This window comes from Vespa velutina, chromosome 21 (genome assembly GCF_912470025.1).
Source record: "Vespa velutina chromosome 21, iVesVel2.1, whole genome shotgun sequence".
NCBI classification, from domain to species: Eukaryota; Metazoa; Arthropoda; class Insecta; order Hymenoptera; family Vespidae; genus Vespa; species Vespa velutina.
In genome coordinates, this window is record NC_062208.1 from 2675261 (window position 1) to 2743690 (window position 68430).

Below are 68430 nucleotides of genomic sequence, written 5' to 3' on the forward strand. Positions count from 1 at the left end.
TAACATTAATCATCATTATAAGGCACAATTGTGCGTCATCTTATGAGGGAAGTGATTTATCATTAAATCTTTTAACGTATACGGAAGAAGATAGGTGTACAGTTAGATACACTAAAAAAAAAAAGAAAAAAAAAATAAAAAAAAATCTAAGAAAATCTTTTCCACCTTTTCTTTCTTTTTCTTTTTTTTTTTTATTTTTGCACATATGCTCGATGAAATAAATATGAATTAGTAAGTTTTGAAAGAATAATAATAATAAAAAGAAGAAGAAGAAGAAGAAGAAGAAGACAACGATGAAAAAGAAAAGGAAGCAAAAAGAAAGTTAATAATAGAAATAAAAAACGTATCTTCATTGGCAAATAGATGAACACTTTCAATTTGTTCCTTAACCGAGCACAGATAAGTTATTAAGATGTAGAAGAAGAAAGAGAAAAAAATCAAAGAGAAAATAATAGAAAATCTATCTCCATTGGTAACTCAAATGAACATTTTTTTAACAGCTTATTTCTGAGCACAGGTTTACCCTCTACTTCTACCTACTCGAAGAAATAATCTCCGAGACTATATCCACCATCCGTGCCGGAGGTGCCGCGGTTCCCATCCATCCTGGGAGAGACAATAGGTCTCTCCTGACAAAGAGAGAAGATCAACTAGCTCTCTCACTCGTTCATTCGTTCATTCGTTCGCTTTCCTTTCTCAGAGAGCCGGGAGCTCGGAACGACGACCGCAGGGGCTCGTTTAAGCTTTCAATGGATACGCGATTCTGAAAACAACGAAAAAGAGAGAGAAAAAGAGAGAAAGAGAGAGAGAGAGAGAGAGAGAGAGAGAGAAATAAAAAAATCACTTGAAATCCAACTATACCAGACCAAAAACCCTTCTCGACTTTTTATCCATACTTGCAATCAATTTATATAAATATTATATATCTATTATGGTACATATTAACGAATAATGTTTCAATGATGGTGAAAGATCGTAAATTATTTCTTACACGGTTATATTAGAATTGAATAGACAAAAAAAAAAAAAAAGGAAAAAAAAAAAATTAAATGAAAAACAAATGTTTTTAAGCAGACAAAATATGATATATAACAATCGATTATTATTCGCAACATTTCCTCACCTGCAATTAATTATACAAATAGTTATATATATATGTTATCTATTATATATTGACAATGATGTTTCGATGATTGTCCAATATCGTAGATTATTTTTATACGAGTATTAGAATTGAATGAAGAAAGGAATAAGTCAAAAAGTAAGAAAAATAAAAGTTACAAAAAAGTGAACGAAAGTCTGTCTATATAATAATCGATTATTTGCTACATTTTAATACATAAATACATATATATATATATATATACATATACATATACATATACACTTACATACATACATATATACATACGTAAGAACGAGTTCACATATAACGAGGGCTTAATTCTCTTCTCTCACGCAATTCAGGAAGGCCGTTATACACGAAGGACGCTTCCCACGTTATCTCTCGCGTCAGTTGTGCTCGGTAGTATACCAAGCGCTTATTTCGTTCGGACGTATGTATATATGTAAGATAACATATGTAGTTACGTATTATAAGCGAGTTGAAATTGGTATGATAATATATATATACATATATATATATATATCATCGTTGGTCCTCGTCATTGTCATCATCGACATAATATTAAAATACATTTCCTGAAACGTTCAATAACCGATTGTAAAGATTTTTCAATTATTTCATACACTGTTACAAAGAGTCTTGGTCAAAGTCTGCGATCTCGATAGACATCATCAGTTCTACGAAAAACTTTTCTTTTCGAAAAACAAGATCATTTCAAAGTCATGTTATTATGCATATCTGAATGTATTTTTTGATCAGCTACACGATGCAATAAAAAAAAAAAAAAGAAAAAAAGAAACAAAACAAACACCGATGTCCTTTATAACTCCGAAAAAAAGATTATTACCAGATATTGGTGTCTTTTGACATCATGCACATTACGATAAAAATATTTTACGTATCGCAATAAACCAAAGAGATATTTAGCTGATCTTATTTGAAATGATCACCCGGTCTATGTATGTATATATATATATACACACACATATAATCATACGAATGTAACAAATGATTATAGATATTTCAATGAGAGTATATCAATCATTTTTTCGCAGCTGTTTAAATACAAATCGAATAATAATCGATTTCCGTAAATAATATACAAATGTCCCTTTTACTAACGTATCGATGAAAAGATTTTATCAACATAAAAAGAGGGAACACCCGGTGCTCGTTGGTGAGATACAACGAAAGCTGTTAGGAGACGACAAGCGCGAATGGATTTACGATAGGTTCCAAGTATCCTCGCGTCAATGGCTGCTTGTTAATCCTATAAGAATTATGTAGGTGTAACAAGGATACGTACAAATAAAGTTAATGTTATAGTTAGTATCACGTTGTGGATAAGTTCGTAAATCGATGATACCAGTTTCGGTTCATTGAGGTCACACGCTACGAGACGGTCACGCTCTACCAGTTCGAAGTTATGACGCTTGAGACATGTACCGGGTCCCCCTTTCGGAAGTTCGAATTTCCAGATCTTCTGTGTCGGCGATGGTGTTCCAATAACCGGACACCATAACGAAGAAACCAATGTTTCTAGTTCGTGTCATGTCGTAATACCGTAAAATCACGTTACACGTCTTTATGTTATATTCTTATCTCTCATTAACGAGAGAAAACTTACCAATCATAATTATTTCTCGCTAATTACATTACCAGATATCTACATATTTAATTATTTTCAAATAATAAGGTATTGTACTATCTCTTTTTTCTTTTTTTCTTTTTTTTTTCTTTTTTCTTTTTCAATTGATATTGAATTATGTCGAGAAAAAACGGAGAGAAAAGAAAAGATATAATTTTTTCTCGAGGATCATTTCGAAAAAAAAAAAAAAAAGATACGTGTTAAAAAATAAAATGACGAAACGAATTGCGTAGAACAATCTCTTACGTAGCGTTAGAACTTCGTAAAGAAATTGCGATATAAGGACCGTTTTCTATTGCGTCTACGCAACGGACTCGTATTAGAAGGTAGATAGACACTACCTGACTAGCTAGTGTACCCACGCACAAACTTAGGACACAACAACAACAACCGGTAAACATACACACACACACACACACACACATTTTTAGAATCAAACGATATGCCAAGTGAGATTCAACTTGTTTGAAAGGGTTGCGCAAGCGGCAAAAACTCTTGCGTGTAACAGGCAGATTACGAGGCACGTTCTTTTTCTGGAACAATTTTTAATAATAATTGACATCGTGTGTGTATGTGTGTGTGTGTGTGTGTCGTTAATTATGTCAGTGTAAATATACAAGTGTACTCAACCGTTTGATCGTTTTTACATTTAACGATATTGAATCATCACGATCGAAAGGATATAGAACGGTATAAAATAAATCAATTAAGAATTTCAATTTCATTTTCTTTTTTCTTGTTTTACTTTCTCTTATTCTTTCTTCTTCTTCGTTTTCCTTCCCCCCACCCCCGCCCCGCTCCCTCCCCCTTTCATTTCTCTTATTTCAAATAAGAGAACAAATTGTATCGAAACGGAAGTATTATACTTAACTTGGATTTTTTGGATAACTTTCCTGACTTTCTATATCAGATCTAAAAAGATCAATCGAAATGAACGTTAATAGTATGAAAATAAGCTAAAAAGAAGAAAGGATCCGGGGGTGGATGGGATCTGATCGTGCTTATTTAACTAACGTTTCAAGGAAATAACTTTTCAAGGAAAGCATTAATACCTAGACGCGTGTGCAACTTTCTTTTTATGTTAGCGCGTATAATTTTGAACATGATCACCAACTGTAAACGAACTATTAAATATTTCTTTTTCTTCGTTTCTTCTTAAACTTTTTACCATCATTATCGCTTATGAGCCAATCAGCTGATCGTTCACATGTTTTTACAGAAGCGAAATACTCTCAGAAGAAGTAGAAGAAGACGTAGAATAAGAAGAAGAACAATACTTGAAAGAGTCTCGAAAAACAAAGTCACGATTATTTATATCTACATCTCCCGGTCATTTTTTTAAGTTACGCTTAGGCGATCAAAGTTCCGCCGGAAGTCGAATTAAATTACCTTGTGGTGGAAGTAAATTCGAGCGGAAGTGCACGAAAGATAGATGCTCGATGCAACACAAATCGAAGCGACTTCATTGTTATTTCAGGAAATAGAATATTCGTATGCCCATGGGAGAGGGCGTGAGAGTGGGGTGAGAAATGAAAAAAAAGAAAAAAGAAAAAATTCGTAGAAACGAATAATTCAGACGTTTGCAAATTATCCAAATTATTCAAAGATCGCTTATCATCATCGAGAAATATTGAAAAAGGTATCCTAGATAAAATTTATCGCAATGGATCATAATACCCTAAGGGACATTTTATCTTCCGTTGATATATTTTTTTCCTCTTTTCTTTTTTTTTCTTTTTGTATGTGGTCGGTTTTTATCAAAGTATAAAGCCTTATCGCGTGAAAACGGACAAAGTAATGGCCCTGTGTTTACAGGTCGTCGTTACCGAGGGTAGAAAGTGCAACAACCAACAAAGGCACACCTAAATAAGGGCGAGGCCTTCGAAAAGGGTGTGGTATCTTCTCCACGTTCTTATTTCTTTTCAAACCACCACGATGGTCACGCCAGAATCCAACCCCTTAATGGAATAATCACTTTAAATGGATCCATCGCTGTGTTAATAAATAAACTTTTTTGTAATGTAATAGAAAGAACATAAATAAAGAACAATATGTGCGCGCACAAGGTGTTTTATAAAGAGATCAACTTGTGAATGTGTCACGTTTTTATGGACTATGATAAATTCATTGGCGAGAAAGATTTATGTTCCTTTTAACGTTCATTGTTCGTGAAAGTTAAGCCTGTGGGCGATCGAGTTTTTGTTTACACTTTGATTTGATTCGTCGTTTTTAGTCTTAACTTATTCGTCATACGATATTCGATTAGTTATCTGTAAACGCGTATATATGTATATAAGATAATATTATCCCAACAAACTCTGACGTTACCGCGATATCTTCTGATTCCAAAGACTATAGTGCAACAAAAGAAAGAGAGAGAGAGAGAGAGAGAGAGAGACAAAGAGAAAGAGAGAAAGATACGAGTACCTATGATCTTTTTTTTTTTCCTTTTATAAAATATTTCTACTCGTTAATTGACATGAGATTACTACTTCGAATTCGACTAATGTTTCATGGTCACTGTATATATTTTTTTCTTTTTTGTTTTTTAAGAGAAGACACTTTCCGGTCTACTATTAGCAAATTTAACGTCAGATGTTCACCGGTCGCTCTTCGGCGCATTTCCGTCGGATGTTTTAAGAAATCCTAATGTTCACGAGCCGTGTAATGTAAGTCAATCATCCTTGAAAAAAGATATAGAATCTGACCTATATATTTAGTGCCACTCCCGAATGAGTTGCTTTATGGGGTAATGCAGAGGAGTAGAGGAAAGAGAGAATCCAATTAATTTATTACACAATATACCTACGTAAGAAGATCCTTTACAATTATTACGAATGCACAAATGATGAGATCATTTTTCTTCGTCGTCTAACATAAATTTAATTGCTTACACCAATATAGAAATATAAAATCAATCAGGAATATCCAAGGAAAAAATATCGATCGAATTGATCAAACAAAATCAAATATAGCTCTAATCGCCTTCATTAAATTTTAACAGGAAATCATAAATTTCTATCAGCAGAATGACTAGACCAGTTTTAGCAGACTCTAAACGATTCTTGACGTACCTATATAACCTCAACCTGAATCCAAAGCACTATCCGTAAATTAATAGTCCACACCTGGTCCTTAATAACGATCGTACAATCCGATAAAACCTTCCCCTCTCTGTTATTTTTTCTTTTTCCTTTTTTTTTCCATGTCGAAACACTTCTTTGAAATATACTTTCTCAAGTATCAGGAACGAAGAGAAAATTCAATGAAAATCATCTTCTCTTCCTTTTTTTTTTATTTTTATTACCAATTGTTAAATATCCCACACTATATAATCAAATTGAAACGTTTGTAACAACGACAGGAACGAGAAAAAAGAAAAAAGAAAAATGGCCAATGAAAGATGATATATGTACTACTTTCAGCCGAATATACGAAGAAGGTGTACTTATATTATCATCCCACCCATGTGCGTGTCTTTTTTCACAAGCAGATTGTAAGAAGTAAGAAGACATTTTTTTTTAGGACAAAAAAGGCCCTGTTCATTCTTGAAAAAGGAAAAGAACAAATATACAACGGTACTACGCACGTTTATCGTGCTCCGTGCAAGTCTTTTTATATATATATATATATATATATATATATATATATATATATATATATATATATATATATATATACATACATACATTTAATAGTCAGATTTTATTAGACCCTAGAATGTTTACTTTCGCAAAGAACCTTATCTTTCAAGTTTTTTGACTATTTCGTAAATATTTGTTTATTTTTCTTCTTTTCTTTTTTTCCCGCCCCCCTCCCACTTTTTTCTACACCGCGATAATAAATTTATATCACAGAAATTATATTTAATTCATTCATACATTATTATTATCGACGATACAGATGTAAATATTTTAATTCGAAGTATCACTTATAATAATTTCTTAACGAAGAACGAAAGTAACACCCATGGGAATCCATAGATGATCATGGTTCAAAACACAATACTATTCATTCGAGTTCAGGAAACATAACCAAGCCACAACCAAAGACCGGAAAAGATGGATCTCGATATCGATTTGATATTTTGTATTGGTGACAGCTAAACAATGTCATCGAGCTCAAAAACATTCTCATTCGATATTTGATCAAACAAAATTTATATTTGCAACTATGTGAAAATACGTGAAAGAATATAAATAACAAAGAAAAAAACAAAAAAATTAAATAAATGAACGCCAAAAATTTCTTTTCTTTTTTCTCTCTTTTTTTTTTTTTTTTTTAACATACCAACGAGAATGAAGAAAAGAAAATTTAATGGGGGAAAATAAATTGGAAGCACGGTGGTGAGCAACTTTATCCTTATAGAAGACACGTACATCTCTCTCTCTCTCTCTCTCTCTCTCTCTCTCTCTCTTTCTTTCTCTCTCTCTCTCTCTTCTCTTTCTCCCTATGGTATGCACGTCGACACTGCTTATGGGAGTTTGGCAGTCGCGGTCCAGCTTGGTGGGTCTCATGGTGTTGCGTTACTTTCCCACAGGCGAGGAGGCTCTTCCTTCGTGTGTGCAATTCTTTCTATATACGTCTACTATGCACCTGAATACCTATATATCGTACACACATATACAAATGCATCTACTACGGTACAAGTACCGTGTGCTCTGCGCATCGAGCACGAAGAAAAAGAAAGATGGGATCCTAAAGAAGAGAGAGAGAGAGACAGACAGAAAGAGAGAGAGAGAGAGAAAGAGAGAGAGAGAAAGAGATAGAGAGAGGCACGCATCTCACCTTGCAAGGCGAACCTGTTCGTCAGTACCCGAAACCAAAGATCACCGTAACACTGAGTGTTACGGCCTGAAAATTACCTCCATCCTGTCTCGGATCTTTAAATCACGAAATTTCAACTAATCCAATCAGCTTGGATATCAATTAATCGACAATATAATCCAATATGTACAAATCATAATTATAAATAAACGAAAAATTCTTCAATGATTAATATTAGTCTTATAATGTCCTGGATTTTGAATCATAGAAATTAATTGTTAACTCGTATAAAGAAAAAATTTAACTACAAGTTTCACGATATATTAATTTTCTTTTTTTTTTCCATTATTTAGTTGATCAGCAAGTAATGTCGAAATTTTTGAATAAAAAATATTACATATTTTCTTCGTTAATAATATCGAACGTATTAAAAAAGATTGATAACATGATGTAGATATTAAATACGATTTAAATAAATAACAATAAAAATTGAACGGGAATTTTCGAAATTTTCACTGAACAATCTCGATAGTTTTTCTTTTCTTTCTTTCTTTTTTTTTTTTAGAAAGAAAATTCCAACCATTAATAATTATCCAACCAAATAGATTAGAAGTTGAAGTAATACTATTAAAGAGAAAAAGAAAAGAATGACAACGAAACAAAAAAACAACAACATATGTTGTATACTTGTTGAATTTTCATGCTTGCCGATTGCAAGCAGATGCAACATGCATTTCGCTAGCGCAGCTAATTGAATTTTCTCCTCGAGATCGTCTCGATGGAAGCCAGACTCGGCGTGGCACGAGTTTCCTCGACAGGAGACTCCTTGTTCGTGACAAAATGTATCACGTTATCAACTACTAGAACCGACCGAGAAGATCTGTTAAAATAAAAACGTTTCGCGTGAAGATCTTCGTTCTTCTTAAAGAGAGAAGAAACAAGAAACGTCTAAGAATTTTCAACGGAGCGAATTCAAACGTTAACTCATCCTTAAGGAAAAATTAAAAAACAAAAAGTAAAAATAATAAAAGAAAAGGAAAGAAAAAAAAAAAAAGAAAAAAAAAAAACAAAAGAAAAAAAGAAAACACAAGAGATAGGAACAGAGACAAGTTCGCAAGATTTCTGATTAACTTACATGCACAAACGCTTTCTCGATGGATTAATCATCATAGGCTTCCGTCTTCCGTGTGAAAAGTGAAAATCGTTTGGGAATGTTGAAAACATGAGAAATCCAAGGATATCTCAATTGTGAGAAAAATTACTTTTCGTAGATATTCTTGGCCTGTTCTTTCGTTAATCCCTTCTTTTCTCCTCCTCTCGAACCTCAAATTATTAGCACGAAAGAGTCTTTCGACGTTCTTCATTCTTTCTCTACCTTACACAAACTAATCCTCCTACTACTTTCTATGATCTTATTCGATAACGAAAAAAGGAAAGAACAAACGAATATTTCGTGAAAGAATTTCGAGTTTTGTTCTTTTAACCATAATACACAGAGAAGAAAAGTTTCCTTTCGAATTTCTATGAATGTCGATTTTTTTTTTTTTTTTTTTTTTTTTTTTCATTAACAATCACAGGCTTTTCATAATGAACAAAGTAAAAAAAAGAAAAATCGACGTTAAATTTAATTTCCGGCGATAATGTCGTACATCAAAAATCATAAAAAATATTTTCGATTCGATCGTATTGCTTCGATCTTACTTTTTTTTTTGTTTTGTTTTGGTCGAATGATCATCACGTAGGAGTAAAAAAAAACCATTACTACGATAAGCATCCTTTGTTCCAGCATATATCTACATAAATAATTTCAATGATCGTCTTATACATATGTATATACATATAGGGTGGGCTGAGGCCAAAGGCTTAGAGTTCTGAACAATCTGAAGAAAAAAAAAAAATAGAAAAAAAAAATGTAGTCTGAAAAACTTTGACTTTTCGAATCACCTTTGATTCGACCCTTCGTCGTATGCATTTATACAAAATATTTCATCGTCCTTGAACCCACGATGAAAAAGGAAAAGATGCATTGACATCCGAAGACGAGAGACACTAAAACAATGTCAAAATAATGTCTCCTTAAAGTCTTCTCTCGTTTTCGAGCCTTCTTTTCATTGGATTATGTGAATGGAATAACTAATAGAAAATAAAATTACCGGACGTGCACGTTCTTAACGATCACTTTATGAGTGTGTCTGTGCCTGTGCACGTCATGTTTGCGACGTTCCTTTTTTTACATTACGTACGCATGTACCTTATATATTCGACAGGGTAAGTACATATCCGATCGATCGTTGCTGTAATCGACTTAGCCTAATTTATCCTCTTAGGAAAGTTAACTCACTCACAGTTTCCCGTTTCGTATCTCTCGCGATCTAGCTTCTCACGTGTACATTCCTAATTATTTCTTAAACTGTTACTAATTTTCTAACGAAATTACTTCATTCGTTGTAGTATTCATTTTTTCTTTCAAAAAGAAAAGGAAAGAAAAAGAAAAATAATTACGATTAAATAATTTTATCAATGATCATGTTCAAATAAAAAAAAATGGACATTAAATCTTTCGACGCACGCACCTACGCACGATATAATAAAAATAATTATATAATTTTAATAAGTATATGAAAAAATTATTGATAAAAAGCGTGCGTAGCAAAGAGCACGATAAGAAAAATAAGAGAGAGAGAGAGAGAGAGAGAGAGAGAGAGAGAGAGAGATAGAGAAAGAGAGATAGCAACAGAAGAGAAAAATCAACAAATCCAAGAAAGAAAAAGAAAACGAAAAAGAGGAAGAAAGAAAAATAAAGAGAAAAAGAAAAAGAAAAAGAAGAAATCTAAGAAAAGGGCCTATACTTAAGGTGAACCTTGAGTAGGTTTGCTCTACCGTAACAAGCCATCGTCCTGGGTCCAAGTGTGTCTCGTAAAAGAAAGCAAAGGGTCGGCGAACGAAGGAGAACGTTTGCGTGGACATACGACGTCCATGTTCCTGTTCAACGAAAGCGGCAAAACTACGCCCCCGCACCACCGACGCTAAAACACACACACACACACACATCCATCCATACTCATACCTACGAACCATATCCATAGTCATACGTATCTATCCATCTCCATCTCTATTTCTATCTCTGTCTTTCTCTCCTTCTCTCTCTCTCTCTCTCTCTCTCTCTCTCTCTCTCTCTCTCTGTCGAGTTTTCTCTGAAGCTAGTATATCGCCATACAGGAAGGTCGTTCTCTTTCCTTCGCTTGGCTTTTGAGTTCCCGCTTGGTCGACTACTACTATACTATAGAACGTGCAGCGCTACTACTTTACTCGTTCGCGCGGATAGTTAGTACTGGCGCAGCGCTCGTCGCGTGCACTTCGAATGCGCTCCGCGTTCGTTCATCTCCATCTTTCTTTTTCTGTATCTTTCTCTCTCTCTCTCGCTCTCTCTCTCTCTCTCGCTCTCTCTCTCTCTCTCTCTTTCTCTAACTCGCTTTCTGTGTCGCTTTATATATATATATATACACACATATATGTATATATATATACATATATCTCGCTCTTGCTCTATCATTCCTCTTTCATTTTTTATTTCGAAAAAAAATATGTTCGGTCTAACAATCGTTTTCATTTCTACGTGTTAAAAAGGAAATAGAAAAAAAAGAGGTAACGCTTGAAGGAATTCGTGAATTTTGTGACACGTGATATGATTATCGTCTCAGTGCTTGTTTGTGTTCTTATCATTCGATTGCTTCGTTAATTCTAATTCGATTGGATTGTGAACTTGGCTCGATGATTAATTTAAAATGATTCTTCATTGTTGAAAGGGAAGAATTTCTAATTTATTTCTTGTCCCTCCGTTCGTTTAAACACGACGATATATATTTGTAAAAGTGAGTATAAATACTCTACAACCTCTTTATAAAGTTTTGATATAATTTATCGGAACATCCTTTATCTCTCTTTCTCTCTTTCTCTTTCTATCTCTCTCTCTCTCTCTCTCTCTTTTTGATTAAAGATAAGAATACTAGTTTTGTCAGTCGGAATTCTTTTAGCATTTTCGATTTCATTCAAAACTTTCGTTTGCATTAGAAGCAAAATATTTATGTAGGAAAAGAATAAGCAATTAATAAGATTCTCGTGTGTTATTAAACAGTTTTTTTATTCGAACTTCTTCTAACATTTCTTTTTTAATTTTCTTGACACGCATGAACATCCGGAGGTACCAGACAACACTCTGATTTCACTTGGACTTCAAATTATACATATATATATGTATACAACACACACACATACAAACACGTTCAAAGTCATTCCCCTCGACACCTTTTTCTTTTCACTCGCAATCACGACATTCCTCCGGTAATTACCGTATATCCTAACTCAATTTCTTCTGTACAACAACTTTGAGTGGCTGCAAATTCGATGGATTGAATTTTTAAGCAAAGTTACGAGTCATTTTAAGATCCTCGTCAATTGTAATTCACTAGTTCCTGTTCACGCAAAAATACAAAATTGACAATGTCTCTCTCTCTCTCTCTCTCTCTCTCTCTCTCTCTCTCTCTCTCTCTCTCTTTCTCTTTTTCTAATTTCTATTCCCAACTTCCTGTCTCCTAATTGTTTCCGACGTATCTAGGATAAAACGATTATTTCAATTCAAGAAAGAATCATAGTCTTTTGCTATTAACCCGTCCACAATTCTTACTGCTTTCACTGTACACATGAAAACCAACGATACATCAAAATCTTAAATATTAACGAACAAACAAAATAACATATTCGTATAGTAATGATAAAATTCGTGATATGAGAATGGAAATTAAATTTCAGGTAAAATCGTGTATAAAAGAAAGATGTTGAAACACGTGTCGGTGTCGCCATGGAGAGGGCGAGCAGACAGCGTGAGTCTATCTTCGAGCGGGGGTGCAAGTAGTTGCGGAAGCGGAAGTCCAACCCCTGGTCACACGCCACCACCGTCGAGAGCATCGTCCTGTGCATCTTTAGCACCCTTGACCGCTCTCTCGAGTTTTTCTCCGGCTGATACAGCACCACAACAGGTGAGAAGAGATACACCAACAAATATCATGAATTTACGATCTAAACTTATGACAATTAAAGTATATCATACGTTGAACCTAAAAACTTTGTAACATTTAAAAAACTGTGGGAAGCTACTCTATTTCTCACTGTAAAACGAAGAAAAAAGAAAGAAAAAAAAAAGTGACTTAATTAAACGAACAACGAGAACGAAATGATAATATCAAGCGTGACGTGAGTAAAACGTTTTAATATTTTTCATGATACTTTTATTAACAGCTGTGGACGACCACGTGCGTCCTTGTACAATAATGATGATAATGATGATATTATATGTATGTATGTACTGAGAAGATTAGCCTTTTTAATTCACATCATTCTCGTCTATATAACTAATAATTCAGTAGCAATGAATTTAGCTTCAACGAAAGACAACACTAAGATAACGACTTGTTTATCAACTCTTTATCATTATCGTGTTTAATAGAGAGAGAGAGAGAGAGAGAGAAAGAGAGACAGAGAGAGAGAGAGGGAGGGTAGGTATTAACAACAACAACAACAACAACAACTTACATTCGCGCACGCATATACACACAAACACACACTTATGCATCTCTGAAATCTTCCAAATGAAAAGCCACAACTTCTCACGACGATCTTCGAAATGTTTCTTCATCTTCTTCTTTCTTTCCCTCTCTCTTCCATTCGTTGCAAGTAGAAGACGTGCGGTTTCGCGTCCCTTTTTGCGAGAAGAGAGAAACATGAGTCTCTTGAGGGCCTTCATCCTAACGCAAGATGTTTAAGAAGGACCCACTGCTGCTTATTTTTCTTTTACATCTGCTTGTCGAGACACACACATGGAATTACTTTCTCTCTCTTTCTAACGCTTACGGAAATAAGATTTTTCATCCAGTCGCTTAGCTAATAGACCACCAAGAAATCATCATTTCAATGATTTATTATATTAAATTAAATATATACTTTCTAAGAATCTAAGGGATATCCGTCCCGAGTAATTTTTAGCACTCGACTGTAGCAACACTGTATTCTTGGCTTAATAATTATCATTATAATTGTCGGATTATATGACTCTACTCCTCCAGTCATTATTCTGTTGCTCTTCTCTACGCGTGCAATCATCTCTCTCTCTCTCTCTCTCTCTCTCTACTCTTTTCTTTTAATAATCACGCGTAAATACAAAGAATTTTTACTCTGTTCAGACAAGCTACACTCTGACCCGTTTCACACGCGACTGCGCAAAGGTCGGAGCAAACGCACCGTTTCTTCCGTTAGATAGACTCGCTATTAACTTCGTTTGTGATGACCTTTACTATCTAAATTCTCTTTTTTCTTTTGCTTCTTTTTTTTATTCTCTCGCAAAAAAAAATTCATGCGCTTTCGAAGCTTTTTCTTCTTCTTCTTCTTCTTCTTCTTCTGACGTTTCATTCAAACGGTTCAAATATATTCGCTAATAATAATAATAATAATAATAATAATAATAATAATAAAAAAGCTTACGTTTTTTCAATCTATGAAACGTGTGCAAAAAATTTTAATTCGTCATTAAACGTGTGAAATGAACTGCGCGCAAAACTTTCCAAAGTCAATATCTATATGAGTAGATCTCACATTGTAAAGTTAGCTGAATGGGGTACTCGAAAAAAGATCTCTAAGTATGAAAAGAAAAACAACAAAAATACGAGAAAAAGACAAAAAAAAATTGAAAAACAGAAACAAAAAAATAAAAAGAGATCCTTCTGTCGGTAAGAGAATATAAGTGTTAAAAGCGAGTTCCCTCGTTTTAAAGCAAGCGTCCCAAGCTCGTAGTAAACCTTCCATCTTTTTTGTGTCTCTCTCTCTCTCTCTCTCTCTCTCTTGAACGAAGAATTCTCTGTGAGAACCCCGCATACCGAGCGTCGCACATTGCGGCTAACTCACAATGAGAAGTGAAAAACTATACGAGCTGCGTTTACCCTTGCGGATCCACTTAATCGCTCTTATTCTATCTCTTTCTCTTTCTCTCTCTTGGGCCACTATTACTGTGGTAAAACTTGACGTAGGAGTCCCTTTCGAATCTCGTTTCGCTAAGAAAAATTCAAAATAGAAATCAACGATTTTATCCGGAAATGCAAGGAGAAAGCTGTTTAGACATTTTTTTTTTTTTTTATTCTTCTACTTTTTCCTTCTTGCGCATTTTCTTTTCTCCCTCTTTTTTCTTTTTTCCTTTTTCCAAAAGAAATAAATCCAAAACTACACTCTATACGCTATAATAAATCGACTCTACGTGATATATATATAGGGTCATGGCGATCGTACCTAACTGTTCCTGTTTTGTCGAATTTCCTTCTCGAAAATAAAATGTCTCGTCATGCCGATCGCAAAGTTCCATCATAAACACTGACAATAAATGCAACGTCATGTGCATCGAGAAAGAGAGAGAGGTGTCTGCGATCATGAAAGATCTTTCTCGATTAGTTACAGCCTTTGAACGAATGGAATATAAGAAGATAGAGAAGACGAACCAACTTATAATCCAATGGTTTTGTCCATTCTCGCATTTTTATTATTTTCATCTCCATCCTCTTTTTCTTCTTCTCGATCTTCAACGATTAGATTAATTGCTGAGACGTATCATATAAAATGCATGTAGTCCAGTAACCTTTTTCTCTTTCTTCACAATGAACCGTTATAGCTGTGAAACGGTTCATATTAATAATGATAATGATAATAATAATAATAATAATAATAATAATAATAATAATAATAATAATAATAAAAGAAAAATATTAAAAATAATTGATGCATCAATTAATACAAATATTTCTTTGGGATATTCGTTTAGCCCTTTGTCCCTCGATCTTAAACAAAACAAAACAAAAAAAAAAAGAAAAAAAAAGAAAAAAAAGAGAAAAGAAAAAACCTATAAAAACCACAAGATCTCGAGGTAGGTAATCCAATCTCATGTAAAAGTCTGCTCATACTAATAATTCCAGGACAGGTACGAAAGCGTGCGGCAAGTTTCGTTCCGCTGTTGATCCCTGAGCCCCAGAGTTGGTAGCCCAACAGCATACACTGTTCCCCTCTTGCCCTCTCTCGCACAACGACATCCGGCGCGGTAGCCCGTGTTTCCGCTTTTCTTCGACTGCGAGTTTTAACTCGCGACTCTATTGCACAAATCCACTCTCCGTTTCCCATTTGAAATTGGCTATTTTTCAAAGTTTCCATGAAATGCTCAACACTTTCCCCCTCCCACCACCCCACGCCCCCACCATTTCAAAATCGTATCTAACAATAAATAATGTTCTTACAAAAATCTTCGCATCGATGACTCCGTGTGAAGGTCGATTCCCAAGGACACGAAGGATCTTGAAAGAAAAAAAAAAAGAAAAGAAAAGAAAAATAAAAAAGAGAGAGAGAGAGAGAGAGAGAGAGAGAAAAGTGAAAGGGAAAGAAAACAAAAAGAAATAAAAATAAAACAGACAATGCCTAATTACATATTTCATGCAATCCCCCATAAGAATGATTACAAACAACTATAAATAATTAAAAACAAGATTGCACTGCTATAATCTCGGGAATATAAGCAAGTGAAATTCTTTTAATGAGTTTGACCATAGGTATCTCCCTCTTCCTATGCATTTTGGCTGGTTTTTCTTTCGTTTTTTTTCTTTTTTTACTTTTATTTTTTTCTATTTCTTCATTCATATACCAGGAAGCGAAATGTAGAGGGTGGACATGATAAATCGTCGACCATGTTAATTATCACGTGTTGTGGTATCTAGCCCGCATCATGGCTACTACTATACGAGCGATCTCGTCAAGGCTTTCTCTCTCTCTTTTTTCCAACATGAAAGGTTCTTGTAGCGTGGATCACAATGGCCCGTAATCAGGATACAACTCATCCGGAGGTCCTTGCCCAGAACCAAGGATACTTCCCTCATCGTGTGGAATATTAAATTGCAATACTTTTGTTAAGTCGATATCGATTATGAAATTTGATAATATTCGATTAATAATATTCATTGACGATAATATTAATTAACGACAATTAACTTAATCTGTTTAAAGAATTTCAAATGAAATATTTATAACCGAACAAATATATCTTATATAAGGGTACACAACAATTATACGATTATAATTATTAATTAATGAAAAATTAATAACGCTATCGGCCAATTGGATATGTAAGCATCTTATGATAATCTATTTAAAGAATACTAAACGACCCTTACAACGTTCTTTCATGGATAATTATAGGTTTATTATAAGTCGACCGAAGCGAGACTCCAAGTCTCCTTCTTTCGTTCTTTCATTCGATCTCTCTCACAAAAATGAACTCTCAGCTTGTGATTCTTAAAAGAGTGAAAGAGCTTAAGTAAACACATTTTCACGTTACAAAAAGAAGAGAGAAAGAGAACGAGAAAGAGATCTAAAACATCCTAAGAGATCTTTTTCCATCGAATAAATATATTCGAGAAAAAGAGAAAAAAAGAATAAGAAAAAAGGAACGAGAAAAAAAAAACAAGAGAAAAAGAAGAAATAATCCAGATCGTTCTCGATTTTGAAAGATCGAAAAGAAATTGATCTGATAAATCATGAGATCCATCGATCGATCGATCGATCGATCGATCGATCCAATCCGATACAACTCGATTCGATTCGATTCGATTCGATTTGATTCGATTGGATTCGATTCAATCGTCACGAACCTTTCTACGATGTCGTCTCGTTACGTCCAATTAGTACTAAGAATTAGCTTGGAGCTTTGGCTTCCGTCGCGATAAAGAACCCCGTTCGGTCGCAACGCCATTTGAAATAAATAAAATCGTAAAGTGGTCTTCTTCCCGGTTTATCTGCATCCTCACTGTCTCGCCGTTATCTCTGTTCTCCCTTATCTATGCCGTTTACCCGTTTTTCCACGAAACCTAGAGAGAAGAGCCCTCGTTCGAACTAAAAAAAAAAAAACAAGAAAGGAGTTCGGTCGTCGAGTCAATTTAAGAAAAGAAAAAAGAAAAAGAATAGAAAAAGAACAACGAAAAAAGAGAGAAAAAAGAAAAGAAAGAGAAAGAAGAAGAAAAAAAAAAAAGATTTCATCCACCCAAACTAAAGTCGTACGTTGATGATAAACGAATCCGTATCCAGAGGCATGACAAGAATGATCCGCAATGAGATGTATGTGACGTAACATGAAAAAAAAAAAAAAAAAAAAAGAATTAACTCTTTAAGTTCGATCTTTCATTAATTCAAGAGCCCCTGTGAATAGTTGAAACATTGATAATAACGAGTTTATTGCTTGCGACGATAATAACGTACGTCGCGACGTACGCGTTATTGTCGATACGATAAATAAGAAAACTAATGGCGATAGTAGAAGTCTCTCCTCCTCTTTCTCTCTCTGTTATCTTTTCTCTTCTCTCGATCTTTGCGCCATTCATGGATACTTGATTGAAATTCCAGCACTTCTATTTCTCTTATTTTCAATCTAAAATCTTTCGCAATTTATTCGAAGGTATTAATAAAAGAAAAAAGAAAAAAAAAAAAAAAAAAAAAAAAAAAAAAAAAAAGAAGAAAAAAGAAAAAGAAATTCAATCAACTTCTTAAACTCCAATGGACGTTTAAATAACGTTCAGATAATTTCCATTGAAAATTTCGTTTGATCGATAGATCGAAAGATTGCAACTTCAACCTTGTCTCGTAACATTCTGCCACGAGGAACATTTCTTGGCCAAGGTCAGTTGGTGATAATTCCAACCGATTGAAATGGTCGATACCATACACTCACTTACACACACATGCACGCAGGCCAACAAGAAGAATAAAACGATGTTACATCCTTGATTTGAGAAGTAACTGCAAACCGGAATTCGTTGCTTAACTAACGGCCGCGTAATCGTTTATTACGTAACGCTCGACGATTCCTCTCGTTTACCTTCCAAGTACATTCAAAGAGATATAATAGTCGGAGGTTTTGCTCGGATGAACTTCGCGAGAGATCGGGCTTAATGACGTGCGTTTAATTCATCATCGAGCTTGAAATTGTGCTCGAGGCTAAGTCGAATGATTGGCTCTTGAATGCATCTTGGATTTTAATTTAGGAGAAGTTTAAATGCATCAGTTTAAACGCGTTGAATAGATTCAAATGCCATCTATGTGTAATGCCATATAATCGTCGATTTCTAATCGCGTACAACAACAAGTTTCGTAATAATCATGTAGGTACTTTTAAAAGTCAATCAATTAAAAATTAATCGGAAATTCGACCGATCGATCAAACTTCAGGTCGATTCGTAGAGATTACTTGAATTCCTCAAGCATGAATGTCGTTGGGGGATTGGTCGTGTGTAACACGAGGTGAAAGCATAAGACCAGCACGTGGTCCCCGTCCGTTGCAATACGGGAAAGTGCTATTGAAAGAGTATTGGTACGGGGAATTCACACTAACCGGTTGATCCCGGATGAATCAATAAATTTTCTTTCTTTATCTCCATTTATCCTTGATCTATCTCGAATGAACCAAATTCAAATCCTTGTCGCTTTATTTCTTTTCTGTTTTCTTTTTCTTTTTCCTTTCTGTTCTTTTCTATTCTTTCTTTTTTCCTTTTACTTGAAAAAAATTCATATACGTCCGTTCCTTCTCGTTTTTATCATTGGAATTTATGAATTCTCATTCAAGATAAGTACGAGAGATTCTTAGAAGTAATGATTATATTTAGATGATGCTTTCCTCGATCCATCGGCTCTCTGTATGAGATTACGATGTTCACATTGCGAGCACGTGCTAATGCATTCGCAATGTGTATATATATATATATATATATATACACGTACATAAGTACGTAGGACACATCGTGACGTTTAATAGTCAGGCGCCAAATCGGCTTATGTCACCGCGAAAGTTCGCGGTAGAGATGGCAATGGTGTCACTGAGTAAGACGACAAATTGCATTCTAAGAATCTCGCACATTTAACGTCCTTGAGAATAAACATATCCAGAAGCTGGAAACGTTTCGTGCAAGTACCCTTAAAAAAAAAACAAACAAACAAACAAACAAACAATTGAATTTTTCTTCTCTTTTTTCTTTTGTTTTTTATAGTAACAAAGACCAAGTAAACCAAGGAACCTAATCGATATTAAAAATCAATAAGTAATTGCATTCTAAGAATCTTTTCCTTTGAACATCCTACAGCACGAATATTAAAATGCTCGTAAACATTCTGCAAGTATCCTCGAACAAATTTGTACGAAAAAAAAAGAAAAATATATAAATAAATAAATAAATAAATAAAATAAGAAACGAATCAATCGATTAAATCAAACAATAATGGACCCTCATCTTTCCAACAAAAGTCAAAAGTGAAATATCGAATGGACTTTAGAAATTAATATCTAAAATTCATTATTTTCCCTTTTGTACTAAATTTACAAATGACCTATTCTTCTTCTTCTTCCTATCGAAGCTTCTGTTCCATACTGAATCGAACATCTGGCGCAAGACCAAAGGGAAAAAAAAAAGAAAAAAAAGGGGAAAAAAATAAAAAGAAAAAAAAAAGGAAAACAAAAAAAGAAAGAGAAAAAGTACAACAAAACAAAACAAAACAAAAATATAAAAAAAAGGGTTAGGGAGAGAAGAATTGCGGCGAGTTCCCGGTTCTCTGCAGATGGTCGAGCTTCTCCTTCGTGCAACGCCGAACAATGAACGATTGCGACACTTAACATTCTTGGCGTATGGCTTTACGGAGCTCGAGGCTCTCTCTCTCTCTCTCCCGCTCCCTCCCTCTCTCTCTCTCTCTCTCTCTCTCTCTCGCTCTCTCTCTTTCTCTCCGTTTGTTGGATGGGGTTCGAATAATGATACCTTGAGAGATCCTGACTGTACAATGCTCGAGGGCCAAACCTCCCTAGCCCTCCCTGTCCCTCCTTGTCCGTCCCTCCCATTCCTCCCGACTCCCTCTCGTGCGGTCAAATACGAGAAGAAAAAAAGAGAATAAAGTTAGACGCCACGTTTCCTTGGTGATGCCACTTCCGATCCCAGAAGAGAGTACAAAGACATCGATTCTCGAGCGATCCGGTCTACGAGTTCGATGGAATCAAATAATTGTCAAGGAATTGATCAAAGCAATCCCTTCATTCACGATCGAGTCAGTAGTAGTTCTCCTCCTTCGATCATCTCGATCAGAATTCAACTTTAACAATACACAATGGTGGTACTCTTTCAACCATGAATCATCACGTTAAAGTATGACGACGATACGGAAACCTAGAAAAGAAAATTTCCTGGCTCATTTACCCGCTCACGTATCAGAAATAATAATAATAATAACAATAATAATAATACTACTATTACTACTACTACTACTACTACTACTACTACTACTAATAATAATAATAATAATAATAATAATAATAATAATAATAATAATAGTAATAGTAATAGTAATAGTGTGTAACCTATTCGCGAGTTAACGTGTAGGTACCTCAAGACAAGTTAGCCACAACGAGATAAAAACTTTCTGTCTTTAAGAAGGATCCTAGAGAGTCTCGCGTTACTCATTCGACCGCAGGAATTAATCATCTCGTTTCTTCCTTGGTCTCTCTCTCTCTCTCTCTCTCTCTCTCTCTCTCTTACTCTTTCTTAACATCACCCAACGTTTTCTATTCTGCTTTCGATTCTCAACGTTACCTGCTACTACGAGAGATGTTCTCCGGTTTTTTTTTTTTTTTTTTTTTTTATTCTAAGAAGAAGCAAGAAAACCCATATGTACCGTTAAGAGACCCTTTAAAATTCCACATCCAGAAAAAGTCTAACAAAATAGCCTAGACGATTTTTGAATAGAAATTCGACGAAAAAAAATGAAAGTGAACGATATATCCTTTTAATTTATCTTCTTATCCATTCGAGATCTTGTTCTATACCTATTTCCATCGAATAGTTATGATACACTAGTGAAACGAATCTTTTCTTGTCATTAAGAAATAGTAAGTAAATGCTGGAAGGTCCGACGGTATAATATCTAGAGGGCTGCTCCGACCATCTGGCATACAGTGGTCCCATTGACTCTTTCTTTTACGATGACTCCACCTCCCCTCCCCTCTTCTCACTCTCTCTCTTTCTCTCTCTTTCTACATCGTTTCCTCGCCGCGTCCCATTCTATCTCTTCTCGATATCAATGAACTCAGCGTTCAAGTATATGTCCGTTGTTTGATAACCAAGTTTACTCTTATAGGGCTAAAAGGCAAATATTATAAATTATATAACGAAATAATGTCATACGCGTAAACCTCACCCACACATTTTCATAGATTTTACGTGATACCATATTCATCACGAAATACTACAATGACGAAAGATTATTTTAGAATGATCGTTGCGCGACCAATGAAAATTCATGAACACGATATCAATCGTATCTGTTTCCTGTTGGAGACTCTCAAGGTCAGAGAGACCCCCCACCCATTCTAAATCTGACGAGGAAGTGTAAAGGGTCGTACCTACTATTACGTACGCGTGTAACGAGATCGAACTTAATAGGGTATGACCCGTTGATCCATAGAATATTGTGGTGTCTCTGCTCTTTGCTGCCCGTTCAAAGGCTGACCGGATGGAAGATAGAGAAAGAACGAAGGGTTCGAGACAGCCGGAAGTTCGATCTGTGTCCTCTGTACCAAATACATGATGGCTGCTGTTCATTCGCTTCGATGCAATCGCATTTCGTCCTAAAGTGGGTTGACCGGAAGGGATTCGTGTGGATAAACGATAGACATATCCTGATCGTCGAAACTTTTCTTTCGATGTTTTCTTTTTCTCAGATATCTTCTTCAAAAGCAAAAAATTTATAAATAAATATATGATTCGAGAAAAGAAATAAAACGAAAGGAAAAAAGAAAAAGAAAAGAAGAAAAAACAAAGAAAAGAAAATCATTAACATATTGATCACTAAAAATAATTAATATTATTATTGGAAAGTATATCTTTTAAAAATCTAACTAAATGTTACGAATGAAATCTGAAAAGAATATTTTAATTGAACTTCATCGAATTGAATAGCAATCATCCAATAACTAATCCTCGTGTTCAACGTATTCATACAATTACGCATTTGATATTCATACAATCATTTTTTTCAATACTGCCAAATGAATAATTTCATTATATATATGAATATATACGAAGACGTGCGTAGATTATGAATATGAATGTGAATATGAATGGTTTCATATATATATATATATATATATATATATATATATAATCTACACAGAGATTTCATATTGTAAATATACGAATCTATACAGAAACAGTTCGTAAGTAATGAAATAAGAAAAAAAGTAAATGCATAGAAGAAGACAGATAGACAGTGATTATATTCATTATGTCTACGATCTTCGTTAAAGTATTAGACATATGTACATACATAGTATACGTCGTGATATCGTGTGAGAACGGTCAGTGTACCATGTCGGTGTTCACGCTTCTCTCACCCACTACATAATTCTCTCTCTCTCTCCCTCTCCCTCTTTCTTTACTACATATATAAATATATATATATATATACAATATATATATATATATACAAATGTGTGTATGTAAGTATGCATGGCCCGTTGAAACGCGTAAACGCTCGTAATACACGAGAAGACTCGGTAGCGTACGTGTTACGATGTATTATGAGTTAAACAACGTAATGATAGGCACGGCGCCAGCACCAAGGCGTATCTCTTTCGGACTGCAATCTAACGGGTGTCTCGATCATACAACTTTCTCTCTCAACCGATCTTCGTGTGAGAAAGAGAAAGAAGGAGAGATATCTAGAGAGAAAGAGAGAAAAAGATAGGAAGAAAAAGAGATATATAGATATACAGATAGAGAGAACAAATCTACTCTGGTACTTCAGAAATGGGAACAAACTGAACGATGAATGATCATACAAGATAAACGATTCTTGTTCAGAGTTTCAAATTCGAGTGTTCCGATGAAAGAGTTAACGTTCCCTCCTACCAGGAAACTTCCGGTGCAATGAACTCTTATGGAGAAACTTATTATTGCTATGATGGTAAATTCGACGAGGGAAAATCTTAAACCTAAAAATAGGGTTAACTCTTCTAAAGAGAAAGAAGGGTTCGACAGACTATACATAGGCATTAGTATTTACGATCGAAAGTGCAGGTGCATTACTGCACCTGCGTAGGACAAGCATCAACTCCTACGAGTATAATAATAGAATCTTGCCTAATAAACCGATAACGTCGTTCGATACTGATGCTGATGCTGATGCTGATGCTGATGCTGATGCTGATGCTGATGTTGTTGATGCTGATGCTATTGCTGCTGCTGACGATGATGATGATGATAATGAAGATTTTTTTTTTCCTACGATCCGAGCATCTAAGAATATTGCGTAAAATCAATTTTCATCTCTATTGTTTCTTACGACAAAAAATTTCCTATCCCGCACACGTCATTCGCAAAGAAGGAATAATGACCTTTCTTTGTCTATCGTGAGTCGTTTAAAAGAGATGATTAAAAGGATAATTCGAAAGGAACTGACGAACGAGGTGAATCATGTGCCTTCAAGGAAATACTCTCGTTGGTATACACAAATACTTACGTAAAGCGAAGAAAGGGAATTGGTTTTCGTCAAAAATCTTGCGCGAGCTTAATATCACTACGTTTCGTTATAGTCGATTAAGACGTTAAAAAATGAAATTACCTCGATCACCGAATAAGATGACGAAGAAGAAACTCGGTCGAGCTTTTCTCTCCGTGGAGGATGAATTTTTTGGTCTCGTTGTAGCCTCGCGACTTATTGACACTTGGTCAAGTGAAGTTAAGAGGACGGGTTAAATGAGACATAACAGCGGCGAACCAAGATGACGTCCATTTTATTTTTCACCTATAATATCCCGTAAGGAATAATATCCCGTAGGAATAGTCGATGGAAAAAAGATTCACTTTCAATACAATGTTCTTTAATTAATTAATTAATTAATTAATTAACTAAATAATTAATTAAATTAATTTAACCGGAAAAGAATCAAACAAAAAAGAAGAATTTAAACTTTAATATTTTATGCAACCAATTGTTTTCGTTTCGGTTGGCTACCTTCGTTGTCTTCTTTTGAATTATTCATGCAAGCACTGCGTTAGTATATAGTACCCTTCCCCTTTATTACATACTGAGATAAACTGCCCTTGCCGAGACCTTATCGGCCTCGCTTACGACGTCCGCAGTCAGGTGTGCGTCCTCCGACGATTCTCGGATGCCGTCGACCGAGAACAAGGGCGATTTTGCGCTCGCCCTGCCGTGACGTGCCCCGACGAAACCATAAAAAGAAGTCGACAAAAAAAGAAAAAACAAAAAAAAAAACAAAAAAAAACAAAAAACAAGATAAAGAAACGTGAAAAAAAAGAAGAGGACGATGAAGTACGTGTAATCTTGCATGTATATAGTGACCATCTTGGATTTAATCTTCTTTCGTGACTTCCTCAAATTTATTTCACTAGGTACAAGATCAAAAGAGAAAGAAAAGAAAATAACAATCAGAAAAATCGTGAAACTTGTACACACATTGTATTCTAGTGCATTAAAAAAAAATTCGAGAGAATCTTCGTACGACTTTTAAGTAAAAAAAAAAAAAAGAAAAAAAAAATCTTCAATAAAATTTCCAAAAACTTCTTCCTCCATGATCTATGAAAGAAATTAAATCAAATGATTCGCGTAAAACCATAACCTACGATTACTATAACATTTCCTTGTCTCGTACTCACGAAAAGATCTCGTATTCCGACGAGAGGCCTTAATAGAACTCTCGGCACGCGTGTCACATATGCATGTATGTATATATATATATATATACACATATACACAGATATAAATACAAGATGTCCAGAAGCTTACAAGCTCTGAACGTTTCAAGTGGGTCCGTAAGTTACGGCTTGTACGACAGCTGTAAATAGGCATCACGTGAAATCACGTATCTTGTCTAGACACAAAAATAAATAAAACAAAAATGTTTTACTCTATCATTCAGACACAACAAACGAAATTCAATCCTTTCGATCTTTAACCCTAACTATTAAATACTTGAAATCTCTACAAGTATTAGAAAAATTTTACGATGAAAATTCTAATCGATTTTCTTTCACGAAAGTTCCTTCTCTCTCTTTTTCTCTAGTGAGCAAAAAAAAAAAAAAAAAAAAAAAAAGAAAAAGAAAAAACACGAAGCGGTATCGTTCCTACGAGAGATTAGAATTGTATGTATATAATCGACGGGATGGAAGCAAAATGTCGGCATCGTACGCATTGTTATAGCGGAGAAACCGGATGCGAGCGTTCCACGCACGGTCGCTCTGTGTGCCGCTAATAATCGCGCGCGCGTGTTGGTGGTAACAGGGGACTTAAAGTTGCTCGAGTTGTTCTCGTTTAAAACAATCAGCAGCAGAGGAAGGACCAATTATACGGACCTGCTATGTTCTGTCACCGACCTCTACTAATTCACTATCGTATCGTAGATAATTTCGTTCGATAATAGAAACATATCTAATCGTCATCATAAGAAAATCGAATGGAAAAAATAAAAAGAAAACAAAGAAGACATATCTCCAAGATCGTCATTATATATTAATCAATGTTACTAATAACGATAATAATCTTTTTCTACAGAAACACCTAATACAATTTGACGAGTGCTTATCATGCATATGATTGATGTTAAGCTAATTTAGATAGATAATTTACATTTATTTACTTCGTTTATCTCATCGAATTAAAATCGATGAGAAAATCTTTTACAACATCTGACACTGACTCACAACAATTATATTAAAAATTGACGATAATTAAATATTTTAGTTAGACAAAAAAATTGACGATATTAAAATCGACAGGACGAACTAGTACGAGGTAAAAAAAAAAAAAAAAAGAAAAAAAAAATAAAAGAAAAGAAAAGGAAAGATTTAGAAAGAAAGTCATCAATTTAACATGCGTAACTAATAGTCGTGTCGTGTCGTGTCGTGTCGAGTCTAGTGGGTACGTAACTATTGAAAGAAAAGAGAGAGACAGAGAGAAGAAACGCGTTAAAGTAAAAAAGTTTTCGCTTTCGAAAGACTCGTGCCAAGAAGCCATGTGTGTCCTTGAAGAAAAAGACCTTAACTAATGCAAAGATGAACACAAGAGGAGGATTTCTCGTCAGGAAGGAAGCTTTTTCCAATAAAAGGAGGAGAAGTATCGTATTATATTCCCTATCGAAAAAGGAAGAACATATTGCGAGGGATGAAGAGAAGAAGAAGGAGGAGGAAGAGGAGGAGGAAGAAAAAGAGGAGAAGAAGAAGAAGAAGGAGAAGAAGAAGAAGACCATACAAGAAACACGTAGAGGAGGGCACGCGATACGTGAACATGTGGGCACGTGCTGCCTCCTCCTTTTCTCGGTCCCTTCCTTTTCCTCTTTGTACTTGCGAAAGGAGGACCGGAAAGCGGTGTCAATTGTCAACCACTTTGATGACTGCTAACATGCGACGACTGGACCACTTCGTTCAATGAAACCAAGAACATTATATCTCCTGTGTGGTCCTCTCATCAAAGAAAGATCTATCTATGAACGGATCTTTAACTAAATCGATCGATCGATCCACTTTTCTTCTTCTTATTTATCCAAAACTTTCGAAAATTTATATATATATTACTTGACATTGTTCAACAATTGCTTCACATGAAGTAAGTCATTGGATCGTTTGTAACTTCAAAAAAAGAAAAAAAAATGGATAAATAAATAAAAATAAAAAACAAGTATCTATACATTTCCGATAATACTTTGACATTTGCTTGGCTTCTTAATATGATGGACTATGACGATGCAACACGTTGACAAATACAGTAGGTCGGTATTAAACGTGCTCCTCATTCTAGATCTACCGTTGCAGCAACGGTATTTCGACTCTATTTGTGAAATAATAAAATCGTTATCCGCTTACGTCGACACTGCTATATTAATTTTTATTCTAATTCATATCATTAGTTTTATTCTAAACAACCAAACGAAAGAAAAGGAAAAAGAATTAATTTCATAACTTAAAAAGAGGAGACGAACTTTCTAAATGAAAAATATCTAAATAAATATTCAAGTAAATAAATAAATAAAATAAATAAACAAATGAATAAATAAGATAAAGTAAAATAAGATGGAGTTAAGAATTATAGATGCGTCCATGAAACCGGAAAACACAACCTTCTTCATATTAGTCAACGAATAAGAAACGAGAGAGCAACGTTGACTGGCAGTGCAATTACAATTGCAACATATAATACATACATGCACACGTTGCCATTTCTATGCTGATACAACCGCCTCCACTCATTCCAAGAGATCAGCATTGTATACTCCATTTTCTTCTATTATTTAATAGCTCGCGCTCGTTTGCATTCCATCGTAAATGGATCCGTTTCTCATCTAATTCTTTTTCTTTTCTATTCCAAATCATGTTCATGATCGAGGAAGACAAGTTTTACTCCTTAGACGAATCAGGAATCTCTCGTTGTTGTAGTTTATTTAGAAATATATCCTACTACCGATTTGAATTAACATTGCCGCAGAATGTTTTTAATATCACGAATATTTCTTAAAGTTTAGAAACTTTTTATCGATCTAAAATATTGTTAGACTCTTATCAGATCAGAATGAAATTTATTATCAATGATTACTAATAATTAGGAAAAAAAAAAAAAGAATAAATAAATTAGCTATCAATTTAAAAGATATATCTAGAGTTTATTAGAGAAAGAGGGAGAGAGAAAAAAAAAAGAAAGAACCATATAAGGATCTGAAAGAATAATTTTTTTCCTTTTCTCAAGCAAGAAGAAATAATAGGGATGAGATGAAAGCGAGGGATTGGGTAAGAGAGAACTCTATATAGAGATCGTCCTGGAAGTTATGTAAACCGGGTCGTGTGACGATTTAGAAAGAGGAGAACAAAAAAAAAAAAAAAAGAAAAGGAGGAGGACGGGAGGGCTGCTCACACGACCCCCCGCGAACTCTTCGTCGCCTTTGAAAACCGTGCAAAGTTCTCTCGTTAAATATACCTATCATATACACGTATATGGTATTGGTAGTTTGTTAGGTAGGTAGATAGGTAGGTAGGTAGGTAGGTAGGTAGGTAGATAGGTGTAGGCAGATATACACGTGTATACACGTACCGTTTCGACCAGTCGCAGAAAATTTCCAAGCGAGCGTGCGAATTGTGTCTTCGTTCGTTTCGTTCAGCAACAATTAGACTTCCCAGGCTTTCGTGGCTCCATTGTTCCAAGTGTTCGGGAAAGTGTCGAGAAAGTAAGAACGGAAGAAGAAGCAGAAATCCATTTCGAATGTGTTTCGGTTCTCATCGACGAAGACGACGACGACGACGATGATGATGATGACGATGATGATAATATATATAGATGGTGGCGATGAAAGATTACTTTCTGAATCTCGAGACAAGAAAATAGCTATTATCAATAATAAAAAGAAGAGTGGACTCTTCGGAATGTCAGAAAATCCTTGTTTTTTTTTTTTTTTCCATTTTCATTTTCACTTTCTATGATTTTTTTCCCCCCATTCTCTTTTCATCGGCTTCGTTTACTTCATATCCTCTTATTATCTAATTTCGCAATAAACTCTCAGCTAGATACTAGATCATAGAAAAATTCCAATAGGAAAGTATAAAAATGTCGGTGGTATATATATATATATATATAAAATTTATTAACTTTTCAAAAAATAAAACGAAAAAATTCACTCTCTTTCAGTTATATTTTCTCTCTTTCCCTCTCTCTTTTAAGAGAGAGAATAAAGACGACAATATCGATCTCGTCTTACGAACATTTCTTAGAACTTTTATAACATAATAAAAGAACGACGATATCACGTATTATCATTATTATCATTAATATTATCTACTAAAGGAGATTCAAGTGTTAGATACGATACTTGAACTAAATAAAGACAAATGTTATATGATACTTCGTTTCGTTGCCGACGAAGCAGAGTACCGATGACAGTCGTCAAAGATAGAAGTAGCTGCAAGAGAGATAACGATGGCAGCAACCCTTTGAAACGATCCACTATGTATATAACGAGACAGAAAGAGAAAGAGAGAGGGAGAGAGAGAGAGAGAGAGAGAGAGAAACTCGAGTTTGTACCTTCTCAGCGGTAACCCGTTTATCTTCCTACGTCATTCTAAAAGACATTTGAAACCGCGAACGAACGTCGTTAACGCACGAAAAAGAGCGTTTGTTACGCATAGTAATCCTATCTTTCCATTACTGAGTGTTGAGAACCTAATGCATGGCTGAACAAAGAATATGAAAACTTTTTTATTCTATTTTTTTTTTTTTTCTTTTTAAGAAAAGGAGCACTACTAAGACCTATGCAATAATATGGATAAAAATAATACTTGACTATGTCAATAAAAATAATACTCAAAATTAATACACTAGACTCCAACTAACTCTGCATATTTGAAATTGATCGAATTTGATTGGAAAAATTAATTTTAAATTTAAATTTAAATGTAAAAAAGAAAAAAAGAAAAAAAGAAAAAAAGAAAAAAAGAAAATAAGAAGATAAAACAAAAAAGAAAATCAAAACGATTCAGGGAGATTCGAATGTTAGTGTTAAATCTCAGATGCTTAATATGAGCACAGATAACATAAATCCAATTTGCTTCTTGGAAAATAAACGTTGGAATGCAAGGAACCGCTGGCGCTATCAAGGCTTCAGGATCGTATTCTTCGTCTTATATTAGCAACGCCATGTCGAGCGATTATTCCAGAGGCTTCGTTCAGAACGAGAATGAAGGGGGCGGAGGAGACGGGTTGCTCAAGACAAGGTGTAGGGTCTGAACCATGCCAGAAGAGAAACTTTTTGTATGTAGACTCTCTCACTCTCTCTCTCTCTCTCTCTCTCTCTTTCTTTTAGCTTTTTCTTAACCGGAAGCTGAACGAAAAGATGAAGAAGAAAAATAAGAAAAAAGAGAGAGAGAGAGGGAGAGAGAGAGAGAGAGAGAAAAACGAGAAGAAACGTACGTGTGCTTGAGTGCAAAGAGTGGACGGTGACAAAAAAGAAAAGAAAAAAAAAAGAAAAAATAAAAAAAAAAATAAGACGAACCGTGCCAGCTAACGAGGAGACAATATATTCGTCTTTTCAAATATATTAGACAAAATACTCATTAATCTCTTTTACGAGATATCCTATCTTTCTTCTCCTTAATTAATCAACAATACACGTCTTTTGCAACAATTAAAAGGAATATGTAAAATAATCATGTAACACGCAAATCTAACGTCTAAGAATAACGAGTAGATACGAAGAAAGTGTACTTAGATTATAAAAGAGAAAGAGAAAAAAAAAAGAACTAAAGAAATTTATTATGCTAAAAGGAAACTAAGGGGGTTGAAACGCAACAATATATATATACTTGATGGCGCCATTCGACGTGCATAAAGATGAATACACTTCGATCACCATACCCACACCTACATATACATATACACATATATATTATCCTGAGAGAAAGAGAGAGAAAGAGAGAGAAACACCGTAAGAACACCATAAGATCCTGACGATCGTCTTGGTTATTTGATCCACGTCTTTCTTTCCTCCTCGTTACAATCGTTATTCGTGTTCGTTGTTCGTACGTGAACGATCGATTCCCATCATCGAAACACACACGTACCGAATGAAAATATATTTTCGTAGGCGACAAACGTGTCTTTACGATAAACGTTCGTTATTTTTGACATTTTATAAAGCCATCGAATAAAATGGAAAAGACGGAAATCGTCTTGACAAGTGTCTTTGATTTACGTTCGTTCGGAAGCCATACGTGAGATAGAAAGACAACGTTTAAAAGGGGTGCGAAGATTTATCGTTTGATTTATCGCTTAACCAACTGATGGTGATCTCGAAGAGAAATAATCTTAAAGTCTCTTTCTCCCTATCTATCTTTCTGTCTTGAATCAATCCAAATTTCGAAATACAAACGAAGATATATATGTACATATATATTGATTTGATTACGATAAAATAATTATTCATTTAGAAATCAACGAGTCAATGTTTTAAACAAACGAAAAAAGACAACAAGTATAAAAAGATTTTACAAAAAAAAAAAAAAAAACAAAAAAAAAAATCTACATATGTATATATATATATATATATATATATATATATATATATATTATTTTTCCCCTCATATACTGATACGTGATATCGCGATACTATCTCCGATAATAAAAATAATCTATCATAAATTAAATTACAATATTAAATGATAACGTGAACGCCATATCTCGTATCGTAAATATTCCTTCATCGAAGAATAGAATGCACGGAAATGACATAGATCGTGGCGTATTGCAAAACAATCTCGATATATGATACAAGGCCGTCATTTATAATTATTCTCGATTAAAATAGTGAAAAGAAAAATAAGCAAAAAGAAGGGAAGAAAGAAAAGAAAAAAGTAGAAAATTGCGGTTGCATAACTATGAAAGAAATGAAAAAAAAGGAAGAAAGAAAGAAGAAATAGAAGAAAAAAATAAACATGAAAGAGAGAGAGAGAGAGAGAGAGAGAGAGAGAGAGAGAGAGAGAGAGGAAACATTAGAAGAGTTAAACTAAGTCCCACTGATTTTTCTTTTTCATCCGCTCTAATTATAAAACGACATCCATGGTTTCTATAATCCCACGACATTTCCGGATTCTAAGAGACTATTTCTCCAACTTTTTTCAATGAGCTCGAAACAACATAGATAGAAACAAGTCTAACCATAGTCAAACGAGAAGATTAAAAAGAAAGGAAGGAAAAAAAAATAATAATAATAATATAAAATGCTTACTCGTTTATCTTTACGAAAAGATGATTCGAATGACACCAGGTTTTTAATTTCGCAAAGTTCGGAATTGAATTCGCATGGAAATTTGAATCAAGTGACTCGATTAAACGAAATACGACTAAACTATAGGTAATAAAATTATTTTTTAAAACTGACATAGGAGAAGAATGAGAAGAATAAAAAGAAAGAAAAAAAAAAAAGAAGAAAAAAGAAAAAAGAGAATTTCTAAGTAAATTCATAGACGTAAACGTAGGCGATTGCTAATCATTTAATTAACAGTAACAAGGCCAACCATAATGATTTCCGTTGAAAGGTGTCGTTTACCTTGCTTTGACAGGAACCCGTACACACAGACGCATAGTCACACACATATATATATATTATATATAATGTGCATATATATATATATATATACCCGGTGACATTTTAAAGAAGCTTACAAACGTGGCAGAAGTGATAATGATAAGGTCGGAGCCCGATAGCGAGACTATTTTTAGTAGAATGACAGGTTCGTCTAAACAAAACTCGATGCCACGAGATTTTAAAATGTTCATTTTTGTCATGACGTATATGTATATATAATAGGAAAAAAAAAAAAAAAAAAAAAAAAAAAAAAAAATATATTTTTCGATTATTAACAGGCCAATGAACGTAAGAATAAAGCCTTAAAACGTTTGAAAATACGTTCGTCTAGCTCGGCTAGATTTTATGGGTTCCCTTGAAAGTGTGCCTTCGAACGACATATGGTGTTGTCTTGGTTTCCCATTACATCTCATCTTCTTTCACTTTTCGACTCTTTTTCTCTCTCCCTCTCTCTCTTTTTTATATTTTACGCTCGATATACCAGATCACTAGAAGAACACGAAAGGAATCTTCTTCGAATTCTTTTCCGTAATACCTCGTCCTCTCCTTCGCCTATTAAAAGTGAACGAAGAAAGATCGTTTCTATGACACTGACGTGTGTTCTAACAGTTCTTCCCTCTCCCTCTCTCTCTTTCTCTCTTCCATTATAAAATATATCTACTCTACAATAATATAACACAATAAAAATATGATAAAAATGTACAAAATATTCTTGTATGTGCCTTGAATCGAATATTTAATTCGATTAATTCCATGGATGCAATAATAAATATTACGTTTATACGAGAAGAATTTGCTTATAAAGTCTGTAAAAGTTGCGTCAAGGGAATGTTAATATAACGGCGCGGATTTAATGTAATGACTTACCAAACGAGTTTACGTATGAATGGACCTGGTGATTCAGTCATCATTCGCGATAAATTTCCAGTTCGTAATTATATGGTAATAAAAAAATTGTTATAATTTCTACGAACACTTCCAATGATGACGATTACCTAAAGAAAAAAAAAAGTTCTTTCCTTCGTTCCTTTCAAAAAAAAAAAAAAAAAGATCGATATAAAAATTAGAAAATTAGTTAATTACGTTAGAATTAAGAACACGCATATTTAGATAGTATATATTTTACATATATACTATCTATATATAAAAAAATATATATATATAAAAAAAGATTTGAATTCACATAAAAAAAAAAAAGAAAAAAGAATTTATTCGTTAATAGTCTCGATCGAAAAAAAAAAAGAAAAAAAAAAAAAAGAAAAGAACGCATATAACATAGATATATAGATCTAAAAATAATCTTCTCTGGTCGTATTTTAAAGTACAGCCCTTTTTTCTTTACCCTTTTCGGTTCCATGTTCACCTTAAAGACGTCCCTTGACAAGGCACAGACTTCGTTTTGACAGACGGACTCTTCTTGTGCTTTCTTCATCATCAGTCACATGAATTTTTTCCCTTTCATTAGCCGCGCACGAGACAAAAGTATCATACGTTCCGACCTTTGTTCTTTCGATTCTTTAAGAGGAAAAAAAAAAAGAAAAAAAGAGAAAAATAAAAGAAAATAAATGTTCGAACAAAGATCGAACGCACCTGAGGAGACATAGTGAGCAGATAATCGTGTGTGTAAGCTTCTTGGAATTTCTACGATGAATCAGAATCTTGGATACACTTCTTTCTTTTAAGAATCAACGTGATCCTCTAAGAGGAAAAACAAGTGAGATAAATATCCTCAAAAATTTATATTCATTATTAATTGCTACGAAACTGTTGTTAGAGGAAAAAAAAAAAAAGAAGTAAAAAAAAGAAAAGAAATAACTTCTTCGTTCGATACTCCAAATTTAATTGCTACGACGGCAAATAATTTCATACTCACTTTCGAAATTCATCGTCCCGAACACGACACGCGTTCATAATTTTACAATCAATTTGAATTTAACACCTGACTCATGTCGTACCTGATTAAAAATATTTCAATATTGAGAGTACTATCTTGAAACGTGTTTACACTTATTCAGATTGCTTTAATAAAAACGACAAAAATCTGATAAGTGGTAATACATACATACATATATATATATATATATATATATATATATATATATATATATATATGTAAATACATGTTAAATAAAGTGAACATCGTCTCAATGAGATATAATAATTTGATTTAAACTTGAAATAAAAGATCGAAGATTGATGCTTAGACACATACATATACAAGATTTACCAAGCTATTAGACGAGCTAATAAATTGTTCTGATCGTAAACTCGTGCTGAAACACGTGTCTCTCTGGGATTGAAAATGTCCTTTCTATCTGTTAACAACATCGAACGAGAGAAAGATAAAAATACGACGAATGTATTTACAAGCATTAATGTTTCTAAGTTATCCAATGATGTGAATGATAATAAAAAGACGATTAAAATAATTCATTTCAGTAGATAGAGACAAAGATTCGAATAGAACGTGCGTCTGCATTTGTAAAAGGGGTGATCTGGTGTCTGGTTATTTTTGCTTCTATGCATACTCCCATAAACCTTGGTTGTTGTACCCGAAGGGTTGATAGCGTTTTATGCTTCAAGCGTAGCCCCAACTGTCTGTCTCCGAGTTAATTATGGACTAATTGTCTAAAGCTCGTGTCGTTCCTCGCTTGAAACTCCTTAAACGTTTTTTTATCCTTTCTTTTGAAAACAGGATGTCCTCTTTCGTCCTCTTCTATCTTCTTCACAAGTTTCTTTAAAATCCTTATATATCTAAAATGGTTTTTTTTCTTTCTTTTTTTTTTTTATTTATATTCATACATCCTTTATAAATATATTAATTATTTTTATTATATTAGGATTATCAATATATTGTTTATTTAATTAAAAAACAATCCGAAAGATAGAAATTCTATGATGAAACATTTAAATTTTGACTGAATTTAAATGCAGCCATCAGCTCGACAGTACTTGCGTTGTTAATAAACAAATAAATAAATAAATGAAGAACATCCCAAGTAATATCGATTGCCCGGGTCTCACCACTTGGAGGTTGCTGCTTTCGGAGACCCACGAGCTAAGACTCTACACTCTACTTATTAAAGTGAAAAAAGTAAACAAGCAAGCAAACAATCGCGAAACGAATCACAAATTTTTTTCCAATTGATTTAAATTGGATGAAAAGTCATGAATTCGTTTGAACGACCTACCTACCCGATTAAGGAAGAGGTACCTTTAATCTTAATAAGATTTGGTTACTCTATTCCATGGTTAACGCGAAAATTACTATGTTATCAATAAAAAACAAAAAACGGATTATATTAATAATATCATTAAAGATAATATTTTATATAATAATTTAAAGAAGCAAATAGTTTATCCACTCGCAAAGATAAAACTTTATATAAATTATACTTTTATTTATTGATTAAAATAAAGGCATAATTTATTAAACATATTCATGGAAAATATAATCTGCAAACTCCAACAGTCAATCTGTGAACATAAGAAAGAATTTCCTGAAGATAAATATAAAACATGTCCTAAAAAAACATATCAAGATTAATACATAATTAATAAATTCAAAGTATAATGCGATATACAATAAAATTAATTTATAAATTTTTCTGGTGAACCAACAGCCAATCTGTGAGCATAAGAAACAATTTTCTGAAACCAAAAAAAAATATTTAACATGTATTTCAATAAAATATATAAACATTAATATATAAACAATCACATTAAAATATGATATAACATACAATAAAATTAATTTGCAATTTTTGTAGATTGAATCAACAGTAAACCTGTGAACATAAAAAGTATCAAATAAGAATCGAAGCTAAACAATACTGATGAGAATTCCTGAAACAAAAATCACAGCTTTGATTAGATTAAAATATGATTCAATATATTAAATTGATAAATAAGAAAATAGACTTAGTAATTGGAAAAAAAATCCATCCATTCGTATATCCATGAAATATTCCAAGTATTTTAATCCGCATTATGTTGATAATTGGAACACCTGAAACATAAAATACATCACTTTTACAATACATCTATAATTTTTCTTTTTTTTTTGTAATAACTTATATCATTTATACCAATATTACAAACCTTGTACTATTGTATTATTGTTCACACTGTTGTTCAGGGCCAATGATAAAAGGATATTTATGTTGTTGATAGTATTTCTATTGGACTTCATCTAATAATTTATTCATCTTCGAAAAACTTGTAAATAAAAAATTATCTGTAACAGAAAACTATATAAAAGGGCATGTGTGGAAAGATGAAATATTATGTACAATAACTGGCTTAAGTAAAACTTATGAAAACAATGAAACTTTAGCCAGAGATTGTAATGTTGAAATTAAAAAAAAAAAAAAAAAAAAAAAAAAAAAAAAAAAAAAAAAAAAAAAAAAAAAAAAAACAAAAACAAAAACACAAAAAACAAAAAAAAAAAAAAAAAAAAAAACAAAAAAACAAAAAAAAATAGATTAAAATGGCCAATAAATGCCATTAATTTATTAATAATATACCGAATTCTTGATGCATTAAAAAATAAGTATTTAAATTGAAATTAAACTAACATTACGTTGACATACAAAGTGATAGAGAAATTAATTATTCAATTAGAAATTGAAATTAGAAATTGAAATTAGAAATTGGAATTAAAAATTGAAATAAGAAATTTTTTCTCAATTAAAAATATAATTATTAAATACAATTATAAATATTTGTTTTATGTTATTCAAGACACGTTGTGAAAAGAAAAAGGAGAATTGTGTTTTACACAATATCCATTTAATAATATGACTTAAGTCGCGTTAAAAAATAAATCAGCAAAATATAGTAAAATTATATTGCACCTTGTGTCGCATTACAAAATGCATACGCAATTTTCTATACCGCCATAATCATATCCATAATGAGATTAGATCTATATTTAATCGATAGATTACAAATATTTCATTTCATTACGTTTATACTATACGCGAAGTATACAGTTACATCAAGTATATGATGTACATACTACATCATTTATATATAAGATACTTTTTTTTATCTATTAATTTATAAAAAATATAGTAATGCATTTTTACAATTTTAAAACCATATATTTCGAATATGCATATGAAAATAATAATGCAATATGAAATCTTAAAAAGAATAATAAGATTAAATAATGGAAATATTAAATATATAATTTTATTAACATGAATTTATTTTATCAATTTATTTTATGAATTTATTTTATCAATTTATTTTATGAATTTATTTTATCGCTGTTGCTTGCTTTAACAGAACCTAACTTCCCTAATTACATCAAGTCACGTAGATTTTTAATCAAAATAGTTAGAATCTACATAATAAGATGATGATAATGATGATGATTACATCATTTTACGACTGTTTTGGCAATTCATAAAAATGAATTCATATAGAAAAGATACAGAAAAGAATTATTGATATAGTAATAATTATATAAAAAATTTATAATTGTTCTGAAATAAAAATCTACATGCTTGAGTAGACAGGTGCATTCCTGAATGCAGTCCTGTTCCTATTCAAAACTATTTTCGTTCCACACTCCTGAGAGTGGGACAGCCTTTTCATTCATTTTATTTATATACCAAGACTTATACATTTCTATACCAAACAATAATTATATTCATTTGATATATGCATAAACATTTCTTATAAAATCATTGTCATATCACTCATTATTTCTCCTTCATATTTCTTATGAATCTTTCATATATACGTGTAATATACAATAAAAATATATATTTTCTTATATATATCTATGAACTTTATCATTTGATGATGACATTAAAATAATTTGGAATACAAATGTACATCCTTGATATATTTTATGCACTCCTGAGTGCAAGGCTGTTATTATTGTATCATATTCCTCATTAAGCAAGATTTATACATTTCTAATAAGAATAATTCATATTTTCGTTTCGTTCATTTGCACTCCATATTAAATATAAATATATTATTTCATTAGAAAGAGTATGAAAATATTCTTGATTAATTATTAGATAAATATCATTTCTTTAATATAATATCATGAAACAGTAATATTTAAATATTTATTTATTATATACTTTAATAAGTGCATTTTCTTTCGTCTATTTTTGATAATTCTGAATTAGAAATGTATATCCTTGCCATAATATATTTATTTGCATTCCTGAATGCACGCATGTACTTACTGTGAACGTATCATATGCACTCCTGAGTGCAGGCAAGCCATTTTAATCGCTTCATATATATACCAAGACTTATGCATTTTTATTCCAAAAAAATAATTATACTCCTTTTATATACGTGTAAACATTTCTTAATAATCTTTATATCAATCATTATATCTTCTAAGTATTTCTTATGAAACTTTATATATATATAATAAAAATTCTCTTCATCACCCTCTCTCTCTCTCTCTCTCTCTCTCTCTCTCTCTCTCTTCTCTGTTTCTTTCATATATACTTATTAAGTCTTTCATCTCATACTCATTTGTTGATTATTTTGGAATAAAAATGTACACCCTTGACATATTTTAATATGCACTCCTGAGTGCTGGCTGCCATTTATATCACTTCATTCATCTAGCAAAGACTTATATATTTCTTATCAGAATGATTCAAAATTTATTTTCATTTATTTACACCATTTAAATATAATTGAGAATATTATATATGGAATAAAATGAAATTTTCCTTATTTATTGTTATACGTGTTTAATTTATTGAAAAAAATATTATCAGAGCTAAAATATTTATATGTAGCTTCATTAAATATTCTCATTAGTGAATTCATTCATTTATTTTTGATCATTCTGAATGAGAAATGTATATCTTTACTATAATATATTCTTCTGCATTCCTGAATGCAGGCATGTACTTACTGTGAACGTATCATATGCACTTCTGAGTGCAGGCATGTACTTACTGTGAACGTATCATATGCACTCCTGAGTGCAGGCAAGCCATTTTAATCGTTTCATTTATATATCAAGCCTTATGCATTTTTATTCCAAAAAAATAATATATACGTATAAACATTTGTTAATAATCTTTATATCAATATATCTTCTTAGCATTTCTTATGAAATTTATATATATATATATATAATAAAAATTTTCAATGTCTCCCTCTCTCTCTCTCTCTCTTTCTCTCTCATATGTATTTATTAACTCTCTCACTTCATATTCATTTGTTCATAATTTTGGAATAAAAATGTATAGCCTTGATATATTTTAAAATGCACTCCTGAGTGCTGGCTGCCATTTATGTCATTTCATTCATCTAGCAAAGACTTATATATTTCTTATCAGAATCAGATTCAAAATTTCTTTCCTACATTTGCACTATTTAAATACAAGTTTAATTATTATATATGAAATAAAAGGAAATGTTCTCTATTTATTAATAAATAACTTTAATTTCTTAAGATATTGAAATATATGAATATTGATTCATTAAATATTTTTATTAGTGCAATCATTCATTCATTCATTCATTCATTCATTTATTTGTTTTTGATCATTCTGAATGAGAAATGTATATCTTTGCTATAATATATTCATCCGCATTCCTAAATGCAGGTACCTCCTTTCTTGATGTAGACATCAAGTCTTGTAGATTTTTAATCAGAATAATCAGAATAATTAGAATAATCAGAATAATCAGAATAATCAGATTAATCAGAATCAGATTATGAAAAGATAATGGGGATGATGAAGATGATGATGATGATAATTACCACATGAGTCATTTTAACTCGTGGTAAAAATAGGAAGTTGTAAAAATGGTTTTACAATCCTGTGTTCACATTATTTACCGCATAAGGGCCTTTGAGCGACCCGCGGTAGAGCTGTGTTGACATGTAGGTATGAAATATGTATATATCTCGTATATATACATACACATTATGCAATTATGAAGATGAAAGAAAAAAAATATATATATATATGATTATTCTGAATTAAAAATCAACATGCTTGAGTATTCAGGTGCACTCCTGTGCACTCCAGTGCAATGTTGCTGCAGGCCACGGGCGTCCACAAAATATTTAACGAGCGTGATTCTATTTTTGTAACTAAAAATTTACTTCAAAAAAGACTCTACTTTAAAATTTTTTAAATGCAAGGACTCGACTTTAATTTAAAAAGAGAAATGCAATGACTCGACTTTAATTTAAAAAGAAAAGTGCAATGGCTCGACTTGAATTTAAAATGCAAAGGGAGGGACTCGACTTTAATTTAAAATGTAAAGGGAGGGCTTGACTTTAATTTAAAATATAAAGGGAGGGCATGACTTTAAAAAAAAAAAAAAAAAAAAATATATTCAAAGGACTAGACTATACTTTAAATTGAAAAATTGACTCTACTTTTAAAAAATTCAATGACTCGACTTTACTTTAAGAAAAAGAAATTTGCAAAGACTCTATTAATTAATAACTAATTGCAAAAGCTTGACTCTAATTGCAAAGACCCTGATTTTTCACGATCGCGAGTACGGAACGCCGTAGCAAGGAGATGGAATGGTCCATCATCTCCGTCCAGGAACAAACTACTACGAGCAAAAGTGTCAACGTGGTAAAAGGGTAAAGGGGATTTTGATAAGACCATAAGCCATTAACGAAGGGTTCGACATGCGGAGCACCTTTGAAAAATGACTTGTAGTCGATAGTTGCCCTCTTGAGCCACAATTTGTGGGGGCCTCTTCAGCATATAGCCTCTTCTTGCTTCGTGCCCTAACCACTGCATTGGAGCATTCCTTACGTGCGACGCAATATAAGATTACGCATCAAAAAACGCCCTACCGTTTGAAACAACGCACCCACAAAAATTGACATGCCACAGTGGATTATACTATAAGAATGAAATCGTCCCTAATCTAAACCGACCTAATCCCGACCTGATCTCACTTTACGCAACAAGACTCAAACCACTCGTGTTAACGCACGCAATTGAACGAGACGCAATAGTCGCAAGCTAAGGAGTTGGGAAGTAAAAAACACGTTTCCGCTGGGTTTTTTTTTTTCTTTCTTTTTCTTTTTATTACTTAACCTAACGAGCGGTAAGTGCTTGCGACGTAAAGTATCGATTTCTTCTAAATAATATAACCACTGAGGTATGACAAAATTCGCGAGTGAATCACTCCAAACGGCACTGACGAATCCCAATACATATTCTCAACTGCGTTTTCTAATCTACCTGGGTGCGTCTCGATTTTCTAGCAATCTTTATTTATTTATTTTATTTAAAAGAGAAAAAAAAAAAAGAAAAAAAAAATAAAAGATTCATATTTGATAAATATTTGAACTAATCCGTAAAGCTATCCTAGCCTGTGGACAATCAATGGACTCAAAGAATCCACCAACCGTGCACAATTACACAGGCACATTTAATCGAATGCTCCAGCAGATATGATATTCATTCTAATCGTTGAACCTATTACAAACTAAGATTAACTGCTTGCACTTAAAAGATGAAAAAAGTTTTAGTAAAAAGTTAAAACCACGAGAATTGCAATATTTTAAATATGCAAGTAGATTCTAATTTGAGCAAAGGCTCACACAAACGGAGGAGGAGGAGAAGAAGGATGATGATGATGATGATGATATCATAATAGTTACCACATCGTGGTAAAAGTAGAGTTGCAAAAAATCTTATACAACTCTATTATATTGCACACCGCATAAGGGCCTTTGAGCGACCCGCGGTAGAGCTGTGTTGACATGTAGGTATGAAATATGTATATATCTCGTATATATACATACAAATTATGCAGTTATGAAATTTTAGGATCACAATAAATATATAGATTTTATAGAAAAAAAAAAAAAAAAAAAAATATATATAAAAAATATTTCAAGAATCCCGAAGTGCAAGCGTTAATTTATAACTAAGTATCAAACAAGTTCAAAATCCTTTGCTAAGTTCAAAATATATGGGATGCATCTAATGTTCTCATTGAGTGCAAAGTTTTTCGAACTGTTTGGATACTGATACGTTGGCGCAATGCAAAGTGTCAGCAAAAAATCTAAAAAAGAAAGAAAAAAAAAAAAGAGAGAGAAAAAAAAGGAAGGAATAAAAGACAATTCAGACATGCTGAATGACTGTAAAATTTGCTGAAACTTCACAAATCCCCGAAGACGGGACTTCTCACTCCTAAGTGAGAATCGGATCCAGAGTCTTTCGGTCCCTACCTACTTATATAAAATTTGGACATTCACTCAGAAAAGGTATGCTACCTGCCTGCCTATTACCTATATTTAAAAAGTGCAAAGCATTCACACCAACACATACACTCCACGGTTCTCTCACATGCCACCAGGGTGCAAAAGCCTACACTAGAGAGTATGCCCCGGGGCACCTCCGACACCCCAGTTCAAACGCGTATTGTTCTAATGTGTTAGGAGTACGTACCAATTGCTGTAATCGACTGCCACGGCTAATGATTATTGCATATATGACTAAAGCAAAAATACTAGTACATACTAGTATATATATGAATACTAGTAATATATACGAGTATTTAAAATTTTCCACAGAAACATGTGGTAATTATGCAAAACGATATTAATATAAGATATTTATTTATTATTAATTAAAAAGTTATCGCGAAACGATGTACAATGCACCACCTAAAACGCACATACAAGTGCAAGGTACACCGTGCAATCACCAGCACAATGACAGCCGCCAAAAGGAAAAAAAATTAAAACTAAACCCACGCAGACTGTTTCTCACCCATACGAGTAACACCTGGGCAAACGCATAGATGAGAACGCAGAAAGCATGGGGGGGAGAAACGGGTATTAGTATAATTAAAGCTGAAAATCCTGAACTAAAAAATGATTAACTTATAAACTAGGCCTAAACGGGCTGTGACTCTACGAGTCTCATTGCTTATCTTATTAGCAAGGACTCAAACAAAAGGAGGAAGAGGGGGAGGGAGTTGATGATGATAATAATTATAATAGTTACCACGTCGTGGTAAAATTAGAGTTGCAAAAAACCTTATACAACTCTATTATATTGCACACCGCATAAGGGCCTTTGAGCGACCCGCGGTAGAGCTGTGTTGACATGTAGGTATGAAATATGTATATATCTCGTATATATACATACACATTATGCGGTTATGAAATAGGATTAAGAGAATATATTTATAAAAATATTTAATTTATTGAAATATTTAATTTATATAAAAAACAACCTCGGACGATTCCTTTCATCGAATGGCTGTTCTAATGAAAGAACGGGATTATGATCCACCACTTGACTGACAGAATCTATCCGTCGCGAAAGGGGTTTGTCTTCTTGCTCATTTATATTTCATCGATATATCAAAATATCGAAGTAAATCGCGATTAAATAGACTAACTGTACGAAGCAATGCATGTAACGTAGATCACGTTATATGCTTTATTTGGACGAAATCGGGTAAATGAATGCCCGATTTCATTATTAATATCGCGAGCAAAGACGAAAAGAGAAGAAAGTGCTAATTAACAGCACTGTTAACTAAACGACTTTGAAACAAGAAGACCCTAGCCTGATATATAAATATATATAATAATAATAATAAAAAATTCACAAGAAAAGAACTAACTACACATACAGGGGGAATCACTCGTGAATAAAATCGAAGATCTTAATCACGGTCACTTTTGCTCGTTTTGGACAATGGGACATCAACGAATACAACCAGTAACCCGTGCCGATATGGACCTTTCATCCTCGGCATGATGGGCACCAGAGGAACTTTAAATTTCTCACTTACTACTTAAGAAGTTCTGCGGTGGCTCCAAAACACTCGTCCCCCTCGACGTTGGTCGAATGATGTCGTGAAGTTGGTTGAAATTATTGTTGAATCGATGAAACGTTGAATCGATGAAACGTTGAATCGATGAAACGTTGAATCGATGAAACGTTGAATCGATGAAACGTTGAATTGATGAAACGTTGAATCGTTGATTAATCTGTAATTAAAAAGAATCGCAAAAGAAATTTAATTATATGTTCCATTACAAAGGAATATATTCAATGAATGAAAATGATTAAAAAAAAAAATATGACTTAAACAATGAACGAGAAATAATGATTAGAATAAAGAAATATACTTACATGTGATTGTATCCAGACGAAGCTTTATATTCGTTGATAAAGATGAAAAAAAGGGCACATTTTTAAATTCACACTTTCGACCATAACAATATTTTTCGCAACGCAATCCTCTTCCACCGAATCGGCCGAAAGTGTGTTAATGATACTAACAACGCGGCGAACAAATGGTTTTAACAAGAATATGACATAAATTCTTGTTTTCTGGTTTAATAATGCGACCGAGAAATTCTAAACGTCGAACAACACTGACTCTAATTCGCGACTTTATTTTATTATTTAAAGCAACCCATTCGGTTGCAAAACAATCAAATTATTTCGCACAAGCACTGACTCTAAGATCGCATTGCACGCGATCTACAACTGAAGACCTGTTGAAATAAAAATTGTTAAAGCAAGCAATGGCGTTTATGCTACAATATTACTGCAATTTATATATTATTTTAAAATTTATTATTTTAAAAATCATATTATTCAAATCATACGATTTCAAATTGTAAACATGTATTATATATCTTTTGTATGCTTTAATAATAAAACGTAAAAGAAAATATTCAAATGGATGTAACTGCAAAACTTATAAGCTATATTAAAATAAATGAATAAAAGGAAACGATCAAAATCGCGTTGTATCTATTGCTTAAAAATAGATATAATCGCAATAGGGATATGTTCATAGTAATATATTAATTGCATGAATACCTATAAATTGAAATAGATATAGCATTAAAGTAAAACTAAACAAGGAGCAATAACATTGAAATTCTAATACTTATAATATTAATTAGACGATTAAACGTATCTTGAAATTATATTCTAACTTTAACTTAATGTATATTTTATGATCTTAAAACATTTTTTATTATTCTATGTTTCTTAATATTCTTTAAATCCAATATAAAAAATTTCAATATAAATAATTTCAATATAAAAAGTTTCAATAAAAAAAATTTCAATATAAAAAATTTCAATACAAAACATTTTAATATATAACATTTAAAACAAAATTTTTTTAATACATCAAACGTCAGCCATTCGCTCGGCAGTGCGTATGTAATATCACATAAAATACATAATAAACGTACGCAATACCGATTACCAGATCTCACCACAAGGAGGTTGCTGCGTATGGAGATCCATGTCAAAATTAATCAAGAAACATAGAAAGTGTTAAAAAGTAAAAATTTATATAATACACTATATATATATAAAGTGAGAAGCTAGATGAACCGACAATTAATGTAAAATATTTAAGAACAGGTCTAAACAAGTTACTTACAGGAATGAAACTGCGTAGTAGGGAAGAACGGGAAGTCGTGCCAAGGTCGAACTCTCGATCGTCCTTTGATTGTTTACATGTACTTTCGCAGGTACTTTCTACAATTCTCTGAAAAATACAATATATGCATTAATTGTGTGGCTATATATGTATGTGTGTGCAAAAAGTATCGATATGTGTATGTGTCATAAGAAAGATTTCTATATGTGCGTATATGTGTATATGTGTATACGTATAATATGTGTGTATGTGTGTATGGTACTTACTTGTATGCCATATACGTAGATGAAAATCTTATACGAGGTGAAATACGATCGGCTCCGTCTAATTAATGAAAGATTTTATTAATTAGAGTATCGATATCGCGAAAATAAAGTTGGAAAACTCGAAAAATAAATATGACGCCTTAGCACCAAGAGAACACCAACACGACGATTTTATTTTCGCGGATATCTTTTAAACGCGATCTGGTCACGTCCTACGAACATTCACGCGTGGAAAACGTTTCCTCTACGATCGATTGGTATATAAAATAAAGCTTAGACTTCCGAAAAAATATACTAATTATTCATAATTAACGGAACGACGTAGCTTCCGTGAAACCTGTACCACTCGCGAATCTAAAATGGCGTCGATATTACCGGCAACGAGATTACTTAGTACCCCTAAGCGCATGCGCAAAACGTCATTTATAATATGGCTCGTAAAATTTATAATTTTTCGATCTATCATATAAAAATATCGAAACAATAAAAATATTATATACGAACTTAAAAATTGTTCAAATAGATACTTTATTGTTTTAAACTATGAAAATTAATAATTATAATTCATTACCTATAGAAATAAATCGCTAATAGAAATAATCGCTAATATCGAATTTCGTTCGAGACAAATATTTCTCCTTAATCTCGATCGATAATACGTAATTATGTAAGCCTCGTTGATTATAACGTTACCTTACCTAAAGGATTGAGATGAAATACTATTAATATTTCCCTAAATCTCCATCGAAAATACGTATAATTTTATAAGCTCGTCGATTATAACAATGTATAACCTAAAAGATTCAACAACGTTATTAATATTCTCCTAACTCTCGATCGATAATACATAGAGAGGTATATAAACTCTTCAATTGCAACAATGTATAACCTAAAATATTTCAGAAAATTATTAATTTCTTAATAATGTCAAATGTCTGTATATACGATATCTATATATATATATATATATATGCATACGTATAAATTCGCATAGACCATACATATTATTAATCGAAATTAATACAAATAAGATATGGGATGTTAAACGAGAAATTAAACGTAGATAATTATCGTAGAAAATTTCAGAAGAAGGAACATACTTGGGGATTACGTCTGGAGAGATGTTACTCCTATAGCGTACTTCGTAAGACTGAAAAGATCGTAGATTCATTCAAGGCCAAAATACACGTACGCCTGTGTTTACTTTTTCTCACTCTCAATCGAAAATTTCTCGGAAATATACGACCTAATATTATTTACATGTCGAACGTTATTTCACTCGATCGATATTCCCCCTCTCCTTCCACTCTCATTACATTTTATTTCACACATATATATCGGAAGAGAACAGACACACGTATAAGGAAGAACGGACGTGTATATACATATATGTATGAAAAATTATCTATAGGATTCTTGCAAATTTTAAAAATGTAAGATAGTATTAGTAAAGAATAAATTTGTAGGTATATGTTCGTGTGCATGTGTGTGTATATTTTTGACAATCAAATACGATACATAAGGTAATCAATATCGACTAGTTAAACGACGCTAAACGATTATGTAGATTAGAAAAGATCATTGGAGATTCTAAAATTTCTATAATAAATCTAAAAAATTAAAAAAGAATTGTTACGTAATGACCGATTGTAATATATTTTCGTGAATATTTTTTAAACCGGACAACATCACGATCTGTTGTCGCGGCCTCTGAAAAATCACGTGTTTAACTATCGATTGATATATTAAACGTGGATGTACATTAGAAATGAATTAACTAATTACCTTTAATTACGAGGACGATGAACGTGTTGCAACTTGTCGGCATATCCAAAATGGCGGTGCTATTAAAAATAATGACCACGTTAGTCATATTAACTTCCTACCCCTCGACCATTGAAATAATTTTTTCGAACTATCATCAATGAAACAAAATATAAAAGAATAAAAATATAAAAGGATTTTTTTTATCGACAATGTAGACAATAAAAATGCTCGCTTTAATCTTTCATAGAACTTTATATATATATATAGACATTCGTAGAGAAAATATTGTCTTCTTTATGGAACAACACACATATATTGAGACGTTAAAAATAGACAATAATTTTTCTGACATGATAAAATATAAATTTGAAACATTTAATATTATAATAAAAATAAGTCGATTGAAGTAATCATTTTTTAAATAAATAAATAAAATATTCATTTAATATTCTCTTTGTTTATTCCTTTTTGTGTCTATAAATTTACAGACGACTATAAAGGTGTATGCAAATTGTCTACGACCAGATATCGAGTACAAAACCCTGAGCATTACTTATGAGACAACGTGTCGCGAGGTTGTTCAAAATTTGTTGAACAAATATCGTATGAGGCACCGTGATCCAAGACTCTTTTATATGACCATGGAAGTTACAGTAAGAAGGGCCAATGTACGTACGATTTTGCCACTCGACGAGGACGCCAGACCTGCTGTACTTCAATCTTGTCATCCACGAGGCGATTCCAGGTACTTTTTTTCTTTTTTATTTTTTCTTTCGCATGTTTACCACCTTTCTGGATTCAATTTCAAGAAGAATTGAGAAGAGCATGTCAGTTTGAAAAATATAATTTCAAGTGATAAGTAACGATCGTAAATATAATTTTCTAATCTCTCTTTCCTTCACAATACAGTACATAGACGCTAACATTAAATTTCTTCTTTTTTTGTTTCCCTTTTTTTTTTCTTTTTTCTTTTTTCAGAAAGACCACCCCGAACCTTCGAGTTTATTTTCCTTTAACCCATCCAGACTTTCATTTATTTTTCTTCTTTTTTTTTCACGCCTATAAATCGACTCCAAAAAAGACTTACTATACATTTGATAAAAATATATATGTTCTAGGTAATAGATGTACCTATCTATAAATATTTGAAAGCAATTGGATTTTTTTCTTTTTCTTTCTTTTTCCTTTTTTTTTCTTTTTTATTTTTACGATTTTAACAAAAATTCAACTTCCCCGTCGTATGTTTCATTTCATTTGGTTATTTTCGTCGGTAGTTCGAAACTTCCGGTGAAATTGAAGTAAAATAGAGAAAGGTGGTGGTAGTGGAGGACGAGGAGGAGGAGAAAGATGAGGGAATAGGGATAAGGGAATATCTTCTAACGAATATCCTTTTGAACTTACCGACTTAACCGATCTCTCGTTTCTTTCCCCCGCCCTCCACCCTCCTTTTTTTCCCCCTCTCGTAAATATAAACTCAAGAAAATTCTTTTCTTTTTCTTTGCAGATTTTCTTTACAGACACGTCGTGGCGGTCTTGTGAAAATATACGATAGTGCTCTCATGTCTGGCGTAAGTATTATAAAATTTGTTCGATGTGTTCGTAGTAACACATATAAGAAGTATATGCTTGTATGTAATTGTTTGATATAACAAACTAAAGGATATACGATTTTTTTTTTTTCGTTTTCTCTCTGTCTCTCTATCTATCTATCTTTCTCTATCTCTTTCTTTCTCTCTCTCTTACAGTCAAAGTACAAGAGTCTGCTCGTTTCCGAACAGACCACCGTGGACGAACTGATCCAGATGTTATTGAGCTGCTATAGTTCGAAAGAACGGGTTGAACAATTTTCCTTATACGAAGTCTGTGAAGGGGAGGAATATCAGAGGAAACTTCATCCAGATGATTCACCTCTTAAAGTTACGCAACGATGGACGAGCGCGGATAGACACTTACGTATACGACGTAATCCCGATTATAATCCACACAGGAGAAAGGTGAAACATCTGATAGATTTAAATTTTATCTGAACGTTCGTTAGAAATTTCTTCAAAAAAAAAATATTAAAAAAAATAAAAAAAAGAAGAAAAACAGAAAAAAAAACAATCTACTAAATTAATTAAAAAGTTTAATTATATAATTTAATTAAATATAAAGATGAGAATAAAACGAACGAGTGTCTCGATTGTATGTGTTAGAAAAAGAAAAAAGAAAAATAAATAAAATAATTAAACGTTCAATTAAAAAAAAAAAAAAAAGAAAAAGAAAAATAATAATTCGACGTAGACGACACGAATTTTAGATATCGTCGGAAGGAATTCGCAATATCATTAGAAATTTTGAGGAAACGGTGAATAATGTGTAGGAGCGTTTTAATTAGAAATTAGAGGAATTAATTGCAGGTACAATTAGGTTATAATTAAATGACATGTATTATATCATTAAAAGTTATATTAAAGTGGAATGAATTTGCACGATGAATCATACGATTTCTCTTCCAACAAAGAGTAGAGATTGTATATGATTTAAGTAAAATTTGTTCTCCGTCAGACAATAATAATCGTTCACCATTCAACTCTAAAGTATTATAAGAATTATTCATAAGTACTTTCAATAGAAAGTCAAATACAGTTGGAGTAACAAAAAGGTCCTCGTCATTTTCAGAGTATGTGGGCGTCGGACTCGAGTATCAGTATGGCGATGTCGCGACTAAATCTTCATGGTGATCATCGTCATTATTCACAGAGCGAAAACAATAATCATCTTCTTCTTCATCAGCATACCAATAACAATAACAATAACAATAACCTCAATCACAATAATAACAATAATAACAACAATAATAATAATAATAACAATACGAGTACTACGAACAACAACGTTCACAAGCTCGAACAACATCATCACCATCATCATCATCTATCGTTGGGTTCGATCAATCAACAATCGAGAATAGTTGTGGCGCACACAACGCAATTGCCGCCATTGCAATTGTCGCGTGTGCAACAGCAACAACAACAACAGCAACAGCAACAGCAACAGCAACAACAACAACAACAACAACAACAACAGCAACAATTGCCTCTGAGTGTCCCTTCAACGCCAATCTCCTCGAAACATGTTTCAACAGCTGCTTATAACGATTATGAAAATTATCTCTTTATATGAGTGATTATTAACGAACGATCATGCTCGTTCGTTTCTATTAAAATATACTCTCCTTTCGTATCCAATGGAAGAGATATAATATTCATGAGAGATTACGATGTAGTACAAGAATTTTTTAATGTTAAGAAGTTAACGTTATTACCTGATTTATACTTAAAACTCCATTCTTTATTTACGTTAGACTTTACACGTAACGCATTTGTCGTTGTTCCTTATCAAAGCGATCTGAGGAAAGATCTATCGATCTTTTCTGTTTCTACCAAAAAAGAAAAGAAAAAGAACAGGAAAAAGAAAAACGTAAGAAGGAAGAATAATTGATAATTATCAAAGGACATGGTCGACGTTCATTATGCTACGAAACAAAGAGAATCACGATTGTAGTCAGTAGAAGAGAAAAATTGTACCAAAGGTAGATCTACGAAATGATTAATAAAAAAAACAAAAAAAAAAAGAAGAAAAAAGAAAGAAAAAAAAATATATATATATATATATATGAATATAATATAGATGCATATTAAATGTACTATTGAATATTTTGCTTTTAGAGCAAGATTACGTATGAATTTTTTTGATCGCGATTATGTATTATGTATTATTACTATTACTATTATTATTATTATTAAATACTATTATTAATATTATTATTAATATTATTATTATTATTATTATTATTATTATTATTATTATTATTATTATTATTATTATTATTATTAGTAATATGTAATCTTCTTAGGAAGATTAATTTTCCGTCGAGTGGTAAACAATTAGTGCAAGAATGACGTCATTTGTATACCCCGCGAGATGATCGCCTATTTATTTATGTTACTCCCGTAAAACATTTTTCTGTTTTTTTTTTGTTTTTTTTTGTTTTTTTTTTTTTTTTAGTCAAAGTCACTTAAAAATTTAAATTATTCCTATATATATACACACATATACTGTCCTCGACTGTGTCTCTGTAAAAAAAATCTCGTCGTGCAATCCGATTGGACAGTATCTAATATGGGTATTCCGTACTTGTTGTTATGTAAATAATAATCAAACAAATAATTTCTCCTGATAGAATAATTTTCGATGAAAAAAGAACAAAAAGGGGAAGAACCAAAATCGTATCTAACATTTCTTTATGTAAGTTTCTAATTATCGCGTTTTCGTTTTATTTAGAGACTCGGTGCTGGCGGCGCATCTTATTACCAAAGAATCGGTACGATATGTATAAATGAAAATAAATAAGAAAAAAAAAAAAGAAAAAGAAGAGAAAAAAAATGATAATAAAAAAAAAAAGGGAAAAAAAGCAAATAAATACAATAAAGGAACTGGCAGCCGAGTTATGTAATATGTGCAAGGATGTACGAGAAAAAAAAAAGAAGTAACGCGATTGCACGTAATCGTATTCACGCGTTGTAAGTACCTAGATAATGTAAATAAATTTTTGTAATGACGTCGTCGTTTGTTATATTTTATTACACGAGAGAATATAAGATTAATAATTTGTGTCCCTCCCCTCTCGTAAATATATATATATATATGATCTATTTTATTCTTACCTTTTCGACAGTGTTGGTATCGAAATGTCAGCTTAAAAAGAAAAGGCAAGAAAGAAGAAAAAAAGAAAGAAAAAGTGACAAAAAAAGTAATAAATTATACACAAATATTTCCGTGTGATGATAAAAATTTTATTTACAAATGCGACAAATGTAGGAATTTGGTTATCGGTAAAATATCAGAGAGAGGGAGAGAGAGAGATAGACAGAGAGAAAAAAAACAGATTCCGACATTTTTCTTTGTATACATATATATATATGTATATACGATATATATATACATATATATATATATGTATATAGATATATATGTATACACATATACATACAAATTTTCTATAATAAAAAAACACCCGCTTCCAAAAGATAGTCCCTTGTCGATACAACTCAATTGACAGGAAAATAGACTATAACTGTTATATATCGATGATCTCTCGATCATTAATCGATAATAATGCAATCGTCGTCATCGTAATCATCTCACCGCTCATCTCTCTCCGAGATATCACCGACCTTTAGGAAAGAATCACTGAGATGTGTAACAATAATAATAATCTTTACATTAAATACGATTAAATTCTAGCTAATTTGGTATCTTTTTGTTCTTTTTTTCTTTTTTCTTTTTTTTCTTTTTGTTGCTGTCTTTTTTTTTCCTTCATATATTTTCTTTTCTTTTCTCTTTTTTTTTCTTTTTTTCTTTTTTTTTTTTTCTTTGCTCTCAAAGGGCTATGCGGAATTACAGTAAATAGAAATATTTATTTCTCAAAGTAAAAGGGATTTTTCTCTTATGTTCTTCCATCCCTTTTTCCTTTCTTCTCCAGTGGGATCGTTTGTGGGATAGATGATTAGTGTGTGTGTGTGTGTATGTGTGTGTGTGCCTGTGTTTGTTTTTTTTTCATTTTTTTTCTTTTCTTTTCATTTTTTTTTTCTTCCATTCGAAGGGAACGTGTTCGAAAAGGGATATACCTGTTTTTTTTTTTTTTCGTTCGGTTTTTAGTTTCAAAGGATAACATCACAGCATTGACATATCAACATTGAAACAATCGAGGCAACGCTCTCTCTCTTTCTCTCTCTCTCTCTCTCTCTTTCTTTCTATCTTTCACTCGCTCGCTCATATCATAAAGATTCAGTATATTCGATCTATTTCGATCCTTACGAAGGAGAGATTTCGCGATCTGTGCGTTGCAACGATCGTACCACTTTTCATTTTGCTATAGAACAATTTACAACATCTCGTTAATTAGTCGCCTCAATTCCATTTCCGAATAAACCATAGCTCTCGCACATATTATACATACATGTGTATTCTCTCTCATTCACACACATACTCTCTTTCTCTCTCTCTCTCTCTCTCTCTCTTACTTTCATTCGCGTTCATTATTCTCTTGTTTATTTTCACGATCAGAAATAATCGTAATTTATAATTCGTTCATACATCCTTCTCTCTCTCTCTCTCTCTCTCTCTCTCTCTCTCTCTCTCTCTCTCTCACATACAGTTTCATTCTCACTTTATTTAATCTCTTTTCGATCTCGGTATGCAACAACAATGAAATAAATTTCTTTCGTGGAAAACGAATGGATCGCTCGTCGTTCGATCGTCGTTTCAAATGATGATATCGATTCGATCGATCGATCGATTGATCGATCGAATCTCGAACGTGGGAAACATATATAGAAGATATAATATATATTAAGGGAGACCTTTGATCCAACGTACCAGCCACACAAGAAAATTCACCGAGGACGCTCGAATGTCCGCGTGCGTGTCGAAATCATTAGTGTCCCGATAATTCCATCTTCTTTTTGTTCTTCCATTTTTTTTCTCGTTTCTAATTTTACCCATTTACCCCCCTCCCCATTCCTTTTTCATTCGTTTTAATTATTTTCGTTATTTCTATTACACGCAATTAAGGACAATACCGTCCCCGGAGAGATAACGATTGATTCGAAGTGACGATCTAACGCGCGAGGACGGTTACGGTATGTATACAATGATTTATATTTCAAATGATTCAATTAATCAATCGATTCATATCATTTTACATTAGATTCGATGGTAAATTTCTTTTTCTATTCTTTTCTTTCCATCAAGAAATCATTACAATTTTCTTTTCTTTTCTCTTCTCATCTCTTCTCTTCTTTTTTTTTTTTTTTCGCATTCAACACATAATACAACACGATTAATAATCATTTTAATAGACAGTATAATATATGGAGAACATTTTTATGAAATTAATTAAATTTTTATTATATTTAACATAAAACGATTCGTAACTTCATATCGATTCAAAACATCTCCACGATCATAATCATCATCATCATCATCATCATCATCATCATCATCATCATCATCATCATCATCATTATAATCATCATTATAATTATCATCATCATTATCATGATCATCATCATTATCATCATCATTATTATAATCATCATCATCATTATCATCATCATCATCATCATCATCATCATCATCATCATCATCATCATCTCTATACACAAGTATACTTTCGAAACCACATTTGACAGCGGCCAACGATATTATTGCGAAAACCTTAAGGCTCGATACAAAGACAGGCATTTCGCGAATATTTCTAAGCACGTCGAGAGGGCTCGTTCGAACAGAATTTACACGAAATTTTCTAATAATTATTTAATTAATAATCAAAATGAAATTCTATTCGATTATTGACCGAGCCCGTCTCCTCGTTTGGACCTTCCAACCATTATGGGGGTTGCATTCGGTGAGAGAGTTCGCGTTTTAATCATTTATTATTATTATTATTATTATTATTATTATTATTATTATTATTATTATTATTATTATTATTATTAATATTATTATTATTACACTATACGGTGCAAGCCAACGAACGAATGTTAATTAATTAATTAATAATAATTAAGAAAAGAAAATATGTATATGTATATATATATATATATACATATTTAATATAAAAAAGTCAAACATTATTTGCGCCCTTCTTCTCTACGCACCCTTAAAAAGGTTCACCCTCGCTTCCAACCTTCTTTTCTCTCATCTCCCCCTCCCCTCTCTTTTCTTTTTTCTTTCATCTATCAAAGTTTTCTTTCTTTCTTTCTTTCTTTTTTCTTTTTCTTTTTCTTACATTGTTTATTATTACATTTTAAAGATTTTGCGTGTTTATGTGTGTGTTTGTGTTTGTGTGTGTGTGTTCCCAATCGGACTTTTAAAGTTTCTCTCAACCCCTCCCCTTCTTCGTCTTCGATCTATTTAAACTTTTGATCATTTTTTTAATCTTTTACTTCTTTCTTTTTTTCCCTTTTTGCTCTCTCATTATATTGATATTATTTAGTCTAGAGACAGACGACATTTCTCATTTGCTTGATTCTTGTTAAATTTTTTTTTCTGCGTGTGCTTTTAATACGGCTTTTTTTTTTAATTTTTTTTTTTTATTTTATTTTAATTTTTTTTTTCTTTTTTTTTTTTATTGCATTTAAACGACAAAATTCTAAGTTAATCTCGAAATATCTTCGTCGTGTCAAGCCTCGCCAAAGTTTCGTTTCTAATTAAGATAATTATGTATTTCGTTTATTAGCTGCTTGAGATTTATGCACGTGTAGATCTCTACGGATAGAAACTACCGCATGCGATGTTTTAATATTTAATTAACTTTTTACTGATTTTTCTTTCCATTTTTTTTTTTGTTTTTTCTTTTTTCATTTTATACGATCTATTTTCATTGATCAAGCCTACGAAGTTCATAAAGTCTATCGACATAATTGGATGATTTACGATGGTTTTTCTTTCTCTCTCTTTTTTTTTTATTTTTTTTATTTTTAATTTCTTTTTTCTATTCAGTTCTAAATTTACGAAAGATCGATTACTGTTTTACGTACTTTCTTTTTATTTTTTTTGAGTTATTATCATCGCATAAATTTTTTTGCATGCATGTACGTACATATATACATATATACATATATACATATACATATATATATATGTATATATATTGCGTATTGATTTATTTTTTAATACATGAAGTTCCTATCGATGTTTATCATCTTGCTTGGTTTGCGAGAGACTCTCTTAGAAAATATTATAAAAATTTGTTCGCCCCCCATAAGACAAGATTCGGTTTATTTTTGACGTTTACCATCATTTTGTTTTCTTACTCTTTCATTATTTCTTTTTTATTTTCTTTTTTTTTTATGACGTTTATCATTAATCTGTCGTCATTAAATTACAATAGAACGCGTCTAGAAAGTAGTTTGTACAGCTACAATGAAAATATTTCGTTTATCCTCATTATTATTTAATCATCGTGTATGGATCTTTCTCTTTTCTTTTTTTTTACTTTCCTTTCTTTCCTCCTTTCTTTCTTTCTTTCTTTCTTTCTTTCTTTATTATTAATTTTTTCTTTTTTTTTTTTTTCTCTTCTTATATTAAATATAATTCGATAGACAAGCGATAGTAATAAAATAATTGGACGATCTTTCGTCTTATACGAATCATTTGGAAATAATAACTATCGTTTACGAAAATCTCCTTTGAAAATTTCATTTTTATCTTTCCTTCGTCATCGCACCCCCTTTCTTCGGTTTTCTACTTTTAAAAATTTTTTTTCTTCTTCTTTTTCTTTTCTTTTCTTTCTTTATAGGAAAGAAAAGGGGGCGATTTCGTTCGTTTGAAGAAGTGGAAGCGTGAGTATCCTTAGGTAGAGAATCACGTGTGAGGAAATATATATTCTTATCGTTATAATATTATTTACAAGCGTTGGCTGCGAAATACAATTTATTCATTTATCTTCGTCTTTTATTCTATCTTTAAACGTTCTTAAAAAAAAAAAGAAAAACAGAAGAAAAATAATTAATAAATAAATAAATAAATAAATAAAAATAAAAAAAAAGTTCTTAAAGGAAAAAAAAAAAGTGTATAGATAAAGGAGTAAAGGAATAGAAAATGAAAAGAACAGAAAAAATAAATAGAAAGAATTCGCTCAAGGATTACTCGCATTATTTAACTCGCATCACTCTTTAGTTCTCTCACTCTACAGAAGAACAAAAATATATATATATATATAAATAAATAATTATTTATATATATATATATATAAATAAATAATCATCATTCGTACGAACATATATCTTTTCGCTTCGCACAATATACAAAATATCATTCTTAAAAAAAAGAAATGTAGAATATGTTGAAAATCTTATCGACAATTATGTTTCTCTTTTTTTCTTTTCAGAGATTTACAATACAAAGTTTATGTATATATGTATATATATATATATGTATGTATGTCCTGAGTGTATGTATGTGTATGTGTTTGTATGGGTAATATGTGTATATGCGAAAGTGCATCTCGCTACAAGAAAGTTCTTGATTGCAAACGACCCGTCAAAGAAGTTTTTTTTTTTTAAACTTCTTATATAATCAGAATAGCCGAAAAAGACAAAGCCAAAAAAATAAATAAATAAATATATATATATATATATATATAGCTTGCGATCCCGTAATAAAAATGAATATTTCGCGTTAATTGAAAAAGGAGCGCGAATAAATTTCCTTAACACCTTACAATGGCAATAAAATTTTTGTTAAAAAAAAGAATAAGAACTCGTTCTCTTTTATTTTTTCTTTCTTTCAAAGTACTTCTTTCTTTATCTCTATCACATAGAGAGAGAGAGAGAGAGAGAGAGAGAGAGAGAGAGAGAGAGAGAGAACAAAAAAGAAAAAGAAAAAGAGAAACGACAATTTTCTCGATCCTTTCTATATAATTCTTTTTTTCTCTTTTTTTTTTTTTTTTTTTTTTTTTTTTTTTATCAGGTTCGAGAAGAAAAGCGCGCGAACGAGCGCGTTCGAACATAAATATTATATCGATCGAGACGTAAATATATATATCTATATATATATATATATATATTTATATTTATATTTATATATATACATATATATATATAGAGAGAGAGTAATATTTTATTTCTAACGCGACGAAATATATTACATCGTTCATTATAATACTCTTGACATAGACGAGCATTATACACGATTATTTCAATAAATTCGATCTCTATTACATTTATAATAACAAGATCCTCCCTTTCTCCATCATATATCAACGAATATTAATTAATTAATGATTCAATTGATTAATTAATTAATTATCGTATGTATCGCAAACAATTGTACTTAGAACGTTCAGATAACGTTCTATGCAAAAAACATGTGTATGTACTTTCGTAAATTGCTACTTGCTTCTTCATGTATGTATGTATATATGTATGTTTGTATGTATGTATGTATGTATGTATGTATGTATGTATGTATGTATGTATGTATGTATGTATGTATGTATGTATGTATGTATGTATAAATGCTGTATATGTATATGTATGTATTAATCTACATGTGTGTGTGTATTCACGTGTTATAGTAACTGCAATCAAGACAGTACTCGTACCAAGCACGTTACTGTATTAAAAGGATCATTGATCTATATATTATAAGACGTATTTTTTTTCTTTTTTCTTTTTTTTTTTTTTCTTTTTTTAATGTGCAAGATCACAAAGATATCCTCGCACATATCAAATATATTAAATATTTCAGCGCTATTTTTTTAAATATATAAAAAACAAGTAAAGATTTAATTACAAATATTTCTCTTAGTTTGTAAATCTCACTTCGAATATCGACAATTTCGAAGGATAGGTATCGTTATTATTATTATTATTTATTATTTATTATTTATTATTCATTATTTATTATTATTATTATTATTATTATTATTATTAATTTTCTTTTTTTTTTCTTTTCTTCTCAAAGGCTTCATACAAGTATTTACAATACTATCGTACTCGATCTTTTTTTATCATTATTATTCCTCTTTTATATATGTGTACATATATATATATATATATATATATATATATATATATATATTCGCTCTAGAGAAAATGATATATCATCATTTGTTGGAATAACTTCGATCACTTCTTTATCGAGTGAATTAGATGGAAGTATTTCATTATATTTTCACATACATATATATGTGTATATATATATTTATATGTATATAATATATATATATACACACATATATATATATATACATATATTATAAGAGGTATGTATACTATATACACAAAGGTAATAATGTTGTTTAATTCGTGTTTAATCGCGTGTGTGCGTGCGTGCTCTTTTGGTCGATGATCATCGTCGTATCGGTCTACACCTCTTCGACATACGTTATTAGATTCTAATTAGAAGAAGAAATCACGTTTTATACGACGTTATTAAGTCATAGTACGTCGTAAGAGATCGAGATCATTTCGAGATTGAAGAAGCTAATATCTTTCGATCTCGATTATGCTCGTGTTACTAAATTCTTCTATAGAATTAGAGACTACAATTGATCCTAGCTATACGGAAATTAATCGAATGAAAATAAATTTTTTGTGCGAGAAAAAGGAAAAATAATAAGTTAATGAATAGATTAAGTAATTAAATCAATCAGCTCGTTAATAAAAATCACATAATTGTATATATATATATATATATATATATACATAATTTTGTTTTCATTAATTATATATATTAGAACGGTTGAAAAATAATTGCCATTTTTATCATTTATTGAATACGTAAAAACTGCAATTATTTTTGCATCAATCTAATAAATAAATAAAAAAGAAAAAATATATATATATATATTTATTTGTATGCACGTGCGAGAAAATATTAAATTAATAAACAACCATATAGCTAGGTATAATCAAGTTTTCGTAAGAAGAAGAAGAAAGACCGTGTTAAATTAATGCATTTTGGGCTTTAACGACGATCGAAAATCGCATACTAGGAAGAAATGTGGCCCCGGTAGCATGATAGATAAATAGGTGAGGGTCGCATTAAGGTTTTCTTATATAGCGTGCACACTGAACGACCGAGCCTGTGAAAAGGGACTGTGCTACTACCAAAACGTAATTAAGCCAATATGGCCAACATAGATAGATAAATAGATCGTTAGATAGATAGATAGATAGATAGATATAGTGCAAAATCTTATCGATCGATCGATCGATCGAACAAAAAATGTTTTCAAAAAAAAGAAAAGGAAAAAAGTAAAACTAAAAATAAATAAATAAATAAATAAAGAGGGCTATCTCTTTTGTGGGATGTGCGAATATGATTATATGTATATTTTAGAGAGATAAAGTATGTGCAATCAGATCTCGATATAGAAATAATTATCGGAGATAATTCGAGAAATTTCTCAAATCTAAATACATATAATTTATCCTTCGTAGAATTGTTCTAATAATAGAAACGAAGATTAGAAAGAAATATCTCGATTCGATCTCGATCGGATGACTTCGGATGAAATACAAATACACGAGTATTTCGACGATGATATCGATATACAATGTATAGAGCGATTATTTTTATTGGATGAGAGGAGGGGTTGTAAATGAGCCGTGGAATGATCATCCGTTTAAGAAGATATATATATATATACATATATATATATATGTATATATGATGTTTATCTTCATTTCAACATTTCAATTCTTACTTTACACGTATGTATTGTATCTATTTATATATCGGCTCGGTTGAAGAATCGGCGAGGTGCATCATTATATATCTATATAATTACAATAAAATGTTACACACACACATATATATATATATATATATATATATATATATATATTTATGAATCAATTCAATTATTACGACATTTTTAAAGAGAATTCTCAGATATTGAATTAATTCAATAAATTTCATTTTATTGTAATAAAATTATTTATCAATCATACATATAGACATATATGTATGTAATTCATGTATGCGTGTATGTATGTATGTATGTATGTATGTATGTATGTATGTATGTGTTAAATTCTTCTGCCTTTATGCATTAAGGGTAGTTTCCTGATCTTGGATGAAAAAGGAGAATCGTTGACAGCCCCCAATGATAGAGATAAATAGATAGGTAGTGAGAGAGAAAGAGAGAGAGAGAGAGAGAGAGAGAGAGAAAGAGTGAGAAAAAGATAGAGAGAGAGAGAGAGAGAGAGAGATTCGGCTCGCTCTCCGCGTGCTTCGGACGTTCGGTTAGCTCGTAAAGAGTTGTTGTTGCATTATTTTTCTTCTTTGTTTGTTTGTTTTTTTTTTTTTAGCGCAAGGGGTTGTTTGCGACCCCACACACTAAAGGGCGGTGGTGCGCAGGTAGGGACAGCGCTGTAGCGACAGGCCCCGGGGCCCCAGCTCCTAAATGGCGTTAAGAGCGCGCGAGTCTTGCTGTTGGCGACGTCTCGACACACTCCCATAATCAGCCACGTATGATTCCTCTTCCGTACCATAATCATGTTCGCCACGATCCAGACGATCACGATCCATCCTTTCCAAACGTGATCTTCTTGTGCCGCTGCTCATGTGCCCGCTGCCACTGTACGAACCTGTTTAGATTTGTTTTTTTTTTTTTTTTTTTTTTTTTTTTTTTTTTAGGGGTAGGGTAAAAGAGAAAAGACATACGTTCGATTAGATCATTTTGCGATATCTTGTAACTGATACTTCTTTTTTTTTTTTATTCGAAAGATCCATGCTTCGATGGCTCCCGTTGTCTTTTTATTCTTTTTACAGCTCTTCGATCTTTTCAATCGCCTATTGCGCTATTTATTTGTTTTTCTTTTTTTTTCATTTTGATATTCGCTTCGAAAGAACTTTCTCGTGGATTTTTTTTTCTCATTATCAGCTTCATTATTTACATTATTATTTATATTATAAGAAAAATATGATATTTTGTAATAAGAAGATTTCGAGAGAAATTCGAAATAGCATAGAAATATCGAAAATTTGTCCGAAGCGTGGATCTTTGAGAATAATAATAATAATAATAATAATAATAATAATAATAATAATAATAATAATAATAATAGTAATAGTAATAATAATAATCATAAAGATGAAAAAAAAGAAGCATTTTAAAGCATTTTGCAATCCGTTAGTATTCTACAAGAGCATCAGGGTGTACAAGTATAGTGATTATATGCACAAGTAAATAAATCATACGCCAAATACATCAACGACATGCGCGCAAACTAACAAAGAAAAGTGACATGCACAATATAACATATAGCTTAGCAAGTTGTAAAAGAATAAAATAAAATGAAGCAGAACAAAACATAAAAGAGAAAAAAAAAGATTTGTTCGTAGATCAGGTTGATTGGTTATTGTGATAAAATGGATTTGTATATATATATTTCAAAATCTCTTTTCCAATTAATCTTATTAAATCTCTCTAAAGGACTCCGACGTTCGAAGATATAAAATTGTTCGTTTGTGATTAAAACAATTCTACGATCGATCGTCCAATCGTCGTCGCGTTTATTCGTAATGAGGAGAAAGAAAGGAGACAAAAATAACAAACAAAAAAAAAAAAAAAAAAAAAAAAAACCCAAACAAAAAAGAAAAAAAAAGAAAAAAAAAGAAAAGAAAAAAGAAAAGAAAAAGGGAGAAAAACAAAAAAGAAAAATAAAAAAGAAATGAATCCATGTATCGCATTGATTTCGAGAGGAACACTTATTAAGGCCGAATCAACGCCGTTAATATCTACTGATTAAAACTACATTATAAATATCCTATTCTATGTGAGGAAATATATTTGCGAAACGTGATATTTGCGAGACAAACGAATAAAATAAGGAACAAAAAGAAAGGAATAAAAGATAGAAAAGAAAAAAGAAAAATAATAATAGGAGACTTGAGAGGGTTGATTGGTAGGCGATTGGATCGATAATTAAATGGCTAATTCAAAGAAAGATCAAGAAAAAAAATCAAAATCGGTCAAATCCGACATAAAAAGAGGGGCGGACAGCAGGGTGGAGGATTATGAACTAAACTAACAAAATAACCGGGGGGAGGGTAAATAAATCAATATATTATATATATATGTTTTGTTTTCTCTTTCTCTCTCTCTCTCTCTCTCTCTCTCTCTCTCTTTCTTTCTCTCTTGCTCTCTCTTTCTTTCACACTCTTTCTTTTTCTCTCTCTCTCTCTCTCCCTTTCTCTCTCTCTCTCTTTCTCTCTCTCTCTCTCTCTCTTTTTGGGCCCCATGCACCAAAACCCAAGTTCAGGGTGTACTTACAACGCGACCCTTTGACAAAGTAGACTTTTTTTAATCACAGATAGTTTCTATTATTCTTTTATCTTTCTTTTTCTTTCTCTCTCTCGCTCTCTCTCTCTCTCTCTCTTTCTCTCTCTCTCCCTCTCTCTCCCTCTCTTCCTCTCTCTCTCTCTCTCTCTCTCTCTCTCTCTCTCTCTCTCTCTCTCTCTCTCTTTCTTTCTTTCTTTCTTTCTTTCTTTCTTTCTTTCTAAACAATCTCGAATCTCAATTCCGTATTAGAAGTTTCTTATCCATGCTTGATAAGGATGAAGAAGAGAAGTAGAGAGAAGGCCCCAAACTCTCTTAACACTCGACTCTTTGGGACTCTTGGATTCATCAGTTCTGACCGGTCGTGCTGAGCCGGCCCTGTTTTCGGATGACCCCAGTCGCAGCCACCGCCTCCACGATGGCTTTTAGACAAAGATAAAGAAAACAGAGAACATCGGAGTCAGAGCTTTCAGAGATCTTCTTCTTTTTTATTTTTTTTTTTTGTTTAGTCTGTTTTTTTTCTTATCCTTTTTTAGTGTTATTATTATTATTTTCTTTTTTAAATCTTTTTTCTTTTCTAGGGATATATTCTTTCCTTCCTTAACACTTGTGTCGCATTTTCATCGCGTGAGTATACAGAAGTTACGCGTATATTTTTTTTATTAAAATTTTTTACCTATATATATATATGTATATATATACATATACACGTAGTATATGAGATAGTATTAAGCTAGTCAAGTAGTTTCTTTTTAATTTTATATATATATATATATATATATATATATATATGTGTGTATGTATATATATACGCGCGTGCGCATCACAGCTGATTTGAATTGTGTTAGTCTGGCGTGGCTCTAGAACACACGTGGACTTAGAGGTGGTATATATGATATTGTAAATTGAATCGTCCAGAATATTTCTGGACAAGACAATAAAATGAAGTGATTATATGAATTAAAAAAAGAAAAAAGAAAATAAAATACCGTGGATTTGGCACGATCACGTTTTCTATATAGTGTATATAAATATATATATATATTTAATAAAAAAAAAAAAAAGAAAGAAAGAAACCCTATAAACTAACTTCAAATCCACTCGTGTGTCCCGTGTGAGCCTATAATGGACAAGTAGTAGAGAGCGTAGCGTGCACGAGAGTTAAGCTTTTTCTTCTTGTTTTTTTTTTTTTTTTTAACATTAACATCTCTTACATGTATAATAATAGTAACAACCAACATAATAATAATAATGATTACTATTATTATTTATTTATTTATTTATTTATTTATTGTTATAAAATAAAGTAATATTGACGCGAAAGAACGCGAAAGAGATCTTCAAGCGGATCTCTCAATTAATTTTTTCTACTCTTTCGTCCGGGAGAAAAAAATGATTCGAATTGAGGAAAAATTCGTTTCCGTTTATATGTGTATATATGTATATATAAATATTTTTTTTTTGCAAAAAATAAAAAAATAAAAAAACTAAGGATTATTGAGAACGTTTTTAAGAAACTAACAGAAAAGAAGGTCATCGCGGCCCGGTCTCTCTATCTCTCTCACACTGCGATGGATACATGTTTGTTGTGGCATAAAATGTCGCTGAAAAAAAAAAACATAAAACGTCAGGTCGACGAGTACCAAAAAGAAAAGAAAAGAAAAGAAAAGAAAAGAAAAGAAAAGAAATTGAGACGATCAGAGAAGAGAAAAAAAGAGATGCGATTATTATCTCTCAAGATTATCGACGTTGTTAAAATTCACTTGTCCTTTTCATACGTAAATTATTATGGAGTGTGGGGCAAAAGTTCTTTAAAAAAAAAAAAAAGAAAATGATAAAATAAGACAATCACTCCTCTTGAAAATTTTTTTACGAGATTTTCCCTTTAGCAGCTAATTTTCTTTTTCAGATCGTAAAATTACGGACCTATGAAGTTTTTTTACGATTTGAAACATACAAAAAAAAAAAATTAGGCCTTAAAAAGTTTCGGAAAGAACCAATTGAATTTGTATCACCTAAGAACTTTTGGTTCATCCAATATAATGAGACGATACTAAAAATATTGCATTATTTTCTCATATACATATACGTTCAGTTTTTCTATTTTCGTACGTACATATGTATATGTGTCTGTATTACTGTGTGTCTGTGTATATATATATACGTGCTTCTAAATACATTGAATATATATATATATATATATATATATATATATACATACATGCAGTAGCTATTATATTACCGACATAATAAAAAGACAGCTGTGATTTGTGACAGAAAAAGAACATAGAGAAAAAAAAATATAAAATGAGACATTGTCTGAGTATTTACAAAAGTGGTAATAAACCTAAATAAATAAAGAAGAAAACAAAAAGGAAAGACGAAAGAATTCCAACATCGAAAGCGTTTCATAGAACAAGAGATATGTCTATAATAACGAAAAAGAAAAAAAAGAAAAAAAAAACAACAACAACAACAACGTGTACGTACATATATTACAAAATAATTGACAATTCGTCGCATGTCTAAGCTCATTCATATTCATCTAATACAATTAGCCGTACGAGCATCCTTTAAAAAAATAAAATAAAATAAAAAAAGAAATCTACGAACTATCGCGCTGATTTTCTTGGAAGTATTTGCGAAAGATAAAATACAAAAATTAAAAAAGAAAAAAAAGACAATAAAAGATAGAAGAGATGCGTGCATGCTAACGTTCTATTACGTGCAATTCCGAAGATAACGAAGATGAATACAGATATAGGTGTTACCAAAGAGGAAGAAAAGAAAAGGAGAAAGAGAAAGAGAGAGAGAGAGAAGAAAATAAATAAATAAATAAATAAAAGAAAAGGAAAAGGCAGAAAATTGAAAGAAGGAAAAGAAAAAAAAACAAATAAAGACAGAAAAAGAGAGAGATAATAAAAAATGAAACAGATAAAGAAAAGAAAGGGATGCAGCGATGCGCGCACGAAGGAAAAGGTTTTAAGTTACCTCTTGGCTCGTGGCCGTAGTAACTCTCGTGATGGGCACCTGAAGGATTAAAAGAAGAAAGTGTTGTATGTTAGTAGACGGAAATAGGGAATTTCGTTAGAGAATTTTGAGTGGACTATAAGAAAAAAAAAAAAAGAAAAAAATTGAGAAGCAGAAAAAATATAAAAAAAAAGAAAAACTCCCTGCCGAAGAGTTTTAAGATAGTCTGATGAGGACGAGGGCGAGGAGAAAGATCGAGGAAAAAAAAGGGTCCGGTTAACTATTTCCCTTATGAAAAAAATTATTACGTTTTTAATATTTCTATATATTATATATATATATATATGTATATAATGCAGAATGTCGACGACTGTTTCTGCCCATGAATCGAAATTTTTTTTCATTTTTTCTTTTTCTTCTGATTTATTCTAACGATAGGCACTCGAGTTCTACTCAATTTCTATGTCGTCGAATATACGTAAACCGACTTCCTGTTGTTAGCTTATCGATGCACGACAACAAGAAGAAGAAGTTGGGATTAATGATTTTAAAGAAATTAAAAAAAGAAAAAAAAGAACAAAAAAAAAAACGATTATTTTACATCGGACAGGGGCGATCTTGAAGTTTGATAAAAGAAGTCTATACGTTAAATAAATTCGAGTGCCGCCGACATTGATTTCTTTTTTTTTTTTTCGATAAAAAAAAAAAAAAAAAAAAAAAGAGAAGAACAGAAAAAGAACAAAAGAAAGAAAGAAAAAAGATCTATGGGTTCAAGGATCATTCTATTTTGTTCCATTATATATAAATATATAATAATAAGATACCTGGTGTTACGCGAGGAGTTAACGCGTCGACTGGTGCATCAGGTGCAGGCATTGCACGTGGCACCGCTGCAATTACCGGAGGATGGGTAGCTCTCCAATAAGCTTCGAGATATTCGGCTACATGCTCGCAGGCATCCTCCAATTGATTTTCATCGAGGATCACGTCGAACATTTCTGGCGGACATTGCGCCAATTTTTCTGCCGCCACCATTTGAACATTTAAATGCCTGATCTGAGATTTTCCACGGGTTTTGATCAACCTTTGTAGGACCTTGGGCGATGAGATTTTCAAATATACGATTGTAGGTGCCAAACTGGTTTTTGCCAATTGCGATGGATGATTGATCGTATCACAATCCAAGACTACCAACTAAAATAAAAAAAGAAACAAAAAAAAAATATATATATATATATATAGATATAGATATAGATATGGATAGATAAAAAAAAATAATTTTTAGATAACCAATTACGGATTTTAAATAATTAACCTGAAGCGTCCTCGCTAGCTCGAAGATCCTCTCGATCTCCGTTTGAACCTCTGCCAAACAACTACTTC

At 32.0% G+C, this 68430-nt stretch overlaps 2 protein-coding genes and 1 long non-coding RNA gene across 19 annotated transcripts in view; 1 reads left to right on the plus strand and 2 right to left on the minus strand.

The window, feature by feature from the left end:
- Positions 1 to 10282: 10282 nt before the first annotated feature.
- LOC124956387 lies at positions 10283 to 34884 on the minus strand. 2 transcript variants are annotated; one of them, XR_007103234.1, is made up of 8 exons: positions 34378 to 34884; positions 34130 to 34302; positions 33655 to 33814; positions 21033 to 22372; positions 19003 to 20815; positions 17270 to 17510; positions 15866 to 15922; positions 10283 to 15249 (listed from the first exon to the last, which is right to left on the minus strand). It is a non-coding gene; the product is annotated as an uncharacterized LOC124956387 (long non-coding RNA). The 2 variants fall into 2 exon arrangements; XR_007103235.1 differs by lacking the exon at positions 15866 to 15922.
- Positions 10872 to 52897, plus strand: LOC124956380 (probable serine/threonine-protein kinase tsuA). Of its 2 annotated transcripts, none has more exons than XM_047512126.1 (6): positions 10872 to 11413; positions 12351 to 12577; positions 48722 to 48978; positions 49738 to 49801; positions 49979 to 50227; positions 50895 to 52897. In XM_047512126.1, the coding sequence occupies exons 2-6, from the start codon at positions 12374 to 12376 to the stop codon at positions 51396 to 51398; spliced, it is 1278 nt and encodes a 425-aa protein (XP_047368082.1). In that variant the 5' UTR covers positions 10872 to 11413; positions 12351 to 12373; the 3' UTR covers positions 51399 to 52897. The 2 variants fall into 2 exon arrangements, with proteins under 2 accessions (XP_047368082.1, XP_047368084.1); XM_047512128.1 differs by having other exon boundaries at positions 10872 to 11186.
- Positions 52898 to 61872: 8975 nt separating this feature from the next.
- Positions 61873 to 68430, minus strand: part of LOC124956378 (voltage-dependent L-type calcium channel subunit beta-2) — a 74056-nt gene continuing 67498 nt past the window's right edge. For 9 of the 15 annotated variants that reach the window (XM_047512110.1, XM_047512111.1, XM_047512115.1 and 6 more), the window contains 4 exons: positions 68363 to 68430; positions 67872 to 68241; positions 67069 to 67107; positions 61873 to 62383 (listed from right to left, as the gene is read on the minus strand). The exon at positions 68363 to 68430 is cut by the window's right edge and continues 98 nt beyond it. In XM_047512110.1, the coding sequence (XP_047368066.1) occupies positions 62196 to 62383; positions 67069 to 67107; positions 67872 to 68241; positions 68363 to 68430 (665 nt within the window). In that variant the 3' untranslated portion in view covers positions 61873 to 62195. Of the gene's footprint in view, positions 62384 to 64207; positions 64500 to 65599; positions 65682 to 67068; positions 67108 to 67871; positions 68242 to 68362 lie in introns of those variants that run through there. The other 6 variants (XM_047512112.1, XM_047512116.1, XM_047512123.1 and 3 more) reach the window with 4 other exon arrangements.

Bases quoted from the DNA above. Each gene is read 5' to 3' on its own strand.
- LOC124956380 (XM_047512126.1), top strand. From the start codon at position 12,374: ATGTTGAAACACGTGTCGGTGTCGCCATGGAGAGGGCGAGCAGACAGC. The intron at 48,979-49,737 runs GTACTTTTTTTC...TTTTCTTTGCAG, and splicing joins CATCCACGAGGCGATTCCAG to ATTTTCTTTACAGACACGTC. The intron at 49,802-49,978 runs GTAAGTATTATA...TCTCTCTTACAG, and splicing joins ATAGTGCTCTCATGTCTGGC to TCAAAGTACAAGAGTCTGCT.